Here is a 72,089-nt window from a genome sequence, read left to right as displayed (position 1 = left end):
ATAGAATGGATTCAAATAAACATTTATTAGCGTGGAGTGTTAATTAGTGACATTGAGTGCTATTACGTACTCCCACATACACATCAGCAGTGTGACATGACTGACTTCCAACTGTGTAATACAAGAAACTGAAATGTAATAAATACAAAATTAATGAAGCAAGTTGTATAGAGGAAGAAGAGATCTGTATTAATATTGTGACTACCTTCACCCTAAGCAAGGGAAAGCAAGCAAGCAAGCAAGACATAGGAAAAAATAAGCAAGGTCCTCTCCCTCGTCTCCTCTGCAAGACATGCTGTGGAAACATTCTAAGACAATAACATACTTGGACTCCAGGTTGAAAAAAGAGCTGAGAACCAATAACTCAAAGGATTAAACAATTAATAGTTTTCTCAAGAGAATAAAAAGGACAAAGTCAAGTTCAAAACTTGGGGTTCAACAGTGAGTAGACCAGACTGAAATGGAAAAGATGTATATAAACATTTTACAGTAGACAACTTTCCTAGCTGCAGAAAATGGAATGTCTTCTTAGCACTGAGGCTTGTTTATCATCCAAGAAAAATCTCTAAAATGCTAGGCATTAACATCTTACTTTAAGAAAATTATCAGTTATTACCACCAAAAAAAGAAAATTATTGTAACTAAGTTAAGTTGAAATAACCACTTAGGATGTGGAAATCATCATGCAAAGCCTACAGTAGAATAGTCCTGTGAGTCCACACTGGGAGAGATTCTAGACCTACAGCTGCCATTTGAGAGGAGGCAGGATTTTAGGGCCTTAAAGAAGATCAGAGGCGCCATTTGACCCAACAAATTTAACACCAGTATATTTCAGCACTTGCATATTTAACTAAACCTGCATAGGCTCATTTCTGTTCCTGTTTCACTTTTACAATAAAATGTAGAAGTATGGAAACTATTAAATATTTCACTTTCTGCAGAAGAACTTAATTCCTTACTCTAAGTGCTTCATACAAGATTTAGGTAACTTTTTCTTATTGTTCTTGCAATACACACTAGAGATTTAACTGGCCAACCTACTATAAAGCAGTTCTCTAATAAAAGTCCACCCGTTTTACTAAATTAGCTCTTCATTCTGGAAATTCAGCCAGCAGTTTTCCACTTGTGTGCAAGCCATTTAACACTCATCTGAAGGCTACGATGTTAAGCCTGGTTTTATTATAATTGCCATTTTGCCAGTCTGCATTTCAGTACATATTTGCACAGCTTCTTTTTATATATAAATTCTATATTTTGGCTAAAACTTTTGTATCATTTGTTTATATCATCATCATGAGGGATAATTTCTGGTATGTCAGGTAGTTAATGGAACTCCAAGTACCAAATTTCTCCTTTTACTAAGCAATACCTAAAGGAGGCTTACAGGGGTAACGGTTTCAAACTGAAGGAGGGTCGATTTAAATTGGACATCAGGAAGAAATTCTTTACTGTGAGGGCGGTGAGACACTGGAATAGGTTGCCCAGGGAGACTGTGGATGCCCCATCACTGGAAGTGTTCAAGGCCAGGCTGGATGGGGCTTTGAGCAACCTGGTCTAGTGGGAGGTGTCCCTGCCCGGGGCAGGGGACTGGAACTAGGTGATCTTTAAGGTCCTTTCCAACCTGAACCATTCTACGATACTATGATTCTATGAAATAAATTTACCACAGTCAAGAGTGAACAAATCTCCTAATACCCAAGCTGCATGCTTGCTAAAAAAAAGACTATCTTTTACATTTTTCAACAGTGCCGCCCTCTGTTCCCTCACTGTTCATTCCTGACCCCGACAAAACGCATTGCTTCGGGCCAGCACAAGTGGCTGAGTCAGTCTTTGCATGTGATTTGGAGCAGGGTATAAACAAAGAATGAGACTGGCAAACTGCTTCAGCCGTGGACATGCTTCTCCTGCCCTCCCAAGCTTCACCTCCAGCCCCAAACTGCTTCACTGACCCAACGCACTACTGCTTGCACTGAAGCAGCATGAGAAACGGGACGAGGATTGGAAGGGCCAATGCCGCTGCTGAAGATTAAACATGGAACCACTGTCTTTGAAACAGATCAGTTGCATTAAGCTGAGTTTATAAATCAGCTTGAACTGAAAACACAAGGGGCAGGGCGTGAGTCAGGAAACGTACTAACATAAACCAAACATTTCATTTGCATTTTCACCAACAGAATACTGCCAACTACCTGTTCAAGAGATCACTTAGAAATTCCAGACTGAGATGGGAGAGAGAGAAAAGGAAAAGTGCCCAAACCTCTCAAAACTTTGAGAATTCCTTATGCTGTCCAGCTCAAAGTCAAGGTTTTCTTCTGCAACTGTGTGTGGCTGAGTTTGCTTTTGTTATAATCCTGAATTGATGACTGCTACACAAAACAGTTTTAAACCAGGTTTAGTCAACCTCAGGACCACAGATTTAAGTGAGAACACCTAGTACCGTATAACTGTTGCAGCCAGGTTACACTGTTATGCACACAGCTGGCAACGCAGGCCTTTTTGGCACAAAACGTAAAACATAAATTAGCCAAACAGCATTCCTTTTAGGTCCTTATCTACTATTCTTAATATACCCAAGGCTCTTTCAGTAACGTACTGAATAATATAAACCACATGTCAGTCTTTTCATCCCCACTCTCCAGATGAGAAATGGAAGGTGCAAGCAGAGTGCTCAGCACATGTTCTTTTCACGCATGTTGCATTTGAAACAAGAGAGTCATGGCAAATTACGGTACCTAACTAATTCATGCAGATTCGTTGCAGAACTTCAATCTAGCCACCTCAAAGAGACACGCTCACGCAGATATGCTGTACATCAGCAATGGAATTTCTAGCCATGCTCCTTATCAGTAAAGAAATAGCACAGTGGAGTGCACCGTATAATCACCACATGGTCCTACAGAACCCGGCGAGGAGCTGGTAGTTCACCAGAGCCCACATAACTAAGAGAGACAGACACCAAGTTACTGGGCAAGGAAAAATACGGTTTAAAATGAACCTAAAATTCAGAGCTTCCCATGGGAAAACAGAGGCAGAAGAGGAAAGACTACGACTATTTTTGAATTAAATAAAAAACATGGGTAAATACAAAAACAATGTATTCAAAGTTAGAAAAAGGACACTGATTATATTCATGTAAAGACACACTTTAATTTAGCAAAGCTCATGGACAAACATATCTCTGTTCCAATATTAGCATTTTTACTGATGTTATCAGGATTACCTGTCGTAATTAAGTACTAAAGTTATATTTGGAAATCGTAATTTTCAAATAAATTCTTACTTCACAATACTAGTTACAGAATGCAGCTTTTTGTATAAAATGATAAAATTACACATATACCAAGCAAAGTTTTCAGCAATTCATCCAATACAAATTGTACAGTTGTCAGCTATTGATGGGATTTAAGTCAGTTCGTGTTATTTATGCTGCTTACAGCCCAAAATACATCAGCACAAGCCTAAGAGCACATACCCGTAAAGGCCAGGCTGGAGAAAGTTATAAACATGAAATATCGGGAACAGGAAAATTCCTTTACTTGTTCAGTATCTGTTTCTGAAGATGACACCTAACATTTGATTTGTTTCACGTGCAGAGTCCTCTTTCAGAATAAGATTTGGTCCAATAACACAGCACATTGTGATTACATGTCCAGGTTTTGGTAATGGGAGGCAAGGGGAAGCTGCAGGCGTCTCCACTATGAGAAGACACCAGGGGCTGTCCCCATGTGAAACAGAGCCAATTCTAGCCATCTCCAAGATGGACCCACCACTGACCAAATCTGAACCCATCAGCAACGCTGGTGGCATCTCTGTGTTAGTGTTTAAGAAAGGGTAAAAAATGCTGTGCAACAGCAGCTCGGAGAGAGTCAGAAAAATGTGAGAGAAACAGCTCTGCAGACGGCCAGGTCAGTGAAGAAGGAGGGGGAAGAGGTGCTCCAGGTACCAGAGCAGATATTCCCCTGCAGCCCATGGAGAAGACCATGATGAAACAGATTGTACCCCTGCAGCCTGTGGAAGGCCACATTAGAGCAGATACCCACACTGCAACAGGTGGATATGTCCTGAAGGAAGCTGCAGTCTGTGGAAAGCCCACACAGGAGCAGGTTCCTGGCAGAAGCCATGTTCCATGGAGAAGTGCTCATGCAGGAGCATGGTTTCTGGCAGGAACTGTGGCCTATGGGGGACCCACACCAGAGCAGCCTGTTCCTGAAGGACTGTACCCCATGGGGAGGACCCAGATTGCAGCAGGTCTTAAAGAAAGACCGCACACTGGAACAGGTCTTGAAGGCCTGTATCCCACGGGAGGGATCCTACAGTGGAGCAGGGAACAAGCAGGTGGAAGATGGAGCACCAGAAAGGAACTGTTACGAACTGACTACAACCTCCATTCCCCATCCCCACTCCACTGCTTGAGGATGTAAAGTCAGGAATAAAGGAGTGAAGAGTAGTGTGAGAGGGAAAGGTTTTTCTGTTTGGTTTTTTTTTTTTGGTTGGTTTGGCTTTTTTTTGCTGTTTTTTGTTTTGGGTTTTTTTTTGTGTGTGGTTTTTTTTGTTGTTTTGTTGTTTTTTTTGTTGTTGGGTTTTTTTGGTGTGGTTTTTTTTTTTCAGAATCACAGAATTGTAGGGGTTGGAAAGAACATCTGGAGATCATCTAGTCCAACCCCCCTGCCAAAGCAGGTTCACCTAGAGCAGGTTGCACAGGAACGCGTCCAGGCAGGTTTTGAATATCTCCAGAGATGGAGACTCTACCACCCCTCTGGGCAGCCTGTTCCAGTGCTCTGCCACCCTCAAAGTAAAGGAGTTCCTCCTCATTTTATTATTATTATTATTATTGTGTTTGTTTCTCACCATCCCATTCTATTTAATTGGTAATCAGTTAATTTTACTATGTTGAACCTGTTCTGCCCATGACGGTAATGGGTAAGTGATCTTAGATAAGTGTCTTTATCTATCCTGTTGAGGGTGAAGAGAGGCTGAGTAGCTTGGTGGGCATCTAACAGCCAGCCAACATTAGCCACCACACACAGGTGCGTAACCCACTTTATTTTTTTTGTCTGGGTATTTAGTTTGGTTGGGTTTGGGGGTTTGTTTTGTTTGTTGTTTGTTTTTCTTTAAGCTAAATGCTTTAAACTAGAATTCTATCTTAGTTGAAGTGGATCTGAAAGAGATGCCGGTTTGTACGTAAGTTTGCAGGTTTTATATGAAGAATACAGTGCTCTGTCATATTGAAACCTTAGAAAGATGTGGACAATACATAACCTCATGCCAGTTACAGTATCTGTGCCACTCTGGAGGTCTAATTCAGTTTAGAATATTGCTGACCATAGAGGTCTTATGCTTCTTTCTTTTCTCAAGTAAAAAGGACTCGGAAGAGTACTGAAACAGTTTCCTTGTCCTCAAACTAATCTAGTAGATGATACTATATACTACAGTAGCTTAAGAGAAATTTATTTAAAAGATAGGAGGAAAACTCTGACAGATGCGTGCTGAAGTACAGTCTTTTGGTATCAACAATAAAAATGGAAACAGTGTACAATAAATATCTGCATATTAATGACTTGACAGTTTTAACAGATTATTCCTATCTATCTCAGATTGTATTGTTTACGATACATTTTGCATTTACAATGATGATTTGATAAAGGAATCACAGACATGGTTTGAAACCCTTTTTTCCTCATCTAGTTTTCCAGTAAAACAGCTTAACTCAGACCGTGGACAAGTATCCCCTTCTAGATCCTGTGGCGATAACAAAACACAACACTGCACACTAAGGATTACTGCTCTGCCCAGCCTACTAAGAGACCTGATAGAGGAGTTCGACTTCTTTTGGTGCGTAGAGAGTCGGATTGGGTAAAGTCATAACTGACAAACAGTGTTAAGACAGATGGCTGAAGCAAACATAGGAGCACACGTACAAGCTTTTTGTTAGCAAGCCAACAGGTGCTGTAGCAAGCAATTAACTAACTTTTTTGGAACAAGCAAAAGGACAACGATATTTTCCCAAAGACATTTCTGATTGTGTTTTATCAAAGAGTTGCAATAATATGCAAGAAGAAGGAATGCAATAGAAAGACAAGTTAATATAGCCCCAGCATTTTCTTACGACATTCCATGTATGTATTTGCTTGTAATGTTCATTGCTACACCTTTTTTCCTCATAAACATTTAATTACATTTTAAACCATTCCTTAAGCATGCATAGAATGCAATTCCTAAATTAACCTCTGAATTAATTAACATTTCCTCCATCGAATCCCTCTACAAGACGCTTTCCTAGTGCCACAATGAATCAAACTTTTTTTTCTTTTCTTTTTTTTCTTTTTTTAACCGTTAAAGTTTGGAAGCAATCATGAAATAGCTTTCTACCCATGCTTAATCTTATTGCCAACACTTCCTTCCTCTTGTTTCAAGACACCTGCTTCCTGAATTGTGCTGCAATTTACTCCAGTGCTTTCATGGCTGGCAACCCTAGCTATCATACTATGGTCTGTCCAAGAAGATTCAAATTCTGAGTAGCAAGATATTAAAAGCCATTTAGTTGATCTCCTTATATAAATTGGCAAGGAAAATAATTCATCTTCTAATGAAGCTACAGGAGAAGCATACTATGTCATCAAAACAAGAAATATATTATTGCTTTAAAAGGGGAGGTGAGGGGAAATCCCTAAACTATTTTGCTATTCATTCCCCTTCCCCGCCCAGATACCCACAGTTTTGATAAAAGGAACGAGGGCAAAAGAGAAGAAAAATCTGGAAAGCTGCCGCACGGAACATTATTAACCCACACATTGGGAGATAATACAATGAAATTTCACTCATTCCAAAAATTATTTCTGCAATTGACATTTGCTATACCAACTATATGTTCAAGAACATTACCAAGACAGCTCAAACCTAGTATTTTTCACAGAAGACAAAACACCCAGTATCTTTGAATAAACAGTGTCAGAGCAATTACAATGCAGCAGCATCAGAAACAGCATCAGATTCAGGTTAGCATTTTGGCTGTTCAGGTTAAGCACGTTCCTGGATGGTGAGGCTCTACTGGTTTATCCTGATTAAACTGGGGGTAAGGAGGACCTCTAATTCCACATGAATGTTCTGACACTCACCTAATTCTTGACCAAATCAACTTGACCCAAGAGCTTTGAGATATTTGTGTGTGAATTAAACAATATAGTTAGGAGGCTTCCAAGACCAAGTTATTTTTTAGTGAACAAAGTAATTTTCCTTCCTGAAGATCCTCGGAAAAGAAGACTTGCTACAATAGCAAATTGCCAGAAATAAAGAGTTGACACTTGGTATATTTAATGCCATTTCCTTTCAGAATGCCTGATGTTGCACTAAACTCTAGAGACACAGGGAATAGCTAAGAAAACCAGATCTAGTATTACTTGTAAAAGGAAACAAGCTGCAGTCAAGCTACTTTTCCTATTCCTCCTTAGAGTGTGGGGGGTGGGGAACTGGTCAAAGGATGACCTCACATTTTCCTAAAATTGCCTGAAGTAGCATCACCTACCATCACCTATATCCTGCAGTTTAAAGGAAACAAACGCCAAAGAGGATCCAGCAGTGACTCCAGCACACCAGAGCAGCTACAGGAGTAGTCAAACAGGGACCTTCAGCCAGTTGTTCCATTTTTGACTGGACTACTCCTTCTCTGATTGCCTGTTTGCTTCAAACCCTATGTTTCCCTCTCAACCTTTTGTCAAGCTTCAGTCAGCTGTCAGCTGATTTGCCATCCTCCCTTCAAATTTAGAATATTCACTCCTACTGAGCCTTGTTTTCCTCTAGTGGTAACAAGAAACCTGTTTTCCGGTTCTAACCGTCACCCATATTATTCGCACCAAATGCGACCTACTGCTTCCAGCGCTGTGGTGCCCATTACAATGGGGCAAATGCAGGGGGGGGGGAAGAGAACCGAGAAAAACCCACAGGATTCATCTGTAAAATAACTGAAAATTTCCGTGTGTTTGGGCCTGAAGCACTGCAAGGTTTAGTGGATACAAACAAAAAAAGAAAAAAAACCTCTGAGAAGTAGTGAGCACAAAAAAAACCCCATGTATTGTTAGAAAGAGGGGAGGCTCCTCCGTAGCCTTAGCAGTTACTGAATCTTCAAAAGGGGAACACTGCAAGGGATAAGATAACATGCATTAGTATGCCTTTCGCCAAGAACAGTCCCATTTTACATGGGTTTAAAGTTTCAATTTTAAGAATCCTAACAAGAATTGCATAGCTTGTTCTCTTTTAACAACCGATTATTACATAAGTATCTTCATTCAAAGGTATAAAACAAAGAAATCCATTGTCTATCAAGAAGGCTAGTTCCGAGGGGCTCGAAACTGCTTCTCCTCCTGCCTCTGCACAGCGACGCAAGCTGAGGGAGAGCCTAAGTTTAGGTAAGCAGTCCACTTTGAGAGGAGGCAGGTATTTACAGCCTGTAGATTTGTAACTGTTAGTGTCTAACATCAAAGCACTGCAGGAAGTGAGGTTTTAAAAGCATACTTACCTGTTTGTTCTTGCTCAGAAGAATGAAGTTTTCAAGTGTCAGGGTTTATTTTTGTCAAATAATCCTGTAAGATTTTTAATTTTTTTTTTTTTTTTTTTTTTTTTTTTTTTAAAAATGGAGCAAGCATTTCCAGAGTGCTCCAGTGGGCAGGTGAAAACATATTACTTAACTTGGGAGGAGTTCCATAATCACCATCGTGATTATCATGAGGATGGTAAGTGATAAGATCCCACATTTTATCTACGCCTTTATGCCAGGATAGTTGTTCATGCAGCTCTATAGTGAGCTGGACCAAGAGCATGTGGCTTTGAGTAGGAGGAGTAGAGGGGAAGACCTCCACCCTTTTTAACAGCAGCAGCATCCATTCACATGAAAATCAAGCAGCTGTAGGACCTTACATTCAGACTTTGCTTGAACCAGGCCTGGACACCTCATTCCTAACAAAAGTAATAATGCTGGCTCCCCTGCTCATTCATTTCTATCCCACGCCAACACAAAAATTTATGTGCCATGAAACAAGCTGGATTAGGGAATACGATGTGAATTAAATGGGCTTGTGCCAGGAGAGAAGAATTAGTTTCCACCGTAACAGTTCTCACTGGCTACAGGCTAACAATTTATTTGCCTCTCTTCAAGGAACGCTGTCCTGCATTTTAGACATGTAGGGGAAAATACGGCACGTTTTTACTCTTCTTCACAAATTACATGCTGCATCCACAGCAATCTCAAGCCATTCAGCAGAATGGATTTACGGCATATACTGTATTATTTCCAACTCAGTTCTCAATTTCCTGGGAGTACATTCCAGGCTACTGAAGCATCCTGAAACAATAGGAGGAGACTGCTCTGGTCTGCCCCAGTTTCGGCTCATTTGCGTCTTCACTGTAGCGAACAGGTTGCAGAGCCAATTTAATAAAGCCACTGGATAATCATTTGTGAATCCAAAAGTGTCTTTTTGTTTGTGGATGCAAAGTGTTTTACCAAAAAAAGGAGGGCATAAGGTTTCCCTTTCTTCAAAGAAATACTAGTTTTGTGAACGGGAGCTCTCCCTATTAGAGTGCTCAGAAGCAACTGACAACTAATTTTCCCTAAAATGACATGGTCAATACAGAATAAATTAATTAGGCTTATGTAAGGCAATTTTCCTCAGTTTTACGGGAGTCTTGTTTGAAATCTTAACCGTACTGATTTCAGAACAGAACATACTAACAGCAAGTCACACATACAGTTAAATATTTTCAAAAATAGACAGGCTAGTTAACATTAATAGAAGGTATGTTAGAGACTGAAGACAGTGCCAGTTATAAGATCTTTAGCATAACTGCACAGACAATTAGGGCATTTCAGTTGTGACCTACAGAATCTTTTCTCCTCTCACTGTGTATATAGAGACCATTAATATTTGCAAGGTTTTTCATTAAAATGCATGGGGTTGAGGGTAAACTGGTTATATTTACACAGGTCATGTTTTTCTGTTAAAAACAAACACTTAGAAAACTTAATTCGAGAGATGATATCATGTGCGCTAACGGCTGAATCAATTTTAAAAATAATTACTGCTTTCCTCTTGTTTCTCATTAAGCCAATACTGATGCTGCAGAATTGGCAACTTCTTCAAACCAGTTTGTTCCAGAAAAAGCTGCTCCTATCTAGTTCTGACAGCCTGCTGCTGCTCGTGGAGGGGCGATAGGTTAAACCAACACGCAAGCACATCTCAAGGGGAAGCTGGCATCTACTGCCAAAATACAAACATTCAAAGCAACCACGAATCTAGCTGATAAATTTATTAAAATCTGAACACTTTCTTTACCACCCTTTAAAATGGAAATAGATGAAAACCAAACAAAGACTCCTAGCTGTAATCCCCCCCTCTGGAAGAGTGTTTCAGGCCAGTTTTTATGCTGCAGTGCATTGACTTTCTTGGAAAGCACTGCAGAGCTGAATTAAAATATTTCAGCTGCTCTGTGAAATGGTTCATTGTTTTTGCTATACGTGTCCAATCTTCAAACATTTCAAATATCGCATATTAGACTTCATAAATTGTAAATTTTGCAAGGGCTCCAGCCACTTCTGAATACCTTAAGAAATTCTGAAGGGAGAGTTTATGTTCCCATCCAAGGCTGTCCAATGTATTTCCTTTGACAGCACGATTGTAAGAAGTGTCATAATGGTAACAAAGGGGAATAGTGCTATTGTGGGATAGACAATATTTAAGTACAAGATGATGAATAAAAAAACCTCACGGCCTTGCAATGAACACGCCTAAATGACGATGCAAAAGCTGCCAACAGTTATGCCAATTGTCACTCCTGACTGTGATGAGCATTTCTTTCATCGAAATTAAAATATATTCTTTCAAGTCCTGAAATTGTCAAGTATTTCCAACTTATATGTAATGAATTCAAGCATACAAGACGCAAGGATTTTTAAGATTCAGTGACATTCTTGCATCGTTTTCTCTGAGCAGCCTAGTATTTAATTTTTCAAGTTGCTAACATTTTGAAAGTGGGTTTAATGCTGTCTAGATTCATACATTGTACTAGAATACCATTTTGCAGACACTCTAGGTTTCTGTCAACAGTGCTCAAGTCCATCGTATCCATATGCTTCGGGAACAACGAAATTAATACCTTTCTCCCTGAATAGCAACATGTTAGCATGTTATTACTATTTAAAAAAGATCGCACTGGGGTAAAAAATTTCTGTTGCCAGAACCTCTGGTACGGAGATGGAATCCCACCTTAGAATTGTGAGCACGACACAGCAATTAGTCATTTCTTTGTAGCAAGAAATTTTGTAATCTGGTTTTCATCTTTTAGAGTTCTCATCTATCAGCTAACAGTTCAGCAGTTGCGGTACAATGCATCTATTACCAGAAATTATATTTATAAAAGTAGGTAAGCTGATTACCGTTTGGGTAGTTGGAGCCAGTCACAAGCCAAAGAAACAAGCCCTTCTGGAAGACATTGAAGGTTAACCCTTTGCTGAAGAGATGAAAACTATACTCCAACATGTGACACTCTTCACTGTTTCACCCACTTCCTCCGTTTAGCCCCAGATACCATCATGTTCCCATCAATGCTGAGCAGATATGAAGGTAAAAAAAAAAAAACAAACAAACCACACCTCAAAAAATAACTTCTAAGAATATGAACCACATTGAGGGAATCAAGTTGGAAGCAGTAGTGGGAACAATGGTAGGTAACAGGCTTTAGTCGGAGTATTTCAGGAGAAACGTCATCCAAAACATTGCTAATGCAATTCAAGGCCTTTGGCTAGCTCATGTTACACCCCCTTTCCTTCAAGTGCTCAGATTGCACCCTTACAATCTGTTCTTCCACAAGTCTTCTCCCATTCCCAGTATGATCACCGCTCAATAACTGGAAACTACCTATCAGGACCAGGGAAACTAGTCTCTCGGCCCTCATTTTTCAAGCCACTAGCCTCAGGGGAGCAATTCAGGTGCCTAAACAGACATACCTAATTTGAGAAGGATATCCTGCCTGGCTTCCAACTACTATTCCAGAACAAAATAGGTCTCCTGCGGATTGTGCAGTACATCTGCCAGCCCTTTTTTGAATATCTCAGGTATCCCAGAAATTCAGAAGTGGCAGAAGATATTCCAGTTCAGACAGCTGAATCTCAACTTGCTTATCTACTCTTTTCCACTTATCTTTGCTACTGTGATTTCAAATTCCTGGTGCAAAATACAACCGAGAGGCACACAGAAGATCTCTTACATAGAACCCAAACTGCAGCCCGTAGCTCCAAAGGAAGACTTGGTTAAAATCACTTCAGTGTCAATACTGAGAGCCATCAACTTATTAACTGCAGCGTTTGCTGCATCCATCTGTATTCTGCTATATAAATATCTGTTTTGAAATTCTCCTCAAGGACAGACAGAATTCAAAAGTCATCAATACCTCTGTTATGTTTCCTTCAAACTACCTCAAAATATAGATTACAGTGAGGTAACAAATATAAGGGAAGACTCCATCAACTTTATCCATAAATTGTATACGCAGAGAATGGATGTTCAACAGTACATAGGAATAATATGCTAAATAAGAATAATAAGTTCTGCCTTTGTTTAGGTTATTTTGTTTGGTGAGAGGGTAGAGAGAAGAAAAAGAAAGGGCGGGCTGGTATTAAAAATTGATTTTTTTGTTAATTAGTATCTCTTCAATATATTCTTCAATTACAATATGATAATAGCACATTTACTGCAGAATTACAATGCCCAGGACTTATATCCCCAATAATGAGAAAGAGGAATTTAATATGTATTTCTGAATGATTTCTGATTATTTATAATTGTACACTTTTCATCTGTGCTGCAATTAAGTCTGTTATATAACAAACACTTTCATTATTAACCTGGCAATATTTTAAGGATTCCTAGATATATATTTTTTTAAAGCTTGGCTGTTGACAGGTGCAGAAACAATGAAAGGCACAAACAGTATTTGATGAAAATTCACACTCTGATAAATGTAGTCAATAAGACAAAAAAAAAATAAAGATACTTCTTATTTCCTGCAGTTTCCATCAGATAGGTCCGAGTGCTCTGCAAGACATTATTATTGCAATAAAAAAAAGTAAAGATTCAAACCAGTTAATTTATTTGAGCAAAACAACCCAAGATTCCCAAATCCAGTCTATTCTGACTACTGAATATAACTACTGTTATATTCAAAGGCTGTTTAATACTAAAGCTTGCCACATGCAGAATTTTTGCATTTATGAAAAAAGCAACTCTTAATGTCAGCACAGAAATAACACTGATTTACTATGCCAAAGTGACTCCATAAAGTTAAATGTTGCACTTGAAAGATGGATAAAGTTTCTTTACAGCGTTGCCAAATTTTAATAACTGGGATTCATCTAAGTGTTGATTCACATGAAGCTCCCTTCACAGTCAATGCAGACCTAGGTAATACAGTTAAGTCTTGAGTCCTCTCATCCTAAAATCAGATGTTTACACTTGGTCAGATGAATCAAACCTTTAAAACATCCACTTCTTTCCAGTAACTATACCAGTATTCCTATCCACTGTTGGGTATCCAGTTCAATAGCAAAAGTCCCCCCAATATCCTAAAACCAGTAACTAGAGAGTAGACTATCCCTCAAGCTACCTGCAAGTTACAAGCACTGCACTTCTGCGCATAAATGTACATGAATAAACAGCCAACTCACTTTATATTCCTCTATGGTAAATGCCCAGCATCCCACACCACTGCTGTAAGGGTTCAAAAAGCAAGGTGACCAGCTTGTTCCAGCTCTCACATAACTCTAAGACCACAAAGCTGGAGAAATATATATGCATTGTGAGATCCACACAGATTATACAGCCTCCAAGAACCAGCATTAATTAAGTAGCAGCATTGTTCCTTCTATTCTGACAATGCATTAATATGAAAATTACTCAATGTAACTAATAAACCGTATTCCTGTGCTGATTGATAACAGAACAACGATTTCAGAGAGCTGCCCTACAGCTCTCAGAAAACAGCACGTTACAGAGGCAGCAGTGATACTACTTGTGTTCCCACTGCATATTTCCTGATATTCTCTCATGTTGTATCTGCAGTAAATAACTGAACCACAAACCAACTTTGTTGGCTGATGTAAACATCCACACCCGCTGAAGAAATCTAGTCTTCCTGTGGTTTCCCCCATTCTCCCAAAACCAGAGAAGAGCTCCTTCAAAGGCACCTTTCCCAGCATGACACTCTCTGTACTAAAATTGAAGCTTAGGGAAATCAATCTTCTACCAAAACCGGTCTTCATAAATGCCATTTACCTGTCCTTTAGATTCATTTGATCTATTTCCACCTTCTCGTGTCATGCTGCCTGAAAGGACTGATTATACATTAGTTTAGATAATAAAGTCCAGGAAACATTACACTTGGCCTCCAATACCAGTTTGGGAACGAACTAGAATTATACTTCTATTCCTACTATATTTTTTAAGGAATATTCACAAGGGTTCAAACATGGCATTGTGGTTCTTAACCTACTTGGCTGGCATAATGGCAAATGAAAGAGAAAAAAGAAGCTACCACAACTTTAAGGCAGAAAAACAGCTATTCTGGCAAAGGTTTGAAGTCAGACATCCCGCAGCTCATAGCGCCTATACTATATTCTCAATAATTTAAATCAGTCAAAAGGCAGCCAAAGAAAACCTTATTAAATCTGACCTCATGCCAATGGAACTGGAAGCCGGGAAAAAGAAAAAAACCCACACAATAAATACAATCAGATTGGAACACAATACAATAATACTGTTACTAAATGGACTTTGAAAGCATGCAAGATTAGCATTTAGGTTCTCAAAGAGTCCAGACTACATTCAGCTCTTGCACAAAGAGTAGAAAGGAGGGAAGAGGACTTTCAGTTCAATCCATTTGGGATGCCTACGTATAAAGTGTTCTTCATTTTGCCAAAAGAGCTTCTAGAATGATTATTTTGAGAAAAGATCTTTGGCCTTGTTCAATTTAAACAGCAATGGTAATAATCTAGAAGACATATGAGCTACCATAAGCTGTGGCTTTGCTTCTAAGTTGTATCTGGTCCCAATTATAAGGCCATTTCTAAGAAGAAAAAGGCAACAAAGGACTGTCTCCCGATCTGCAGTTGAACCTGCTCAATCCATCACGATACACACAATTTTACTGATGGTGCCAGTCACAACACCTAATACAACAAATACTTATTTATCGAGTGGTAAGAGCAATTCTGGCAGGTCGTTCTTATGATACAAAATAAGACCCTATTGCTAGGAGGTTTTTTTTGTTTCATCTCCACTGCTAAAAAGATGTGGGAAGACCACAGGCCCTCCCATACATTCCATCCCATCCCAGGCTCTTTTGAACACTCTTTCACAACACTGGACTTCATAGTCTTTGCTATGAAGCAGGGAATAACCATTCTATTTTACAGCTTTGAGTGTAATATTTGAAGAAAGGGCTGCTAGCATCTCTGGACTCACATTCAGGTACACGGTGGGAGGCAAACTACAACTATGCATCTATATTTTGAGATAATACTGAAGCAAAGCTTGAGGCATGAGCTCTGAATCCACATTTGAGTTTCTTGCATAGAGAAGGGACTGAGGAAAAGTTAAGTAGAGCTTCTCAAAGGAGATCAAGTTCCTTTAGCATTTGATTAAACTAAATGATCACAGCATTCTAAATTATTTTCAGGGTTTCAAAAAAAGATTTGCTAGTCAGCAGGTTATAGCCTCATAGTCCCCACTCAGCTATCAGCAATGGGAAGAGAAAACAGAACTATTGAAGGCCAAGTAGTCCCTAGTTGTAAGCACAACAATTCATAGGCTGAAACAACTGAGAACAATAGCTGCTAATGCGCGATGAAAGACCCCCAAACAAGACGAAAGCAAGTAAGGAAAAGAACTATTAAAGGCTGAAAACCAACTGCTAAGGCAAGCAAAGGTACTATGGGAACTGGGAAGCTGTAAATGCTCAAAAGAGCTAAATCTAATTCTGACATACGCTACCTCCAAGATTTCAACATTCCCAGGAAGTTTTAGCCATTACTGAAGTCCTATTGGACACTACATATCATTACACGGCTCTATATTCATTCAACAAAGCTTGTCTGCTAATTAGACTGTCTCAGCTTCTAACTGATCAGTTGCCCACCACCCTAATCACTTTGGGGCTAGGGAATGCTATGAATTTCAGTTTTTACTTGAAAACTATTGAAACAATAGTTTCAAGCCACGGAACTTTTCCAAAAGGCAAAGATGATTCTAAGCTGCTCCCACTTCTTTTTAAACCAACTGACTAGGAGGGCAGGCAATTTACACTCCTACATTACTTTAGCAAGTAGTTTACTCATTTTAAAGCGTAGTCCAGGTTGAAGAAAGAAGTATGTTTGTACACATTCAACTCACACTTTTGCTGTTCAAGCCGATCTTGCATACTGCTCGTTTCTATTAAGAGGTCTGCTGTTGCCAGGCTGTTTTATCAAGGCACTGTACATTTAAAATTAGAACCTTGCTCCCAGTTCAAAATGTCTTCTCCAGCCCCAGCAGAGCCCTGCAGCTCTCTACCTCTCTCTTTTCCCACCTACTCATGCCCTGCACAGCTGCCAGCGTTCCTTCCCTCCCCTAACCAGCATCATCCCTGTTACAAGTATCCTGACCCAGCAAGTTCAGCGGCGGCCTAAGCGTAACATGAACTTCTTTTAAGCTGGTTTACAGCATTACTTCAACAAACTTCAACTCCACACATCCTTAACCGTATTGTGACTCTACAGCAGATGCCTAGAAACGAATGAAGAGGATTAAGTGAACTTTTAAATTTATTACATGCTTTCTGAACTCAGAAGATACAAGGGGTTTTTCCAAGTCAACATTTACGTAAAAATAGCACTGTTTCTTTTTTACTATGTAAAGTACAGACAGATACGTCAGCTCACTGGGAAAACATAGTCACTTTTCAAATTCGGTAATCATTTTAGTTCAAAGGGTATTTCAGCTCCAGTCTTGTTTTATTCAAATTGCACTATATTCACTTGAGGGACTACAGTTGAAAGGGGAACTCACCACTTTAAAAAAAGCTGCCTGTGGCAACTAACTTATTAATCAGAAGCAGGAATCTTTCTACAGTCAAAAAGCAAACGGCTCAGTTCTCCTGTCCATGTACTCCCACTTATGGAGGGTTCAGCACTGGATTTGCAGATTTCTTTTTTTGAAATGAGGATGTGCCTGTGAACCAAATCCACTTTAGAAACAAGGGCCCTCAAAACCCATGACTGCAGTTCAAATGGCTGAGCCTTGCCTACTGTCTCCCTTTTTTCCATAGTCCACTGATAAACTTCAAAAATAACTAGAAAGCTTGTTTAACATTAGTCCTCTATCACAAGTTAGTAATGCATGCAAGGTAAGACACAATTGTCTCCCACATAAAAGCTTCAAATAAGCATTTACTTGAAGCACTGGAAAGACAGTATCAAGTAATTAGGAACATTCTTTTGCTCAAGCTTTGGTTTCATACTTGACTTTACAAGACTGTTTCTTGTTAAGAATGGTGTAATTTTCTTAGTTAACTTCACATAACTGTTTCATGCTTTCTTTGATGGTAAACATTTATGTTTTTCTACATTCTCTCTGGCCACTAGAAAAAAAAAAAAGTAGATATTCAGTCAGTTCAACTATGACACTGACTTCTTCAAGGCATGTTTGAGCTGCAAGTATACAGTTTAAAGAGTAAATAATTGACTCCATGGCTACCTAGCTGTTGAGGTAAATTTTTCACTGGAATTTTTCTATAAAAACAATTTTTCTGTAACCTTTAAATTAGCCAAATGCATCATTAAACTATTACAGCAGATAGAAGTTAAATAGGAGCTAGTAAGTCCAGTAGGAGGTTTTGCTACTATCCACAGTTGCTGAGGTTTAAGCTGGCCTGGCCACTAAACAAATGACAGATGCTCTCTATTAGCCCCTCTTCCTTCCCAGAAGGAATAAAGAGAGAATAAGGGAGAGAGACTTACAGGGTGCGGGGAAAGAAAAAAATAATAAGCCAGCTTTAATGAAATATTAAAAATAGAAGGAAAAGATAATAATTTTAATAAAAAAATAATGAAATCTATACAAATACATACAAAACCAATATCAAGCTCCCAGGATGACTATCGCGTCACCAGCCAGCACCGGGACTGGACTCAGCACCAGACTGGAATGGGATTCAAGAACTAGATTCAGGAACACACAGATCGGGATCAAAGGCAGAGGAACAGACAGAGTCCTCCTTGGACACTGGCAATCAAAGAAGGGAGGGTGACCCCTTTGATCCCTCAGCTTTTATACTGAGCATGATGCATATGGGATGGAATACCCTGTTGGCCAGTTTTGGGTCACCTGTCCTGTCTGCTTCTCCCCACAGGCGCAACCCCTCTACACTCTTCCGCTTCCAACCCTTCAACTTGGTACATAAGAAAGTTGGTTGTTACAGCAGTACATGTAAGCAAGAGCCTCTCTGCATACCATTCCTTGTCATTAACTATAAACATCAGACCTCATCAGCTAGAAGCAGACACTGAAAAATATGCCATTAGTTTCAGAGAGTGCAGTTAGTTAGAAGAGACATAACTGACAAGTAAAATTACTGAAAAGGAAAACCGGTCTTGTTCTATTTCAAACCAGGACAACAGTTCAGCCAGGTCATCTGCACAGGTCCACAATGCAAGCTACAGGGCCATATTCACCTGAAGAACCCTGCCTGACCAGCACGTTGTTGTTAGGAAACGTGTGGTAACTACTGTATTTCATCTTATTGTAAAAATCTTGTAAAAGTCTAAATTTTCAATTTCAGAAATAAAAGATTTTTCATAAACAGTTATTCATACTGAAATACAGTCACATTAAAATCCTCTTTAAATTCTCTTTGGTTTTCCCCTGTCTTGTTTTCAGATTAGATATAATGGGCAAAATACCAGTTTCACAAGTTCACTGTTACTGGGAAATTCCACTAAATAATATGGAAATTCCACCTACAGCATCTTAACACAAACTCACACAACCCTGGCATAAAGCTTTTCCTATACAAAAAGACCAGCTTCCTTAGCAACAGTGCATTCCGAATCAAGAGTTTCAACAAAATTCCTTTCTTAAAGTTAACAAACTGACTCAAGTTGAGTGAACATGGCCACTTTGTAGTACTCATGTAAGTCAGCAAGCCAAGCTAAAAGCCTGCTGCGTGGCTACTAGCTCTTCAGTACATTTCTCCCATGACCTAGCTAGCCCACAAAGAGCACATTCCTTCCTTGAATTGTCCCTTAATGAACATGTGCACCTTTATTTTCCCTTGCTCTTCAGACAAGTCATTTTCTTAAGAGCTCTCTCTCATATGCATTCAAACAACCCAATATACTTTCAACGAGATACACATCTGAGATTTTTTTAATACATTACTATATATATTTCCTCTCCTGTTCCCTTACGATCTAGGATTTCTTTCCATTATTAAAAGTACTAATTGCTTACCAGAGACATTATAAGCTGATTTTGTATTGGAACAGAGCTAGGTTGGCCGCTAAGGATTTAAATCTTCACTTAAAAAAGTTTCACACAACAGTTCAGCTATAACTTCTACAGCCTAACTTTTAAAAGCCTGTAATAAGTCAAATACATAATTCAAATGAACCTGGCTACATCACTGCAGTTGTTTTAACACTCATCTGATGTTTCTGACAGCTTCAGCTTTTCAATTTCCCACTTTCTATTGTTGAAAGACGCAAGAATGCAAATGCTTCTAACCTACCCTCAAAACTACTATTGTGTAGACATACATAAGATAATAAGCATACATTATATGCTTACATTAATCATATATCAGAGCAAGCATGATTAAAGCTTCTTTCAGCATCATGTAGCTGTCCACTTTAATACAGGCTGCAAAGGTATTGTCTACGGATTTTTGTGGAATTCCTGGTAGAAAAGAAGGTGGGAATTTTTGGCAAATATATCCTCTACTTCAAGTTACACTTGAACAATGAGTATCACATCCCATCATCTATATCTTGAGAGCATACCTTTTTCTAAAAGGCCATTGTTATTAGAAAAATAAGAACCTTCTCTGGATAGCTTACTGATTATTATTTTAAGTTTTTACTAGTTACACTGATTATTATTTTAAGCTTTTACTAGTTACATGACTTTTTAGGCAAGAGGTTTACCCGTTACAGGCTATCAAAACAATAATACTATATTTCACTTGTAACAATGCTAAATGGTTTTCATGTATGTAATCTCTGGAGCTCCAGGAGTTTTCAATTCAAAGTAAGCACAAACCAATAATAGTATGAAAACTAGGCATATCCTTCCTATACGTGTTCCTATAACATATATTCTTTTCAAATATCAGCAGTCCGAAACCTCCTTAAATTTGTTACAGATTAAACAATTCAGTTCTTGATGGCACCACAGCAGAAATAAGACTTGTGAAAGGATGCACAGATACAACCATATATTTTCAAGTGTGAGTGTATACCCACACAAATAAAATATGGACTCTTTGTAATGGCAAAGGTGGAGAGAGTTCACTTTAAACAAGTGGCAATATAAAAGCTGAAATGGAAATAACCATATGTAGCTGGCAGATGACGTCTTCTTAGACTACCAAGACCTGGAAGAAAAATCGATATTCTCCATAAGAAAGCTCAAATGAAGCTATTATATCAATCAAACTAACTATAAGGATCCTAATCATTATCAAACTGAAAGAGAGAAGGAACATGTTACATACAGAGAAATAATAAAATGTAAGTTCATTTCAAAAGCTGTATTTTCAAGGTCAAATGAAGTGATGACATCAGAAAGTCCGGATATCAAGATCAGATGAGAGTCTGAAAGTTTAAAGCTATCTGGATAAGGACTGACGGTGGGATAGAACGAAACAGCAGATGCCATTCACATATGTGAGGTGGTATCAAGGGTTAGGTATTCATTCCATGCCTTATAGATCTCCAAGTTGTATGGGTAAACGAGTATTTCTGGGCATTAATAAGCTGAAATATGAAACATGAACATCACTGAAATCCTTGTTTAGTGACTCTGATGTATTTATTCCTTAATTAACAGCAAGTATCGAACATATTTGAGTTGTTAGTCTGGACACTCCCCAAGAATTTATATCCTGGGAGTGTCCAAACATTACATGCTTTTAACAGCTTCATACATATTTGTTTGCTAGTAGGTTTGTCTATGGATAAAACATAGAAAAAAATTCCCTGTACTATTTTTGTTATTGACGCTACTAGGATTTAATCATGATACCTCCATAAAACTTTGCTACGCATTTCCATTCACAAGTTTTTCTCCACACCAGTTCCCAATCTATTTCGCGTACAGATTGACGACAAAGAACAAACGAGGATGTTTGCTACTTAAATAGTTTTGAAAAGGAAAAGAATCTCAATCTTTAACTTTGCAGTTTTCATGTACCTCTTTCACATTCAAAAATTCCACAGGAGTACTACAATGTTCAGATGCTCCCCACATTATGAATGCTGTCGTTTTAATTAAGCATAGGCTACTGCTCAACTAGTCACTGAAGCACCACCCAGCACAAAATTTGGGCAAATGGCAAATTTCTAATAACAGCCTTCTTGTACGCACCAGTTATAACTCGCACAATCAAATAGTAAAGAATGTTCATTTGAGAAACAAAAAGAAAAAAACCAAAAAAGTTAGCCAAGACAGTTAGCAGCAGAGTCTGTAGACACTTGCTCACAAGCTGGTATCACATTTACAGACCCACTGTTGCAGCGTTCAGCACAGTTTGTAATGTTCTGTGCCTGGCAACCCATTTTTTACCAATGCAACAACAAAAATATCATCTACATTAAATAAGTTACCATTGGACATTCAGAAAACAAGCAGTGAGTTCTCCAGCGCTAAGGCCATTGAAGTCTGACACAGAGCTGACTGTACAGAGCTGAAGTTTAAGGTGTTGCACAGAGATCAGAAACTCTCAAGTTTTCTTTTCTATAGAATTTTTATTTCAAAACAGAATGCATGTGGCAGTACAGAGTATATCTATGCCAAATGGCCTCGCCACTAGTCCACCTTTGCAGAAGGAATGATTAACATGCACCACAGGAAACTCCTTCACATGTCTAGACACTTGTCTTTGCCATTACCCATGCTGAACATCATATTCAAGTGAGCAACACTATAACTCTTAATTCACTCTAGATCTTTATGTTTGAAATTAATTCTTTTTTCACAGCACTCCTTTATTAGTTGTTAGTATCTTTACAGAAAGAGAGCCAACATTCTCCCAAGTCAACTTGCCTATATGTTGGAAGTTGAAGACACGTGTTACTCTAGTAAAACGATGGACTGTTTCTGCTTGGAAACAGTTTACTGAAGACAAAAAGCATATCCAGATTATACTTGAAACTTGGTTCCTCTTTAGCTACCTGTTTCTCAACTAATTTCGATATTGGCACAACACTCCATCTCAAGGCTGGCTTAGTGAAGCACTTTTCATATCACATCCTCTGCTTTGCTCAAGACAGACTCCCTTCTACCAGTCTTTCTTCAGCCTTCTTTTTGTGCCACATCTTACTGCTCAGCACACGTGCATAAGCAGTCTGTCTGCTTATCTTTTCAGGAGCTTTTCATAATTTGTAATTCTATTGTGTTCCTTACCTAGGACATTCCTTCCAGTACAAATAGCTTCCTTGCTGTTCATTTCTGCAGTTTAGTCACAGTAATCTCGTAATTTACATCATGAGAGGCATTTACTCTGCAACTTTCTAAAGCTTATACTCTTCGGTTTATTTCTTGAGGTCACTCCTCATAAACATTTTGCACAACGCATTACCAGAAGAGGTGATGGATTTGCACTGTTTTGTCTTTCCTTCTGAGAATTTAAGCACTCCTTCAAACATAACATTTTTCCTCAATACAATCAGCTTTAGACACTGACTTTTTTTTTTTCTTCAATCTTAACTTAAGTTTATAAGTTATTTATATGAGGTGGAAGACAGAAAGCAGCCAATGCACACCATCAAGTTAGGTCTTAGCTAGCTAGTATGCAGCCATTGTCATTTTAACTGGGCCAAAATCATGACAAAAAAAGACATGAAGAATGCATCAAGGAGAGTATAAGATCTATGCAAGTTTCTCCTTCATATTGGAATATGAATGGTAGCGTGGAAGCATGAAAATAACTTGAAAGAAAAGTCGACAGGGTAAAAATAATGTCACCAAAAAATAGTATGTCTGTAAATTTGTAGAACGAGGAGGAATATATAGTGTATAATCAATTCATACCATTTGTCCTCTCAAGCAGGTGTTTGAATAGCACTAGTCTTTTCACTCTTATGATGCATTTCATTTCTTACTCAACTACAGACACCAATTTCTGCTACATTTGAACATCTGAGAATTGAGCTGTGCCATTCATGACCTCAAAACTCTCATGACGACGATTATGTTGTCTCTCAGCCTATGTTGCAACCTCTGAGCTAGCTGCATCTCTGCCCTCTTTCTCATTTCCAAGTATCTCATCTTGAAATACCTCCTTATACACCAAAGTTTGTGCTCTTTCTGTTCCTCATGCAGAACTTCACATGTAGATGTATGAGCAGTAAGATCTCCTGGATCAACCAAGCTTAAATATACTGGCTTTGGGTCTCACAGATTTTCCCATTCTGAAACTTCTGACTAGGCAGTCTGACTACTACATAAATTACATGCTAAAATTAAAGACTGGATGAATACACCAAAATAGACATCCAGACAGATGAAGAGGCTCCACGTATCCTGTTAATAACACAGTCAGGACTTTCTCAGATATTCTCAAGCAAGGCTGTCTCTCCAATTGTCCCAAATATTCCTTTCTCTCAAGAGGGTGTTCCTTTACAATGTGCTGAAAACATTTTGCATATTCAACTTGCAATCTTTCTGGTCAGAACTGCTGGCAGGATGGTAAACATTTCCTAAATGCCGATTTAGGACAATGGCCAATACTTGCTCAAGAATGGCCAATCTGGAGTTACTACTTCTTTCTTTATGTAGCAGTTTTTACTTGAGCCCCCACTACACATCCCAGTAAGCACGACCTCCACCCTCTTTTTTATTCAAGTTTCTCCAGGATATTCACCCATTTCCACTACAGGATGCTTGTTTGCACCTTTTTCCTAAAATGAAGTTGCCTGTAACAAAATAAAGTGACCCCCTAGACCGAAGAGGGCTAAGAAGAAAAAAAAATTAGGAAAGTACTTTCAGATTATAGGAGTTTTGCGCATCTTCTTACAGCACCGACACATGCTACTGTGTCAGTACATGAGTTTACCAAAACTTCCTCGCGGCATTCTCCCTTCAGCGCGACAATTAAACAAGTTTTAAGTTGTACATCCATGCATTACCGGGTTCATCCGGGCTGCCTATCACGCCGACTACTGTTCCCGCCTCCCCGCAACTCGTTACCGACCGGGCGCTCGGACCCTCCCCGGGCCAGCACCGGGTCGGAGGGACGGGTGACACCCGCGGGGCTCCCTCCAGGTGAGCTCCAAACTGGAAACATTACTCAAAAAAAAGTCTTGTTTTGTCGCTACGTTTTCCTGCCCCCCTATCACCCCGTACTAAGGTGGGTTTTTTTTCCCCACCACCACTCCCGGCAAGAGTCCCCCGCCCAGCGCCCACCGAGGGAGGGTCCCCCGGCCCGGCGGGGGGAGGAGGGGGACGGCTCCCGCCGCTCCTCTAGCCACACAGAGAGATCCTGGGAAAGTAAATGAGTGCCTTCTTCCGAGGTGGGAAATTTAAAAAAAAAAAAAAACCAAAACAAAACAAAAAACAAACCATAATAATTAAAAAAACCAAAACAAAAAAAAAAAAAACAACGAAAAACCCACGCCCCCCTGCCAGCCTTGGCGCTGGCGACCAGCGATCTCAGCCCGCCCCGACGGGTCCGTGCCCCCCGGCAGCCCCGCGCCCGGGCACCTGCACCCCGCCCACGCCGTTTCCCAAGCTCCCGTCGCGACAGCTCCCCGCCCTCTCCCGCGTCTATCGCGACACACAGGCCTCCGAGGAGTGAGGCGGGGGGGGAGCAGGGGCAGCACCCCCAACCTGGAGGAGAGAAAGGGACGGGGACAGAAGGGCCACTTACCGGGTGTGCAGTGCATGGGTGAGGCCGGCGAAGAGACGGGGGAAGAAGGGGGCGCCGGCGGCTGCGGCTCCTTGGGGGTGCCGGTGGCGGCGGCGGAGGGGGGTATGGCGGGGGGCAGCATCAGGTAGCGGTCGGGCTGCGGCAGGCAGCGGAGGCAGACCGAGTGGAGGCAGGGCAGCAGCTTGGGCCGCCGGCTCTGGATGGGCTGCCCGCACACGCCGCAAGTGTCCAACAGGTTGAGGGGGGCCGCCTCCCCGCCGCGCTCCGCCGGGCCCTGACGGCTCTCGGCCTCGTTCTCCCCGCTCAGCGCCGTCGCCGTCCCCGTTCGATCCGCCGGGCAGGGCCCCCCCGCCGCCGCCGCCGCCGCCACTGCTGCTGCCGCCGCCGCCGCCTCTTCCATTGTCCTGCGCCGGCCGCCGCCGCCGGAGAGCTGAAGGGAGGCGGGGCGGCCCCGCTGAGCCCCGCCGCTTCCCGCCCGGCCGCACCGCCACCGCCGCCGCCCCCCCGCTCCGCGCTGTTTGTGTGCCTGCCCCGGGACGAGGCTGCCCCGCCGCGCGACACGGCCAACGGCCGCCCGCGCCCCGCCCCTCGCCACGCCGCGCCACCCGCCCCGCCCGCACGGCCACGCCCCCCCCCGCCGCCGCCGCCACCGCCTACGTGCGGCGAGCGCTGCGCCCGCCCCCACAGGAACCATCCCGCCCGACGGCGGAAGCCACGCCCCGAAAGGCCACGCCCCCTTCGGTAAGCCCCGCCCACATCCCCGCCTCCTCCTCAGGCGGTGGGCGGGGCGCTCCCCTTCAGCGGTACCAGGGCGGCTCACGTCACCCACCGGGGCCCGGCGCCCCTTCAGTCCACGCACACCGCCTGAAGGCTTTCCTGCTGGGGCCCGCGGTCCTCTAAGCCCCGGCCTAAATGGCCGCCACCTCGTCTGGGCAGAATGTGTGGCAGCCTGGCCGCTGGCTGGGTGAGAGGCCTTCATCCCATGGACAGGTCGTTAGAGTGGTTGTCCTCCTCCCCCCTGCGTCAAGTAGAGGTGTCTCTGGAAACGGTGGCCCACGTTCGGTTTGGCGGAGCACATCCATGCCGCCACGCTCAGGCACGTTACCCGACTGAACCTAATTGGGGATGGGTAAAATTAAAGAAGGCAGAAAAGGACCTGGTGGTGCTGGTCGATAGCTGGCTGAATATGAGCCGGCAGTGTGCCAAGGTGGCCAAGGCGGCCAACAGCATCCTGGCCTGTATCAGGAACAGTGTGGCCAGCAGGACTAGGGAAGTGATTGTCCCCCTGTACTTAGCACTGGTGAGGCCCCGCCTTGAGTACTGTGTCCAGTTTTGGGTCCCTCACTGCAGGAAAGACATTGAGGTGCTGGAGCGGGTCCAGAGAAGGGCAAGGAAGCTCGTGAGGGGTCTGGAGAATAAATCCTATGAAGAGCATCTAAGGGAGCTGGGGTTGTTTGGCCTGGAGAAAAGGAGGCTGAGGAGAGACCTTATGGCTCTCTACAACTACCTGAAAGGAGATTGTAGAGAGGTGGGAGTTGGTCTCTTCTCCCAAGTAACAGGAGATAGGACAAGAGGAAACGGCCCCAAGTTGCTCCAGGGGAGGTTTAGAATGGATATTAGGAAAAATTTCTGCACCGAAAGGGTTGTCAAACACTGAAACAGACGCTGCCCTGGGAAGTGGTGGAATCACCATCCCTGAAGGTATTTAGAAGATGGGTAGAAGTGGTGCTGAGGGACACGGTTTAGTGGTGGTTTTGTCAGTGTTAGGTTGATGGTTGGACTCAATGATCTTAAAGGTCCCTTCCAACCTAGACGATTCTATGATGGAAAAGTACAATTCTGGTTTTATTGAATCAAATGCTTTAACTTAAGTACGCGTGCACACATGAAGCGCTGCTCACACATTGGTCACAGGTCAATCGCTAACTGATCCACATTCCTCAGAATATTCCAGAAGTCTGCGCTAAAAATCCCAGAGTGGCCAGCGCGCTTCCCACTTACTTGCCATCCCATCAAGACCCCGACATCCCACCCATGATAAACAGGACCATAAAAAAGCTGTACATGACAAAAGACAAATTTCTCCAGCACTGAGAACAACTGCATACAGGAGCATTGTCATGATTCAGCGTGTCTCACATCCGTAATTTACCATGATAACAGGAGAACAATGCTACAAGTTGTTTTGGGGAGTGGGGGAGGGGGAGAAAGTAGATTAGGCTTTACAATGAGGAACTGTTGAGAGATAAATGTCATTCCCTGCTTAAGAATATCAGCAGAGGGGACAAGCTGTACCTTCTCAACTCTTGACCTGCTGTGGAAGACTGGAATGTCAACTGTCTCAAAGCTTCCTTGTGTCTATTTAGAACTTTCTGCAAACCACTCTTTTGCTTATCAGACACCAACCAATGTTGCCACCAACTGAGAAGGGTGTAGGCCTTTGGTTATCAGAATGGCCAGACCCTGTCTACCCTGGGGCTTGTCCGGCTACGCCAAACTTGCTGTATGACGATGACTGTGCTGAACCAAGTGCTGCCCAAGCAACAAGGGCAGGAAGAAATCCTACAGCGACTGTGGCAAACGATGACTGGCCAAGCCAAAATGACCTGCGTGCTGACTGATCGAACTACAAGTTGACAGAGACTGTAAACTAGTGCCGTGCCATGCCATGTCACAATGGGGACCCTCACCACCGTCACAACTTGAGAACCACGGATCAACGGGATGCTGCTGAATTCCAGAGGACCATCGGGACACCATCAGGCCTGTGGTGGTGACTACACTCTTGCTGTGCTCCGTAATACTGCTTCTCCCTTCTGCCTTTTCTCTACTTCCATCTTTATCGCTTGTCTCAGGGACTATTGCTGGGGAATAACAATGAAGCTACAGTGTGCAGCATCTGACCTTGTTTGTGTCTTAATCTCACACTTGGAATCATTACGAACCTCTCTCGGGCCCAACGTAGTCGGACTGGGACGTAACACCTGCCATCGAACAGGGGAAGAATGTCGCCAGCAGCAGTTTCTTGAAGCACACCTTCTGCCTCCCAGTCGGTCCAGCTGCCTTTCTCCCCTTGCTGGGACTCACCAAGCGGTAGGGTACAGCCCCTTCATCGTTTTCTCCAATCCCACACACGTTGGCCTGGCTATCCAACACCCCACGATGATGTTCTAACAATTCCTTGTGACAGGAGCTAACACGCGGAGAGTGTGTAAATGTTAATGATGAAACAGGTTTGGGAATTAAAGCTAAGGAGGATGGTACAGGTTCCGTGAGGTAAGAAAGTATCAAAAATGCCGTTAGAGTCGGTCTGTTGGGAAGCAGGGCATAACTGAAGTATGTTTAATTAGTTTTAATAGCAAACATGATCAGAAAGTCAATGAATAATATATTTGTGAGGGATGATAGCAAGTCATAAGATCATCAAACCAGATGGTTCCTGTAACTAGTATAACCTGTTTCTCCAATAGGTGTCAACTCAGGAAAATAGGGATATTATCAAACGGTACAAAGATCACTCTGCAAAGGACCTGAGCAGACACATTGTTGGAAATAATGATCCCCATGAGCCAGTATCCCAGAGATTAGTAAAATGATACGATTATGTTTCCTGCAAAGTTTGTTTGCTTGGGATGTTTGCAAAGCTCACATGAACTGTGCTGTAAATTCTGTAGTCGCATGGCATCTGAATACCACCTGATTTAAAATAAATGTTTGAATTGGTATGATTTGAATTTGAATGCAGAGCCCTGCTCTCCCTCCTGTTAGTGGTGGCATCATGTTAGGAGTACTCAGGACAGGAGCAAAAAACATTAGGGAGGAACAGAAATAACCATCCCAAGATAACCAGCCGTGCAGTAGAGGAAGGGCCACAAAAATGATCAAAGGGCTAGAGCACCTCTCCTATGAAGACAGGTTGAGATAGCTGGGGTTGTTCAGCCTGGAGAAGAGAAGGCTCTGGGGAGACCTTATAGTGGCCTCCCAGTACCTGAAGGGGGCCTACAGGAAAGATGGGGAGGGGCTGTTTGCAAGGGAATGTAGTGATAGGACAAGCGGCAATGGCTTTAAACTAGAGCAGGGTAGGTTTAGATTAGACATTAGGAAGAAGCTCTTTATGGTGAGGGTGATGAGACACCGGAACAGGTTGCCCAGAGAGGTGGTGGAGGCCCTTTCCCTGGAGACATTCAAGGCCAGGCTTGATGAAGCTCTGAGCAACCTGATCTAGTTGAAGATGTCCTTCCTTACTGCAGGGGGGTTGGGCTAGATGACCTTTAAAGGTCCCTTCTAACCCAATACATTCTATGATCCTATGATTCTAAGACAGGGGAGCAAAGGAAAAAGCTTTCAAGTGTAACTGCATTGCTCATACAAAATGTGGAAACTATTAATGAAGGACGCTGCACCTCATTATACTCACCTGGGTGCACTGCTTTTGGACCACAGCTATGCTGCATGTGGCCAACGGGGACCCCAGGCAGAGCTGGCTTGGGGCTGCTTGTAACAGGCGACATAGACAAACCTGCCATGGGAAAATACATGCTGTACTACCTTCAGTCTGAAAACAGCTGCCGGTTTTGTCCAGCTTCTGTCAGAAGCAGGCTATGACTTGTTGAGTTTTTCAGTGTTGCACTGGGATGAGACAAACCAACGGGAAAAAAAATGAAAATGGTAACAAGCTGATAGAGCCAGCTTAAAAAGCATGGGAATCATGTTGACTAGCTGCAGGGAACAACCAGAAGTTGAAATTACTTCACCTCTCCTCCCTCTTCCGTGCTCACCCAAGAGCTTAAGAGCTTGCCATGCTACTTGTTACTTCTGTTCACAATATGTGAGTTTTATTAAATCTTCTGCTTTTTCTGGACATGCCAATTAAAGCAAATTCCAGAAGCAGTATTATTCCTCCAGCATTTTGCCTTCTGTTTAGATATGCACTTTGTGACCACAATCTAGATCTTTGCCGTTTGTAGTCTAGATTCCTGCAATACATTCCACAAAAAGTTACCATTCAGAAACTTCAACTGCGGAAGGAAATGGCTGCCAACTGCCTAGCAGAACTTCCCGTTGGAGGGCTGGTAACTAGGAGTTCCTTGCACTCAGAATTTACTTGCTGGCTCTGATTTCTTCCTTTTGTCTCTGGCTCAGTTTGTCTCCTCCCTGTCTTTCTAGATTTTCTAGTACTCAGTCACTTGGTCTTACAAAACGCAACCCTTCCCAGATTACCCCTAAACATCGGCATGTATGTTTCCTCCTCCTCAGACAGCCGTGTGACACTAAATGCTCTCTTTCCAAAGTTTTTTCATAGACCAAAATAAAGCCATGGGGCTTGCAGCGTGATCCGGATGGCTCAGTTTTATCCTTTATGTGGCAACAGTGAAGGAAGTGGCAGAGGAGACTCAGCACTCCCCCTGTATCATTAAAAAATGCTTTTGCCACTGTGGTCATCCAAGAGGTGGCCAGACTCCACTACCAGCAACACAGAGCAGCCACTGGGAGGATCTGTCCCAGAATACAGCATCTTCTAGTCTGGCTTCTCTTGACAAAGGGATGCTTTATTATAGTGGTTGGTTTTGTTGTTGAGTGAAATCCATAAATATAAAAGATGTTCAATGGGGGAAAGATGAATGCATTAGAGATTCACGGTTATGGAAATGTAATATATTAACCTTTCCAGCAACAGTGAAGAAGGAGAACTTTATGTACCAAAACAGCTGGAATAAGCAGTGAATGAACATAGTGCCTCCCTAGCTACAATGGCTGAATTAGGAATTAATCTAGAATACAGTTTAGGCCTGTAGGCTGCCTTTTTGAACTCCACAATCAAGAACCCATAACGCTGTAGTAAACTACCTACTTGTCCTGTCAGCCAGCAGAGAGTGAGCAAAACGTGGTTTGGATCATTTTCTTAGGATTTTCAACGTTCTGTTTTCTGTACTTCACTCACCCAACATATACACCCACACACAAACAACCTTTCATTCCAAAATGAAGGATGGCTTCTTAGAAACCTTCTTTGTGTCCTATTATTTATGCTGTTTACCCAAGTCAGATATTTCTTCAGCACCTGGCAAATAACCACTGGCACTCTTCTTTCACAATCGAGAAGAGATTCACTTGTGGTCTCAGCTGGAAGCTCACCACAGATGAGGCTGGGTCCAACACCCTGGAGTGGGCCAGCCGCCCTGTAATGTTTCCAGTGCTCCACCCAACATGCCTTCACTGTAAACTGTGGAATAACACCACCGCTGCACAGCTACCCATTAGTTACATGTTCAGAGAAGTCACTGTGCTTTTGTAAATTAACCCTGGGGTCATCATCCCCTTGGGTCCCATTTCATGGAAAAGGGGCTTGCCTAAGGGGAGAGGCAATGTGCCACTTCTGAACGCCCAGTATTAGATGAAAACTGCTGAAAATGACTGTGGTATTCACAATCCCTTTGTATTTTTTAGGGTTAACTTTCACTTCCATAGAAAATTTCATGAATGCATGGAATTAGCATGGCTAAATGTGAACACATCCCAGGTAACGTCCCCTAACAATGCTCTATCCAGTTGTTTTATCAAACAGTTATAGGTCCCATCTCTAATCCCCTGTGGACCTTTGGAGATCTACATCTCTTCTGGGAATGAGCAGGATGCTAGGACTGCCTGTGGCTCAAAACTGAATCTCTTCCCCCTCCCAAGTCCCTGTGGGGCCTCAGTGGAAGTGGGGCATCCCAGGGTTGCAAGTATAGACTGGCACAGCAGTTATTTGAAACTACAGTTGTGAGCAAACCCCTGACGAGTTAAACTCAGACATTCAACCAAATAATCAGGCCAATGGACCATACTCCTAAATTGTCACAGGGCAGCTCCAAATCCGTCACATCCAGTTTCTTTTCTGACACATAAAAAGCCAGAAATAGCTTTCTGCAGCAGCACAAGTAACCCTGTTGGGTATTAGACTCATTTCAAGGAACTCGGGAATTATCCAGTGGGGGCCACAGCTTCTGTTTATAAATCTCAGTAATCTCAGGAATTATAAGGTAGGGGGTATAGCTGTAGTGCCTGTGGATTTGAAATTCAGTAATAATTGAGTGCTTAGCTCCCTACCTGCCTAAGCACTTCACTTCTTTCTCAGATGAGGGTTTCCTACTTGGGTTCTTGTTAGCGTTAGCGCTGTTGTTAGAAAAAATGAAGCATTGCAAAGTCCTGTTAATGTATGTTTCTGGGAAGGTCCAAAGAGAATTTGGACCTACAGAACAGCATTTCTCAAGTCACCTGGCTCCATTGGGAGACTGTAACCCATCAGGATGAGACTCTGCCCTGGCTTCATTCCTGAAAAGGGACTGACTTCCTAAACGTCTTTTTCTTTTTTAGGGAGGGTGAGGGAGGAAAAAAAATGTTGCTTTACCAGTCACTTTTTGGCATCAGTAGCAATGGTAGTAGGTGAATGCCCATGGAAAGGAAGCCCAGTATGACATCTCTTTTCACTTCCCTAGTGTGAGTCTTTTGCTGTAAGGAGAATCAAAATTTCATTTAACAAAAGATTCCCAGGTTTCATAATGTGCTTCCATTCAGATGAGGAAAAAAGTTTCCCCAGTTTTAAAATACTTCGTAAAGAAAAGCTTTTTGAGGCATAGTCTGGATTTGATTAAAAACTATGTTTTCAATAAAAATATTTTGTTTGGATGTTGGCCTTTCATTTATTACCATGTTAAATAAACGTTATACTGCAACGTAAATTATTTGGAATCTTTTTTTTTCCCTAAAAACATCAAAGACATTTACCAAATGACCAGAACTTTTACTCCAACTTCACAATTTCCCAAAGCATTTTTATTAAAAGCCCAAAAACTTAAAAATAATAATAAATTTAAAAAAATAATAATTCCCAAACCTTTGCAGACTGCAAAGAAAAATGGTCTTTATCTCAATTAGTGGTACTCCCTACTGTCACCTCACTTGCTGACCCCACCTGGTTTTCAGTAACGCCATGTTTTGCCCGTAGATCTTTGGCTGAATACCCACAGGAAGGTACATTTTGTTCTCTTCTTATTCTTATTGAGTGTCAGAGGTTTGTTTCCCTTCTTGTTGACAACAGATCACATTAAATTACTAAGAACAGCCCAGAACCAAAAATACATTCATTTTCACTTCTGTCCTGAAAAGTAGTGGTAAAAGGGAGTTATGCAATCACATATTTATTTTCCCTGTGGTTTTAAGGTCAAATATGCTCAGTTTAAATGTAAAGAATGTTTTTTAAAAGTATTAATCTATCTGTTAAACTACCGCAACTTGGAATCTAAAGGTCATGATATTCCTTCACAATCAACAGTACTCCTAATGAACCCTTATTCTTGACCAGAAAGTCCCTTTCTTTCAACTTAGGCTTTCAGGGACGCCTATATGAATCACATTAAGGAATCAGCTGGGAAGAATAGAATCTGTCTCTTGCACTTCATTTTAAATATTGTATACATTCAGAAATGCCCTACTTTGCACACAGGCATTACATCTGCATAAGCGATTCGCATCAGTGTGACTAAATTGATTTTGCCACATCATTGCACATTTGCTTAATGTAAACAAGGCCTTTACTGTTGGCTATGCTGAACTAACAAGAAAAAAAAAAAAGCAACGAAAACTTTCTCTAGGACTGTTTGGAGATAGGATTCTGAATACACATACAGGGAAAAGAAGAAGGGTTGGCTTGCTTTGACATGTCGCTACTTTTACAGAGTTGGTTTTCAATGAAGCAAAGCTTATTAGAAAATTCAGAATCCATCATTTAAAGCCAAACGACCATGCTATAAATTTCCTAGCAGAAAGATATAACTAAACTTATCTTGGTTACTGAAAATGTTATTTGCAGTAGCAATCAGCTAGTAAATAAAATGTTCACCTCTTAAAAAGCCTCTGAGCTATTTAGAGTTTTCCTCTCATTGTGTCCCAAGTCTCATCCACACAACTAAACCAAACCCACAGTGGACAACAGGCACCAGGACCAGCTGGAGCCAAACCAGCTCCTCTATTTTATTATGCAACTTCTCTGGGCAGCCCTGAATAGAGGGTGGGACAACGAAATAGAGGATAAACAAGTCACAATGCTGGCTAAAAGCCACAGTGGACACAGGACTGCGTTACCTGGAATAACACCTTCAGAACCCTCCGGCCACCTGTGTCTGAACAAACGTCTAAACTGTTGCACACAAAGTTCAAGGCTCTCACCTGGTCTCTCATCTCTGAACGCCTTCTTTGCAGTGGAAGACAGAGCACTTCTGACTCTTCTTTCATCTTACTTTAAAATAAAGGTGTGATTCTTAATTACATTTATTATAGAATCATAGAATGTTTAGAGTTGGAAGGAATCTTAAAGATCATCTAGTTCAACCCCCTTGCCATGGGCAGGGACACCTTCCCCTAGACCAGGCTGCTCAAAGTCCCATTCAGCCTGGCCTTGTACACCTCCAGGGTATCCAGAACTTCTCTGGGCAGCCTGTTCCAGTGTCTCACCACCCTCACAGTTAAGAATTTCTTCCTGATATCTAATCTAAATCTCCCCTCTTTCAGTTTAAAACCGTTACCCCTTGTCCTATCACAACACTCACTCCCTGCTAAAAAGTTCATCCCCATTTTTCCTGTAGGCCCCCTTTAGGTACTGGAAGGCCACTATAAGGTCTCCCCAGAGCCTTCTCTTCTCCAGGCTGAACAACCCCAACTCTCTCAGCCTGTCTTCATAGGAGAGGTGCTCCAACGAAGACCAGCATTTATGATCAGAAATGATATTTTACAAACTAAAAAAGAATACAGGAGGTGACAGAAATATTCCTCTAATTATTACGAGCTGAGATGCCCACCTGTGGTTGTTGGTTCCATCCAGTCTCTCATTAAATACCCCAACAGGGTGGCTATTGCTGGAGGGACCCTGCAGTATCCCAACCAACTCCCAACCAACCAGTACCAACAGGCTAAAGAAGGATTAGCCGTAAGATCAGAGGCCTGTGGTTCACATGGGTCAATGGATGACTATTGATTTAAGGTGTTACATGACTTTGGGCCAGGCCATTCTCTATGTCCCTCTGGCAGATTTGAGATGGAAGTTTACATGCTAAAATTTTTACTTTCTGCTCCTTTACACGGGTGTAGCAAACAGCAGGACTTGAGGTTTGCATAATCCAAAATACTACATGCTGGCATACAGGCAAAATTGAAGAAGTTAAGACTGATACCAGCTTTTGTATCTGTTGATTTACTTTATTTAAAATTTGTAATATTAATAGAGGAGTCAAAATGAGGTTTCAACTGCATTGGTATGAACCTTCAGTACTGGTAAGGAGAGAAAAACAGCTGTATATCAGGATTCGGTTATATTTCCTATGAAACCATGCAAGCGCTGTTGCACCTCTTAGAAATGTTCCTGCCAAACGCTGTCATATTCTGCCCCTCTTAGATTAGTACCTCAGTACATATTTTTGTTATCTTTGGAGCAGTGTCAGCACCATGTAGCCATGTAATACTGTGACAAAACCTGCTCCTTCACTCACATGAGTAAAGCAAGCAGAGTTTGACCCTAAATTGGAGAGCTTTGTAAACAGAAGCTATGTATTACAGTCACAGAAATCTGACCTCCAGATCTGTGGAGCTGCATATTTATGATTTTCCAATGCTTGACTAGATTTTAAAATAAACCAGTCTGTAAATACAAGGGAAAATCTAACTGCAGCATTGTGAAGTTGTGCAATGCAGCACTCCAGATTTGTTTTCTTCACAACTCTCTAGAACTGTGGGAAATATATAAGTAACTAAGTGCCTTATTTATTTCTTTTACTTATTTTCAAACAACCCATACCCTAAGGGAATATCTTAGTGATCTACAGTATTGTGAATTTTAATGTATTTTTTGATGGTATCGTTTGACTTTCCAGCTAGGATCAAGGGTGATGGTTCATCCATTAGAGACGTACTCTTGGATTAAAGACAACTGGATTGACTTTTTTTGTAATATCACATACTTCCCTGGGCAAATTAGTGAGTCTATAGCTCTGTTTGCATTTGCACAAAAATAGCATTTTTCAGTCCCACGGGCATGTTGTGAGGGACCTCAAAGACTGAGATGTCTCACATATTGTTGTAATTGGAAGTCATATAAAATGTGCAGCAGGCAGATATCTTAAATGTTAAAATGAAGTTACAACTCAGAAGTAATTTCTAATTTGTCATTATGTCATCCAGTAAAAGATTGAAATAAGGAGAATATTGCAAATTTTTTCTTGGTCTCAAGTAATAACTGTGTGCATTTTTGTCTTGGGAGACAACTCACAGCTAATGACGTAATTTTCATTTCAGATATCAACCAAAACAAAGTTATTCCAAGTTGTTACTCTTACAGAGATTGTACTGTATTAAAAAGAACTTAACAAGCATATGCAAAATTCAGATTGTCAGCAAATATGGCTCAGCATAACTCCACTGAAGTAGCTAGAACTAGACCAAGTTGGACTTTCTGACAGTCTGTCCTAGTGTCCCTACTCAGAGTTTCACAGTGACTGAAATTTTAGTTCACCTTTACAAAATACATTCTTTTATTTCTTAGCTTCTGCTTGCTTAATCACAGGTGAGTGACAAACTGAGAAGGATTAATGTGAAACCAGACCTGGACAGTATCAGTATCAAGCGATGAACATGACAACTCTTTTTCCTTTGAGAAAATTAACCAAAATAAGAGGGGTTTGAAATGTACATTAGCTTAAAAAAAGCAACCACTTTCTGATAAAAGGACATAGCCATGATAAAACTAGATAACAGCCCAGTCAGTTGTCCACTGAATTGTAGAAGACAAGATAGAAGTTGCTTTAAATTATTTATGGTTATCCAATAGGCTAGTGCAGAATTTTTCTGTGCTGTAATTTCCTACAGATTTGTCCAGATACGAATGCTAAATAGCTCATGCTAACGATTCCCAATCTTGCCACTGGAATATGATGCCACAGTCCAACACCTTTCACAGTTTTGGGTGCATTTGTTAATGTTTTACTTTCATTTTCCTACCTCATTTTTCCTACATACATTCTTCTCTATCGAAAAAGAAAAAAAAAATCATCTCTTCTCATTGCCAGTATCTGCATTTCCTGTATCCTGCAAACAGAAGAAGTCTTCACCTTCCAATATTTTTTCCTGAATGTATTTACTGTTAATATTCCATTTCAGTCTTTCCATTCCTTTGCTCGCATTTTGCCACACACCTGACTGCCTTCTTCCCAATTTTGCGGCATTTATGTTGCAGCCTTTACGCTTTCCAAGCAGCGCTGTGCCAGCTCTGTGCTGACTGCAATATAGCAATCACGTCCCACCAGAGTTACAACAAGATCGTGTCAGATCAGAGTTGTGCAATAGTCATATCGGATATACCACACTCTTCTTATACGATTACCTATGATGGGCTGTAGTCAAGGCTTGGGGTTATATTAAGAAAAACGCCTAAGGACTTTTAGAGCAAATATAGGGAGCTGAAGAAAAACAATGTTTCAAATAAAAGGGAAAGGCCGCTTCCACTTCGACAAGGTAGAGGAAAAAAGAAACTCCGTTAGTGATATTGCAAGGCACTAAAAATTGAGTGGTTCAGATTTACAAGCAGCCAACAGATTACCTCTCGCATGTCAGTCTTGATGAAAGCAGTATTTCAGTCTTTCCCTCTTCAGGCTGTACTCTTGTGGCCATCAGCACATTGTCAGAGCCTGGAAATGCTGTCATGAGGCGGTGTGAGGGAAACGAGGCAGTTGTGCAACCATGCTTTGGGTACTGTAAGAGCTGGTGTGGTGGAACCGAAGAATACTGAGAGCTTTTGGACTCTCTCTGTAACCTACTTACCCAAGGACATTGCTGTATGTTGGGTTACAAGCCCCTTCCTCTCAGGTTGCATGGGGAACATGGTTTAGATCAATGGGGAGAAGAGGAGAAGAAAATAGCCCAGGTAGAAACATCTCTGGCTGGCTGGCTGGACCAGGATCATGGAGATCAAAAGGGCTGGACACATGTCAAGCAGATTGTGCTGAAACAGGGAAAGAACTGGTTTATGGCTTAACATAATGGGCTGTCTTGCCCAGATTCTAATGTTTAACACAAAATGAGGAAGAAGGAAAAACAAACGAAAAGCCTTATTTGACCAACCTTTCATTCTTTTCCAGTGGACTTACAATGTTTGGGTGAATAGAGGTATCCCCCCGCTAGCCTTCCATAGCCTGAACATGGAAAAAATTTCATTTTCCTATAGCGGTTCATTCCAGCATGTCCTTAAACGGCTGATTTCTCTGTTTTGCTTGTTAATAAATATACATAAATATAAAAAATAAAACAAAGACACACCAAAATCTGCACACAAGGGTATACAGCAAGAGGGAAGAGTAAACCGTGTTGATTGTAGAATATGGATTGATTAGAGAGTAAGATGCTTCCATAATTTTCCTTATTTGCAATCATATAGAGAAACCTTTTAAACATGGAAAATACCCTGTCTTTTAGATTTTGTTCCAGACCTTGTCATTACAGGACAGTTTCTCAAATGCCAAGTAAAAATAACAACAAAAAAAAGGTTGCTTCATGGTATCCATTCAAGAATTTTGCATTATACAAAATGTATGTGCTGACATCCCCTTACATAAAAATATTACCTAGGCCAAGGAAAAAGAATGTCAGTAGACATAGTAGTTAATACACTGTCTATTGTTCTGATACTCTCTGAGCATCCCATAGAAATTAAGTGCGTTTCTATAAAACCATCAGAATTTCTTTTTCCATTCAGCTGCGCTAGTGCTAACTGGCGTGTTAGGGCGGGAGTTGATTATGCGGCTTAGGAGGTGAATTGGTTTGTATCCAGACATAAAATGAGTTGTCTTCCAGAATGATATAAGGGGATTTAACTTTGCTCAGTCAAATTTCAGTAAAATAAATAGACCCAGAGGGTCAAATGTACTAAAGGTACTGTGTCACTGTAACAAAACTACATTGCTAAACATGTTTTGGGATAGGGTTTGAGGTTTCAAATGCATAAATCTTAGCTTGTTTATTCGTGTGGCAATATGAGCCACACCAAATCTTTTAAACCCTTTATTAAAGATAGAAAAAAAGGGGGAGGGGGGATAAAATATTTGGAATGCAGAAAAATCTCCAATTTCCATTCACTATTAAGAATCTGTCTGAGGAAAACACCATTGCGTAACAGGCTTAAAGAGATAGTCAGAAAGACAATTTATTGCTGTTTTTATTTTAGAAAAGAGAGTTATTCAGTTCACTGAGACGGGCTGGAGCTGCTAGGGGAGCTATTGTCAGAGCCCAGTCCTTCCCTGGAGAGGCAGGCAAGACGAATAAGGGACAAAGAAGGCACAAGAGCTGCAGGGGAAGGGAACTCGGCCTCTCACTCTGGCGTTGGCTCTGAACAGCAAGTTCATTGCTAGAAAAACATATTGTCTGCTGGTCCCAGGGAAACATGGAAACTGCAGCAGTGCCCTCCTGTCTCCAGCACAGCTTTTTGGAAGCTGTCAATTAACAGCATGGTGGCAGCTGCCCAAAGGACTTAGCGTTAACATCTCAAGCAGACTCTACTTAAGCAGAAAACAAAGGGATACGCATATGAAAAAGGAAGGAACAAGGGAGGGAAGGAAAAGCACAAACCAGGGGACTGTGGTGGTCTCATTCCAGATGTTGTTCAGGATTTAGCCAATGCAAGTGGAGGTGTGAGGCCACCTGGATTCCTCCTATTGGTCCAACCCTGTCTGTACACCTTTCATGTTGATAATAAATGCCCAGGGCAAAGGAGCCACAGGGGACTGTCTACAGGGGATGGGGCAAATGTCTGGCGCGATGCTGGGCTATGCTCCCGTTGTCTACCTGTCTTCCTGTGGTTTGGGTCAAATTTTACTTCCTTGCAGCTGACTCAGCAGGTTCGGAGCACCAGAGAGGCGGAATAGCCCATCCTCTCATGATTTTGCTCATCAGCAAGTCTTACTCTCCCGTATATCAATTTTGTCCCACTAATTCTAGTCCCGCATTTTCTTCTTTACTGGACATGATTTCAGCATAGTCCTTGGGGCTTATCGCTGTGTCTTTTTTGCTTGAAAAAACTGTCATTTTGTCTTTAATTTTTACTGACCTTTGCAAATTATTTTATGTAACAGGCTGAGCTGTACACTGGTCACCTTGAACTATTTAGAGCGTAGGCCTTGGCACAGCAGGATCTAATTTTTCTTATTTGCAAGGACATTCCTTATCTCCTCTAAGGAATGGAAGCCTGTATAGTGGTCATTAAAGATATTAGAATGCTTTTTATGAGATTAAATCTTTCAACCCCGTTGTCCTATCTAAACAATATGAAATTGTATAATTCAGGACTTTTTACTTGACACACATTCTCAAGGGGAACTAGTGTAAAACAATTCAGACATGTCTGATGTGTCTGACAGGCTGTAGGGGAAAATGTGCTGCGCTTAAAAATTCTGATGTCTTCTGCGACAAAGCCTACATCTCGTAAGTTTGGTGCAAGGACTTAAAATCTGATAGAAGATAGCATTTGTGCCAGGGACGTGTTGTTTTTATCCTCATGAAATAAGTGTATGAAAAGCCATGGTGCACGTTTAATAAAGATGACTTTGATTTTACCACCAAACTTTCCCAAAGGTCCCATTTGCTATGGATAGGCACCTACTACTGTGAGCCGTAAGAGGTCTAGGCACCCAAATGGAAAGCAGGAGTCTGTCCTTCCCCTGGTTCCAGCAGCCCCATTGTTCAAATCAAGAGTACAGAGGATGGAATTGTTCAAATGCACTGTCGAGAAAATCTCAGGCAGATATACCAGATCCCAGAGCTGTGCTAGATGAGGAATGAGGTCGGGAGAAAGGAATGGAGAGTTAGGGCGGTCCAGCCAAGTAGACTGGGAGCAAAGAGTGTCATACTGGGAATGAGCAAAGAACTAATCAGATTGGGAGATCGGAAGCTGGGTTCCACTGTGACTTGCTGTAGGAGAAGAGCGGGTCTGGGATGAAGCAGAGAAGGCAAAGGACAAGGATGGTGAGAGGCAGGAAGAGACGCAGCAGGTTAGCTTACATCTGGAGTACACGTCTACCCAATTACTTGTCACTCCAGCCGAGAAACAAGTCCTCAGTTCATGTTTCTCACCAGTGCCCATCAGCGATCCTCTTCTGGGAGTGCTTTACTCAGAGGATGACAACCCGTGACTGGTAGTGGCACTTCATTAGCTCAAGTAGCAGAAAGCTGTGCTAATTCTGCAGTTCTTATTCTGCTGAGGAAAATGAGGTATCATGAAGGAATTCATCTCTTTCCAGCTTGTTTTCATTTTTCTCTCTTTTTATCTGTAAGAAAATAAATGAATAATTTGTTAAAGACCATTACTGAGATTGCTAAGTCAAGCAATTGAAATAGGAAATAGCAGAATCAAATAAATTATATTTATTCTGTTTAATTAATTTTACCTAATGTGATATTAGGAGCTTATCTCCCCCTCTTATCCCTGTGTGGCCTGATAAGTAATTAGCCCAAACTCATTTAGAGCAGAGAATATGCTTATAAAACATAAACATTTCTTTCAGTATGTCTTTTTTTTTCACGTGTCTTCGCTACACGGGCTTATTTTGTGTGCTCTTTGAGTTAGTACAGTGGAAAAACAAGAATGCAACTATGTAGACATCCTGATATATCTGCTTTGTCCGTTGTGCCTGCTGCCCTCGCGTTTAATCTTGGTTGTGTCTAGGCTGTCCGCCCTGGTCACAGACTGTCTGTCCATCTCTGTGTGGTATCTAGAATATTTTGGAAGTGACTCATGGAACAACAATGCCAAGGTAATTTCCCCAAATATCTACAAAATATAAAGGACCCTTTGCTCACTCAGGGGAGTAGCGTAATGCTGCCTAAGAGGAAAACAAAAAGCTAATCATATTTTTCGAAGGAAAATAGGGGCCCATGTTTGCGTCTTGGCTCACGTTCCCTCTCTCTTCGAAACAAGCCTTAATGTTCCAGCTTATGTGAGCTATGGCTGAAACTGCCAGATCCACCTAGAGAGACAAGGTCTCGTATCAGAAGTCATTATTTTCACAGAGATGAAATTAATCCAGTATTAACCCAAGAAAATGACTGAAATTGTTGAAGAGTCTTAGCTGTTCCTAAGGCTTGCGGCTGCTCCACCCAAGCAATAGCCTGTACAAGAGCAGAGCTGCAGTGAGAATCCAAAGGAAGAAATCATTTATTAGTAGCTAATAACAAAAAGCGTATGTTGCTCCGTTGTTCTCTGCTGGGGGGGCTCTCGGTGAGGATCCAGCTGTCGCGGATGTGGGAGCAGGATACAGGAGCTGGTACGGCAGGACGGCGCTGGGCTGGGCAGGCAAGCATGCCACTTGTTTAATTTTGTCCCCAGTCAATGCTGGGAGCTTATCTCCACCTCTTATCACTGCCCGGCCTGTTAGGGAATTAACCCAACCTCATTTACAGCAGAGAATATTCTAATGTGGTGTAAGTATGTCTTCCAGTCTATAATTGAATGCTCTTAATTATATAACAAAATTGAATGTCACAACGTCGACGTCGCTTCGTCACGGACGTGTTCTGGAAGCCATGGCCTTCACCTTGATGCTTCCACTGCAAAAAGGCGGGATACTTTACAGCATGATCTCACCCAAGGAACTGTGGAATGATTACACACAATGTGTGCAATGTGCACTTATATCACAAGTGCGAGCTACGGTTTATATCCCCTCGCTGCTGTCAGCCTTGCAAGCAGCAAGTGACCCTGGCAGTGACATTTCGGTCAAGGTCTTGATTCCAGAAAACAAGCCTGTTCTTCAATGCACTCCCATTCAGAAAAGTGTGCAAACGCACACCAAACTTACCTTCAGTAGGTGCTTAAAAAGAAAGCACACATTTAAGAGCCTCTCCCGAATAAGGCTCTTTACTTCAACTGCTCTATACATATAAATACATATGGGCTTTGCTGGGCAGAGTCACAAATTAAAAAAAAAAAATATATATATATATTTAGTTGTTCAACTTGGAGAACAAGAACAATCTAATTTTGGAAATGAGGTTAAACCTCTGTGAAAATAGTAAATAAATTGTCATTATGAATACATGTAAGAAACACTGATGCTCCTTTATGGAGGCCGATATCTAAAATAACAGCAGTCTGTACTCAAAACACAGAAACATATTGCTGCTCAGGACACAGGAATATATATAGCACAAGAAGGTGGAAAAATTTCACCAGATACCATTAAGGAATCTGGGCTATGTGTGGGTCTGATTTTATGGGAAAAGTAGAAGAAAGCTGAGAACAGACTGCAGAGTTTTACTTTTAAAAAAAGCATAGAAGTAGTAGTTTTGTATTAAAACTTGGATAAGGAAAAGGCTAGGAATTGTAGCAGAGGTAATACATCCTGAACATATTCAATGTAACAGGAGTCTGTGTGCCCTCTTACATCAACAGCATCACCTCAAAAAGCACAGTCAGATCTAAGCTCAAACTTAACAAGCTGAAGCTTAAAGAACTTGGTACATCAGTCAAATAAAAAAGGACTACTTATTTTATAGATATTAGTAACCTTGCAGATCAACACCAGATTGCACACCCAAATATTTATGGTTAAACAACAGAACTGTCTCTAGTGCAACACAGTTTGATTAAAGATCTCTCGTTCAGTCTAGGTAATAAAAAATAAACCGTTGTTGCTTATGACGCTAGTAGGCTCCAGATACCTTTGAAGATACATGAAAGGCAAAACCCCTTTAATCAGGGATCATGTAATTTCCACTGTGGCATGACTACCTGAGTCCCACACCTGCCAGCCCTTCTTGGCATGGACTTTCTCCCCAGTCTGTCATGACTGCAGCAATCACACGGCAGTGCCTTGGCAACAGGCCCCCGGCTCCTTGAGGCATTCGGCAGACTGCTTTCAGTCTGGACATCAGCTACTCTCTGCATCGCTGGAGCAAGAGCTTTATTCTCCACCCCTTCAGTAAGGTTCACAACTATTACCTCCAGTGGCAGCTAATAAAACAAGGTAGCTAACGCAGGTTTTGCTTCACAGGGAAAACAAAGCAATTACGGGGAATATATTTGATTCTGTAGTAGCCCTTATGTTATTCTTACTGTCTTCTTCCTATAGCAAGGCTAAGGCACGGAGCAGAAGCAAGGGTCTTCCATTCATATCTGTCATTTCTTGGTGTTTCTAGCGGACACAGTTGAGGTTGATCACCATCATTCCTGTGAGGTGGGTCTTCTTAAAATCTCTAATAAGCGTCCTCTTCTTCACACACACTGGTCTCCACAGGATCGTTTTGTGGGAGATTCTTGAGGGCTGCCATTCAGAGAATGCGCACCAAATACATCCTGTGCTCCCTGCTGACTCTGGGGAAAGTTGAGCTGGTGGGCTCGTTCAGCTCCACGCTGAGGGCAGAGCCCAATGTTCAGACTTTTTCATAGGCACATTTTCATTCAAGGCATCTATTTTTCTAGCGCCTTTGATGTCTCTACTTTCCAGGGTCTATTTTGACATTGTAATTACATGTAAATAATATTTTTTAAAAAATCTTGGTTTCGTTCTGGGACTGAGTGTCTTGGATTTCCATATGCTGAAATGAGTATGAATGGTGGAAGACTCTCCTATCCTTGCTGTCAGTTCCTTCCTAATTACTCAGAAGTGGGACATGGACAGGACAGGCAAGCTGTTCTACTTTCCCAGAATTTGTGTTTTCTAACATGACTTTGATGCTTGGTATTAAGCTTTCAGGGATGTTTGTTTTGATAGCTGATTTTGAATCCTGTTTGGCTTACTTTTTTTTGCTAGGTTATGTATCTTCACAGCTTTTTTCAGGTCTACAGCTCAGTAGCACAATGCTACTAGCACAATTTATGCTTCCAAGATACATGTAATCCACCCCATGGTATGCTGCTACTTGTGCTGCCTACAGAGTAGCTATGTATGATAATGCAAAACAGCAACAGAAAGCAAGCGTACCCTTGTTTTACACCAGTGTTCAAAGTGAACTGGTCTACCACTTAGACGCATTCCCAGATGCAGCCATCCATCCCTTTCTGCAAAGGCATGATGATGGAGGCTGAGCTGAGTGCTGTAGTTCCACGAGGCGTTCCAGAGTAAGTAACCTTAAAAAAATCAAAGAAAGTGGTGATGAGCAAAGCCTGTCATTGCGTGCGTTCTCTCAGTGTGCTCTTTTGTGTGAATATCCAGTTTTCTGGGCCTGAGTGCAGAGGTTGTTCACTTCCAATTCTGCATCCATCATCTGTGTTGTCTTGTGCGGCATTCCACTGCAAATGACCTCCCCTACAACATTGGGTAGAGAGACACTTTCCCAATCTCCTTTTTAAATATTTTAACAACTCCATGCTCCCCCTCATCAAAAGTTGTTTCTTCCCATATTGTATTCAACAACTTTTTAAGTTGCACTTCTGCAGTGACATTGTGGGCCCTTAGCATTTCTACTACGTTCAAATCGTCTTTCATTGCATTGTTGCTACTACCTACTGGACTTCAACTTGCTTTTCTGATATCACTACTGAGCCAGTGACAATCTCCAGTTGTTTGAAGTCACATCATCTCATGTTGCAGTATCTCATGTCAAGGGAGGGCTGAGTTTTTGCTGCTGGCTTCTTTAAAATGCTTTGCCCAACTATTTTATCTCAGTTGTATGCATTTCCCTATCTTTGCTTCTGATCACCCCATTTCCTGTTTAAACTAGCCACACAGGATTTTTGTAACTTGGTAAACAAGATCTGTGGTTTCCTACCATGGCAGGAGCTTCAGTTTCAAGTGTTAGGTCTTTAATGTATCTCTGTTCATCTTTCCTTGAACATTATTTTTCACTGATTTGTCTGCTTTCGTGTTCCATTTTGTAATTCCACGCTTTTCATTGGTCTTGGCATTAATGAATTTTTACTTCTGAGTTTTTATTTTCTATATGATTGGGCTTACTCAATTTGTTGTTATGCCCCTATTGAAACTGCTGCAGATATATCACATTGTTTCATGAGGCAGCAAGGCAAATTTAATGGCTCACTCCCACTGAGAGGGCTCTGCCCAACCTTAACTCCTTCCAATCTTAACCACATGTTCCCACCTCCTCCTTATGCTGTGGTGCTCATCTGTCTCTTAGTGAAATAGTTCAGCTAACTAAATCAGCAGAAATCCAACCAGTTTAAAAAACCTAATTAGCTTCTGCCAGGTCAGTGAGCTGAAACAGCTCACAGAGATGTTGGACAAGGGCCAGTATTATCTCAAGAGAGAGACTAGGAACACCAGGACAGGACCTGGAGAGAGACGGGGTCACCTTACATGGGTAGCAGCAGCTAAGTTTTACAGAGACTCACTCCTACTGGGAAATGTCATGCTGAGCATTCTCCCTTTGTAACACCGTTTCTCCACCTCACCTACCCTTGCCTTCAACAGTAACTTAAATCACAGAATCACTGAGTGATCCAAGCTGGAAGGGGACTCAGGAGGCCCCCAGTCCATCCACCTCACTCAATGCAGGGTCAACACTGAGCTCAGACCAAGCTGCTCAGGGTTTTATCCAGTCATGTCTGGAAAACCTCCAATGATGGAAACTGCCAAACCTCTCTGAGCAACCTGTGCCAGTGATTAATTATCCTCACAGTGAATTCTATTTTTTTTCTTATAAATCTGCGCATGGTCAAAGTCAGAATATCATGCAGCACTGTGTCATTTTCAGCTTCACTGATTTCTGAAGTCATTTTCCCTTTGAAGTCCATCCTTCCCAGACTTTTCTGCTTGGCATTACAAAGACCATCATTGATACCACAATTTATATAGCACATACCCCAGGAGGTGTTCATGTCAGTATCTATTTCTCAGAGTCTTTTTGCCACCTGGAAGGTCCACATTCTTAAGCCAGCAAAGTGCTTAAGACACCAAGGTGTCAGACAAGCACAGGCCAGTCTCTCTCCCACCATTTTGGTAGATCTTTCACACACTCTTACTATTTTAACACAAGGGCCTAAGTTGGCCGTATGACCCCAGCTCTGCTTTATTGGGAAAAAAAGGTTGTTAACCTATAAGTGACAGCACATAAACTTAAGCCAAGCAAGATAAATAAAAAAAGCAGAAAAGAGAAGTGAAATTGTTGAGTCGGTAGCAGTCACTCAAGGAGGGCAGGAAAAGTATTAACTGAAAAAGCTCTAAAACCCTGAGGAAAAAAAAATCAAAATAGAAGATAGCAACTCAGCAAAACTGAGGATCAGCCCATTGCAAAGAGCAATGGAGACTGGCACTTCCCCATGTGATTACCATCTGCCTGACCAGCAGAAACCCCTGGGTACCTGCATCAGAGGCAGTGAGGATATTAGTGCTTAGGCTAATAGCACGTTAGCCCCAACCATTTATTGCGTGTACAATCCAACAAATAGCATAATTGTTGCATGCTCATAAATTGTGCTTGTGGTCCTGCTTTTGAGCCTCTGTGCACAGGAAAAGACATCCAAATAAAAGTAACCAAAAATGCTGAGATGCTTCTACTATACCACTGCTCTATCCATTTCTTGATTGTTATATTCACCTTTGGTATTAAAGTGGTCCATGAAAAGAAGTAGGCTGAGTTTTGGTATTTTTTTAACTCCTACTTTGAAGACCATTTTGGAAATGCATGCTTGTGCTCTTCTCCACGTTTCTCTGTCATAGCACAGCATTGTGCAATATCCATTCTGGCATGTGGGGTGCGATGCATTGCTCAGATCACCTGTTTTGCTGGCACACTTCCTTCTTCGCCATCCTAATTGCCAGATGACACTCAGCCTTCGTGGGGTGACTCAGCCTGCAGGCTGGCTGGCTCACCCATCATTCCCCCCCTGTCATCCGCACACGGATGTGTGTCAAGGCAGGATATGGGTGGAGATGGAAGCGCAGCCCAATTACAGAATCAAGAACGCAAGAGGGAATGCGTGAAATTAATATCGATAGAGTGCAAACGCTGGCTTTCTTCCTAAAATCTTAAACTCTACTCACCTCTTAGGATAACTTCCAGCAGAGCCAAACAATTGGGCTGGTGTTGCAACCTAGGGAAATTATATTCACAGACATGGAATAAATTCAGGCAATTCACTGTATCGTCCATTAGCCAAAGAAGTTAGCCACTGAAGCTCAAAAAAATTATATAAAAAAAAACCCAACTAGGAACAAATGTAAAGAAAAGTTACTTTTTGAAGTTGAAATAAACTATCAGTTTATTTCAGATAAACAAGATTATTTTAAAAACTTAAACAGTGGGGGGAATGTCAAAGTTTGGGAGAAGATGCTGAAGATGATAGCGTGATGAGAAAAAGTGTCAATTTGGCTTATGAAGCCCCATGCTGTCCTGTAGCAAGGTCAGCTGTAATCCTAGAGACTCATCAAGGAGACAGTAGTCTTGAGTTTGGGGAAGGAAGGAAGGGTGAGTCTGCTGTCCCATACATTTTTGCTGTATGAGCAGCTGGTAATCGGAGCAGTAGCCCTCTATGACAGGCCAACACCTGGTGATCTGCCCAGCAACAGGACCCCGGCATCTTGCCAGCACTTGACTATTTAGTCCAACAGCAGCTCTGAAAAACTTCTTTTTCCATTGGTGGGTCAGTACAATTTGTGGCCTCTCTATGCTCAACACGGTCAACAGAATTTTTTTGGCACGTGCGCAGTTGTTTATCAAGGCAAGGCAAGGCAAACATGCAGTGCCACTACCGCCTCAAATGAGCAAAGTTAATTTCAATATACACTGAAGTTTCCTGGAAGCCAAAGGAAATCGTGTTCCAGTTGAAAATTAGGCGTACGCGTAAATGTCTGCCAAATTGCAGCCTGTACACACAACCTGATGTTATATGTTTTCTGGTTTACCAATATTAAAAAATTCCTTCAGATCTAAAACTACCCAAACTTTCTCATAAAATGAAGGGGACCTTTTTCTTCTTGGATGTAAAGAAAATGCATGTGTTATGAATAGGTGACTACGTATGGCTTTTCAGAATTCAAAAAAGATGGCTTTTCCATGCTCATCATTAACCTTGATTAACCTCATTAATTCCCATCATTAATCGTTCATGCAAATGAGCAGCTGCCTCGAGGAGAGCGAGACCCAAATCACTGTCAGAGCTGAGGGAATGGCAGGTGCAGCTCACCACCTTCTCCAGCCTGGGAGCTGCCTTGACACCAAGCAGCTAACACCATCATTCCACTGGCCAGGAAGCCCACGGGCAGCCCAGGCAACCTGCTCTTTCTCCTGCCAAACTGGCTGGAGCTTGAGAAGGAGCTGTGGCTACCAGAAGGATGTTGTGGACACAGGGCATGAACCCAAGGAAACCATGCTCCAATGGTTCCAATACTCCACTAAGAATGAATCTATTAACTGCCGGTGGTGACACCTGATGGGAGCATATCAAATCTATGTTTAAGAAGCAGAAATAATTTAATCACTTACAAGCCAGTGAATCCTACTGGCATCATATATAGAGTTTTATAACACATTTTGAAGGAAGTAATAATTGATAGCTGGATAAATGGGAAAGGGATTAAAATGCATCGATTACTTGAAAAGAATAGATCGTGCTATAAATCATTTTCTTCCATAAAAATGGAGACAAACATACTTTTAGGCTGCTGGAAAAAAATAGCGTTTGGTATAAATCAAGCCTCAATGAAAGTGTTAAGTGATGCTTGTATAAATATGCCACATTGGACATGCTGTGCATGCAATACACACTATGCGATATGCAATGTCATTTAGGAATGTATAACAGATAATCAGCAAAAAATAGAGCAGTGAGTAAGGCTGACCATGATCCCTCTTCCTGCTTACACCCTCAAGTCTTTAGAACACATTGTTTGAGTATGATAAGTTTTACAGCTACATTTCATGGCCAAATTGTGATATATACAAAGTCACATGTGATGGGACTTCATAAGCCTGTGAAAAATATGGGGCCAGTTAAATTGAGGACTCTGGAGAGAGACCACCTGAGAAGTTAGGGTATGAACCCAGGAAGTGAGTGAGAGATATGAAAGAGAAGAGCAGAATGTTCCCGCTAAAGCAGTTGGAAAGGGAATTCCAACACGAGAAAAGCAAGATGATGCAGGCCTGAGCAGATCCTCAGCAGCAGGGACATCACATCCAGCACAGGCGCTCTACTACGTCACCACAGCACTAGTTATTAACGTGGCAGTTCAAAGTGACTTGTCACTAAATGGTGGCAATTGTCACTAAGTTGAGCAGCCACACAGCTGCACATGGCTGACTCGTGTGTAAGGGGGAGGGGGTGTTACATCCTTTGGTAAGAATAGAACAACTTGTGGTTTGTGCAGCAAACCCCGCATTCAGAGAAGTGGAGGGAAAACTGAAAAAAAAGTCTTTTCAGCCCTAAGAGATTACCAATGTAGGAAGACATATTTAACCATTTTCCTGGACAACCGTCCCCAAACTTTCTCCTCCTACATCATTTGTGTAACCTGCAAAGTGCTAGGAAATGCAATGCATATTTGGTGCATTGCATTCCTTCTTCTGAACAATGGCAGCCCGTCTGGTTACTTGTTTCTGTAGGTGATACTCCAATGGCTGCCACCGGTACTTTCTGGGATTATGTAGCTGGGTGTTTCCACATTGCTTCTGCCACTTCATGCCCTCCTTCTTGGGAAAAAAAGGTCTAGATTTAGGTTAAACCATAGTGACAAGAATGAACGGTTGCCCCTAGCACGGTTCTGTGGACTGAATAGGCTGAATTGAGACATGTTTTCTTCGTGAGGGTATATCACTAAAGTAAGAGCATCTCTTTAGGAAGAATTAATTAGAGAGGAAATAGATACTGAAAGAGCCTGTGCGAAATGGGTGAAAATAGAAAAAGAGAAGGAGCTGGCTGGGGAAGGGAAGTAGCTACAAAAGAGGAAGAAACATGAGCTAATGAAGGGGAGAGAGTATACTTTTCATTATTCTATACAACACCATTGCCAAAATATGTCAGTATCAGTTGCTTGCATTTGTGCAGGCTCTGTGGCTGGATCTGTGGCAACCCTGTAGCTCCTTCCTTCCAGCCGATGGCGAGGAAGCCACAGCGCGCTGCCAGCTTCTTTTCACTTGCTTGGTGAGCAGCAGCATTGTGGGGCCCCTGTTAAAGTCCTAGAGCAGTTTAAGCAGCTTAAACTGCTTTATAAGCTTAAAGTGTCTAAGTCTTCAAAGCTGCTTAAAGCTATTTAAGCTGATTAAGACTCTTTAGGCTGTTGGCGTGTGCCAGGGGCTGTACGCAACATCCTGGCCTACAAACCAAACAGTCCACCTTCGGGTTTACGGGTCCCAGCAACAAAACTGCTTCACCAGCGCTGCCCTAAGCAAGCTCAGATGATCTGAGATTTGTTCACTTCGGTCTAATTATCCCTCTGCACTTTGGGATTAAGGCTGTCCTTGAGACCTGACAAGTTTGTCCCAGGATCTTTGAACTTCTGCAGTTTATTACTGTTGTTCAACAAGGGTAGGGTGTCTAATGGTAGACCTGAAGCTAGCCAGATTCATTTGTTCAGTATTCATCCATTTGCACAGCAAAATTCACAAGCTCTGGTGTTTGTTAATAAGAGAGAAGGTTCTCATGCAGTATGAAATCATTACTCTGGTGTCTACAAGTCATAAATATTTTTAAAAGAACAAAAAGACCAGCAGACATTCAGTATGGCATAACAATAAACACCGAACCTAAATATTTGTGAACTTCCGGAAAAGTCATATTTGGTCCAGACCCTGATCTTATCTTTGAGGCTTATGACCATTTTTTACTACACTAAAATAACAATGGTGACTGCAAACACTACCAGTGTTTACAGTCTTACTAAGGTCAACACCACAGTGCACTGTGATGAGCAACGATTTTGCTAGAAAAGATTTCTGAGACAGGTTTTTTTTATATTAAGTGGTGATTAGAGTTTGTCAGAAGTTTTACACAGGTTTAAGTTTCTAACAAAGAGCACATTTTCTGAAAAACTTAGTTTTGCTCAGTTTTCCTTTGGGAGTATGATTTTAAAAAGATTTATTTTGACCTAACACAAAAAATATCATATTGCAGAATGCTACTTTATTTGCACTGTAATTCTAGTTGGCATTTTCTTGTGTATGCTAGGGTCCCTGGAGGACTGTGGTTCCTATAATGTTCACTGTGCTCCCCTACCTAAGATATATATGTGGTACGCCATGACTGCAGCAATTTGTGTTTTGAATGTTGAAATGTTCAGTTGTAATTCAAGCCCTCAAAACTTTCCAACCTTTCCAAAACACTTACATCTTTTTCTCATTCTCATCTCCCATTCCCATTTTTCTAATTTTCCAAATTAGAAAAAAATCTAAAATTTTGAATAAAAACAATTACTAAAATTCAGAATTTCTCACTGATCGAGAAGTCCTGACATGTTAGTTTTACTAAGGTTGGTATCTGTGCTGTTGTTTTGCAGACCCACTGGCATGAAAACAAGATTTTGTCCTTTTCCATTGGCAAAGATGATTTGATCTGTGTTTATTTTGGATATGTTTGTTTAATTCCTCATTTGAGCACTATCATAAATGATGAGGTCATTACTGCCCTGGGAAAAGAACTAGTTTAATAATTAACTTGGTCTTGCAAAGCTCTTCAACAACTCAGAAAAAATACTGTAGATTTCACATGAATCATAGAGATGTAGACTTGGATGGGATCTGAAGGGATTGTGTAGTCTTGTTATTCCTCAGTATTTTTAATCAAAGCTGTACCTAACCTTCCTGAGGTAACATAAACACAAACCAAAAAAACCCCACCACATAAAATCAAAGGAAAACAAGTTGTTTTTTTTTTAAAAAAAAAAAGTCCAGAGAACAACCTGTACAATCTTCCATAATGGCTAATGAATATGCCCAGGACCACATGTGGAATTTTCAAATGCTTTCTTCGCAAAAACCTGTTCTGGATTACCTTGTAATAACTTGCACGCTCTGTCATGGTTCCAGGGATCTCAGCCACCCACTAAAAAACATCCGCATAGTCCATCTCCTAACTTCGAAGCAAGACCAAAGTCGTCTGATGATTGTGGATGGCAGTCACTCTGATTTGTACCTAAAAACATTAATGACAAGGATTATAGAGCCTTCTTGGGTAATATATTCTGGTGATAATATTTTCTTTTAGTTACAACATGTTACTGTAATACCTCTTAGAGTATAGCTAAAAAAGTTTCCTTCACATTCTGCCCGTATCTTTAGTAGGCATGAAAAAAACATATCACTGCCCTCTTTATAATAACCTTTTATGTACTTGAAGGCTGTTGCACCCCACATAGCCTTATATTTTCTACATTAAAACAAAAGCAAAATTTGCAACCTTGCTTTATGGATCCGGTTTTCAAAACTTCTTGTCCTCATTGATCTTCTCTGGATTGTTTCCAGCTTATCTACATCTTTCTTAAATTATGGTGCTTGAGAGTAAAATACAGTATTTTAGCTGAGGCCTCACCAGTGCCAAGAGGAGGGCTAATTATCTCTTGTCTTACATATAATGTTACGAGCAGACAATTCAAGAGAATCTAGAATTACATTTATCTCTTTTCCTCAACAGCATTACACTGTTGACTCATTCCTGGCCCTCATTAATCACCAGATCTTTATCTGCAGTGGCATTCTGTGGTTATGCTTTTGATTTCGTCCTCCCGAATGTAGTCCTCTGCGACTGTTTTTGTTCAAATTTTTAATGTCTAATTCCAGAACCTTTCGGAACCTATCAAGACACTTTTGAAGTCTAATTCCGTCCTTGAGCACATTTTGCAAATCTTTACATGGTGTTATCTACCAGGCTTATAAGTGTATAACTATTTCTAATTCTGTCATACAAGTCTTTGTTGAAACGTTGAACAGAAGCCTACCCATTAAGAGTTGGGCAAGACTCCTCTTCATCATTCTCCTAGTGCTACTACCAACAGTCATGCGTTAGGTTTACATTTAACAGTGGATTGAATTAGGAGTGATTTCAAGTGGGGACAACTTTCCTCAGTTCATTTATGAGCATACAGGATAGCGTCAAAAGCCCTACTTAGGTCAAGATACATATTGGGTCAATACATGGTCATTTCTAATGCTTTTCCTTATCTGTTGGACTACTTGCCTCGTTCAAGAAGGAAATTAGATGAGTTTGACAAACACACATCAGCTGTTTCTTATCACCTTATTATTCTTATAGTGTGTATGCACTTACTTCTCAATAATTTGTCACATTATCTTCTTGGTATTGAAGTTAGGCAGAGTAGTCTGTAATTCCCTAGGTTCTTCATTTCCCATTTTTAAAAGCATGGTTTTTTTGGTTATAACCCTGCAAACCAGGTCTGCAGCCAAGAACTTCTTAATAGTGCCCAAATCTGAGCCTGCTCTCAATGCCATGTTTAAGAAACCTTACTAAATTTCCCTTCTCTTCCCTTCCCTCCCCTCCCCTTTTCTTCTTTTTTTTGAACTGTGTGCCATGATAGCAAGATTTAAGGAAGAACAAGTCTTTAAACTGAGTGGGTGGTTTGCTTAAAATAATTTGCAAAATGTGTATTGTAGTATCAGATTCTGATCGTTACCAAAAACTGGAAGTGTGATCCTGACAGTATTTCCATCGTAGGCTACATAGTTGCTGCAGGTCCCAGTGACTAATCCAGTCTTCCAGGAACTCCAAGAGATAAATTGAGAACCCAGTATGTATTAAGTATTCAGCAAGCTCTAGAGACTTGTATATGTCTAATTTATTCAAACATTCTTTTACTTGTTTTTTCCCTATTCTGGCGTATGTCCTTCCCCTTGTTAAAAAAATAGCGTTGTTAAGTACCTATCATTAATGTTTATGCGCACATGAAGAATGTAGCAAAATAAATAATAAAACATTTCACTCTGCTCTGGATATCTGTTATTTGTGCCTCTGCCCTTCTCTTACCCTAACTTCTTGGTATTTATAGAACCTCTTTTTCTTCCATTTTATGCTCCAGGAAAACTGTAACTCATTTTGTGACTTAGTCTTCCCAGTTTTATCCCTAGATATTTATGCTACTGCTTTATTACTCATCTCACCTATATGCCCTTGCTTTCACTCTTTGTAGGATTTCCCTTTTGATATTCAGGTCACTGGAGAATTCCTGATGCAGTTATACTGGTCTCTTACTACTTATCTGTCTTCCACATCAGGATGGCTTGCTAGTGCACCTACAGCACTTTATCATTTATTCCCAGGTTTATTTTCACAGAATCACAGAATGGTATTTTCCTTATAATTTCTTCACATGGGACAATTCCTAGCAGCACCCTGAATTGCTGCGGTATATAGGGGTTGTTTTTTTTAACAAGCTTCATTTAAAAACAAAACAGAACTGGTATGTTTAATCTGACATTTTTCACATGAGAAAAATAACAGGTTTAAAATTGATAATATGTGGCTCTAAGCAACTTAATTATATCCCATTTTAAAGGACTACTTTGCCAGTGAAAAAAAGGCACGTCAGGATTTCAGCGGGATGATTTATGATTCTGTCATAGTGACAGATGTTCTTCATGTATCTCTGACATCGTAATCTGGAATCAATGTGCTTTTTTTCATGTTTGCTGGTAAAAAGAAATGCACTATATAAATCCACTGTTATTTGTCTTCAATGCCTTGCCCTGCATTAGCTTGGAAAACTGGTCTGGTTTTGAGACGAGTTCTGTATTAAAACCACTTCAGTAGTGATACTGTACCACAAAAGCAGACCCAGTTGGGCCTCCTTACTGGACGCTTACCAGGCTGATACGCTGGAATCCAGTGAGGATCTGGCACGCTGCTGCATTCTTCTGAATCTTGGCAGACTTCAGCCATCGTCTCCATCTTCAGCTTCTCGGTTCATCCTGCAGGCTGAGATTTCCGATCTTAAGCCCCCTTTGTCTGAATTCAGGATTTATTACCCGTACCTCTTGGCTGCTGAGATGCAGAATTTAAGCCTACTGGGAGAGAGAATCACTGAAGCATGAACAGATAAAGGCACTGACTCATGGAGGAAGAGAGGTGTCAAACTGTACCTTTAAGGACCTTCTTTCTGCCAGGTACCGCCTCACTCACCGCGGTTCATTAGCCCTCCATCTCTAGCCCTTTCTTCGAACAAGAATTGTTCTTGGCACCTGTGTTTCTGCTTAAAGGACTGCTGAGAGAAGCTGAAGGGCCAAGACGTTAGTCTGACATAGTGGTGGAGTGACACAGACACATGAATATCTATATACATCCTTCTTGAAGTTTTGCTGATGCAGTGGTATTACACAAAAGGTTTCGACCAGCACAGCTCTGTCAAACAGGTATTGCACTTCTGCACAGCACAGTCACATTGTTGACAGCTGTGGGATAAACATAGCTGAAGTTCAAAGGTTCCCTAGAACACAGCTCATCTTGTCGGTACAGGGAGCTTTCTAACAAAACTTCTGCTCCTATCGATTTTTTATTATGAGGGCATTGCTCTGCTGTCCAGATCTCTGCTACAGTTATGTTTACCAGTTAGTCTTGTTCAGCTCTGAGTTCTCAGAAAAAAGTGCAGAGAACCATCATACCATAAAAGGAATTAATAAGCTATAGGGAAACCACTTCTGCCAGATACGACTTTATAACCTATCTTCACTAGGAAAAAGAAGCGTGACCAGATATTGGTTTACATTGGACTCTTTGAGAAGACCTAGCAGACTGTAGACCTTACAGCTCAAAGTAACCCCAGAGAAACATGTTACATGGGTATAATTTCCTTCCCAAACCAGTTATTTAATAGCTTTTATTCAACACTGTTCTAGACGTTGGTGACTGTGCCTTGAATATCTTACAAACGCCACTGTTTTCTGTCACTCTATATTCTGTGTTTCATATGCAGAGATCCAAACCCACAGTCTTCAATCACACGGGTGTTTTTTTTCTTTTGTCATCTATGTTACAGCCATTTTTCCAGGGCATAGTTCTCCCTCTTTTTCCAGCTGTCACAATCAGCGGAGGAATGGCTATCTAGGATCCTGTCAAGCTGCCTTCTTGTAGTCTATTGACCCATTACAAAGTAATAAGTGAAATAAATGTGGTGGTCTAATCTCTTTCCCTGCTGGATAAGATTCCGCATCACAAACACTACGCTATAATTGAGAAGCCTCAGAAGCCTTTGAAAAGGGTTCAGCTGTGGAACAGTACACGGCAACAGAGTTAAAGCTGCAGCGTGCAGGCATGCATGTTCACTTTTTTCCCCTGTGCTTAGCCCTGTTATTAGCCCAAAGATTTTACAAGCTATAGATTCACTTATAAAAATGTTGTGAAATATTGCAGCAAAGAATATTTGTTAACAGTGAGCCCTGCAGACTGGTGCTATTTTCTTATGAAAAGCACTGAAAACTAGGCTAGGCTAAGATTTACATAGAGAGAATGGTTCTGCACCGAGGGACACATTTATGTCTTTTACTGCTTCTCATGTCTCATTTCTATGAATGAGCTAGCAGAGAGGTGCAATCATCAATAGGCAATCTGAATGCTGAATTGAAAGACTTACTACCTGATTATTATCATCAGAGGATGACTGCTACGTACATTTCCTGAAAACTGCATCACAGACTGAATGAAACGAAGTCTCCCCTGCTTATTTCTACTGCGTGACTAATAGTGAAGATGCCTGATAAGTAAGAGGACATCTTCTACTGTAGATGTCTGAAGCCTTCATGAAGATGGAATTTCATTAACAAAGGCACAGCTACGTGGATAGGGGCCCAACGGAAACAAACTCAAGTGCATGTGCTCAGAGATGCTGGGATTCAGGCCAGTATGGATGCTAAAGAGGCACAAGAGTGGCTCTCCACCGCTGCTGATAACCCTGACCCTCATCCAAAACAGTCACACGACTTCCAGACCACAGCTGGTGCGCAGGACGCAGGTGCAGAGCAAGGGCGGGGAAGTGTGGTTCTAGCCATAACGGCACGTGTGGCCACCGTTTGAGATACTCCACCACAAGTTAAACTTAGCAAAACTGGAACAAGAAAGAAAATTACTTTTATGAAAGCTACAAAAGGGCTTATTTTCAAGATGGTAGAGCTTATCCGTGTCAGTTCTGCAGAGCTTCAGACATCTGCAAAGTTGAAGTCTCAGACTCTATTCTTTAGGGTTTAGGAAATCAACAGAAGTTAACCTTCAGGCAATAGACATGCCAGTAATTCACTATTGTGGTGCAAATACAGAAATCAAGTTTCACAGATGGTTACTATTTCCTCCTTTCCTCAGGGCTGCAGATCTTTCAATTTATTTGGTCTTTTTAAAAAAAATATAAGTGACATTGTTCAAAGATTTATACTGGCAAAATCAATATATCTGTCAGCTACTACACAAACTTATTTGGGTCTGAAATATTTACAGCATAGCAGAAAAGCAAAGTATGAGTGGAGTTCTTTGTGTTATCACAAAGCTGTCCTGTTCAGAAAATGTTCTTTTTAGTTTTCTCCATTTTGCATAGAAGCCAGAAACAATAAGCAGTAATCATGTAACTTCTTTTTAAACATATACCTTTAAATAGAATCCTTAAGGAAAAAATAATAATAATACAGCATCTGATAAAAATTTTGGATCATGGTCGTGAACATTTTCATATACTTTTAAGTCACAACTATTCTGTCTATCTTAGTAATTTGGTTCATAGCAATAGGGTAGCTTTGAAGCAAATCCCCAGGCTGTCCTCACTTGTAACATGTTAGTTGGTTTCTCAAAGTGGTGCTGGTGTGGACAAAATAGATTCCTGTTGGATGAAAACAAACTAGGAGCTCTGCTCTGCAGCACTCCAGCACTCAATGGAGTAGTGAGTCCTAAATCCTTGTGTGGACTTTCCACTGCAAGGACCTCCAGCATGTAGCTTAAGGTACATGCATTCCCAGAAGGCTTTCAGACTCCAAAGAGTGGCCTTAAAGCCTGAAGGAGATTACAGCATCAAGTACTGCATATATCTTCCTATTTGCTGTCAACTGCCAGCTCTCAACTGCTTTAGGGGTGTCTGCCTATCTGCTGCTTTATCCTCATTCATCCAGACTTCAGATCTGAAACGTTTCCCTTCTCATCTTTCCTGCCTTCTGTTTTGAACCCCCTCGCTGAAACCATCTTTCATTATCCTCCTTTTTGTATTATCTCTTCTCCACACTTCTACTCTCGACTACCTCTGGAAGCTCCCTCTTCCACTGGCCAAAAAATTCAGATAACTGCAGCCTGCAGCCCTGAAGATACAACATTTCCCTTGAACTTGTGCCATGAGAGAAAGAGGAGTTTCTCAAGGGGCAAGATAAGCCAGTGACTGTCTCAGAAGCTTGAGAAACTCCCACCAGCTGCCACCTGCAAGTGGTGAACAAGGCTGCCTTAAAAAGTCAAAGATGAAGACAGTCGTGGTGCAGACCAGTGGCTATAATCAGCAGTCAGGGTTGTGCTCAGTACAGGGAGTTTGAGAAAATCTTTGGGAGGGAGCACGCCACTGAGCCAGCATCTGCCTTGGATTTCCACACTATGAATCTCAGTGTCCCTATGTAGGAGACTCTGGAGGAATGTAAGCCCTTGGACATCACTCTTGGCACCCTGGACCCAAGTCCCACAGCAGACTTTTGGGAAGGCACATCCAGGGACACCTTGTCAGCTCCCTCCCCTACAGATGAAATGCCAGCCACCTCGTTTGCCATCAGTCCCAGTTCTGATCCCAGCAGTCGTGTACTCCTTTTCTACAACATCTCTGAAGTAGAAAGTGGGGACAGGGGAGCTGTGAGATTTCTGGTGGCATTACAGCACTGGTCTCAAAGCTGTGAAGAAGGGATGGATTTTGCCAGGCTGCTCCAGGGGACTATTGTGTTTTAAAATGCGCTGGAACCATAAGCTGTAGGAAAAGTCTCCTGCAGAGGAACTGCATGCATCATGACCCAGCCCCATCCCATACAAGTGCCTGGCTCAAGGCCAGGGCCCAGGTGAGCTGCACATGGGGACTTGTCATGATAACGCAGTTGTCTGAGGCCAGACAGTGAGGCCCTGCCTGGCTTCTCCTCCTCACTGAGCAGAGCCAGCTGTAAGCTTGTGACAATCACAAGTTTTGTCATTTGAATGGTTTTGCCAGCCTGTTTTCTGTTACCTGCACCTCTTCTTCTTATATCTGTCCTGGGCCTTTCCTTCAAGCTTTGCCTAGTGTCTGCTTTGCACGTGTTCTGCTTGGGCAGGGGCAGGGCAAGAGCGAGTCAACGACCCATTGCAGGTGGGAGCAGGGGAAAAGCTATTGACGCCCACTAGAGAAAGGGTGGGAAGGAAGGTTACCTTGCTTAAGGACTCCTTTCCCTTCCTCCAGGACCTAATCAGCCCAGCTCTCTGTTTTCTTATCAAGCGTAGCTGCTGCCTTCACAGCCTTTATTGAGCTTCCCCCCCCAGCCCCCGCCACTTTTTCTCCCCAACACTTCTTGCAGATCTTTTAGTAGGCAAACTACTGCTGTTTAATCACCCCCACTTGGTTCTTCCCTGTGTAGCCCCATGTACAGTGCAGAGCGTGTCCAGGGCAGTACTGCCTTCCCGGTCCTCCTGTGCCCACAGAGAAGAGGAGGGGGCTATGCATGCAGCCACTATGGGAACCAGTCCTCACTGGTCAACCCAGATGGAAGGGCTCATCTGCATCCCCATGGAGCTTGTGCAGCGTCAGAAAAAAACCATGAGTGGAGGTCATTGGAAGTGCAGGCATCTGATAGCAAGATGACTGGAAGCTTATCCTACTTCTGGCCTATGTGCAGAAAAGAAACAGTTAAACCTTGCAGAAGCACTTTTGCTGTCAGGGTGTGGCCTTATGATCAAACAACATAGGGTATATGATGAAAACTAAACACCACGAACCTTTCCCTTTTGGAAAGGAGGTGGCCATATCCCCACTGAGCCTGAGGCTGGAGTTGTAGAAAACGACACATCATGAGTCCCTGCACCAAAATCTGCTGAGAAATCCTTAAATCTCCTTTAGAGGTTGATCAAAGCCTCACAATGCAGGTAGTTGTATCTGCAGTAGGCTGGGAACAGGAGGGGAATATAAATCTTGTCAAAGGGCCCCCCTCAATTTAAGAAGTCATGGAAACCAAAGCTTGGAGAGTTTCACAGATGTCACCCGCAGCACTGCTGAAATAAAGAAGATTTGGAGGATGAAATCTCCATCACCTCTTTGCCCATGGTGGACCTGCCCACCACAAAGGGATTAGTGACTAAGGAGTAAGGGTCAGAGGCTGCGAGACACTTCAGGACAGCAACCACTCACTTGTGCATGGCGATGAGAGCTGAGATCTCACGTGAGGATGATGAAAATATGGCACTGACTCACAGAAGAGAACCTTGATGCTGACCTTCAGGATCCAGAAGTCTTGCATCTATCACTGGTTATCCTATCTATCTGCCACGGTCATCATAGTCCCGTTCACTAAATTTAGTTTAATATCTGTATCCTATATTCAGAAAACACTGCAATATCTGAGCCTCAACAATGCGTTATGGAAGGACAGTGGCATTTTTATACTCTTCCAGACCAAGGTTATTCAACTGCTCAAAAAGATCTTCTCAGTGCATTGCAAACTTTCCTAGGAAACAGAACTTAAAACATTACCATTACAATACTGGATTGGCCCCCTGACTGATCAAGTCCAATAGTTAATCTCAGATAAGAGTAATACCGAATATCCATTGAGTAAGCCTTGTGACTCAGCTGCTACTTGGACAATTGGAGGTGTCTGAATGTACGTTATTGGAAATTTGTCAGGCAGTGATGATCTTTTAGCACATCTCCATAAAGTTGTTTGCTCTGACACAATTAAAAATGTTAACAATGTTGTGCCAAATCATTCTTTCAGCTACAACAGCTCAAATCTGTTACTTCACTGAAGTCCTGCTGTCTTCCTTTTTAATTACATGTTTAACCTATCACCAGCTTACTGGTAACAAAAACTGAGAAAATGGCTAAAAATATTTTAATTTTTTTTGTCTTCTGAGCTCAAAAACTGCTAGCTTAAAAAGATAGCAGCCAGCAGCTTACCTGCCATTTTCTTTGATCTCTTCTGTGTTTGCTGGTTGTCTGGAGAAGTGGATGTGAACACTCACTGGAAATGCTACGGCCAGCTCCGGTCCTGCTCTAAGAGGACCTTCAGTGAGACTTCACTGCTGCCCAAATGCAAACAACCCAGACAGAAGACATGTAACCGTGAGGCAATATTAGGGTTTTTGTTGCCCTCTGGATTGATGAGAAATCAGGTGCCTTTTGTTTTCAATTAGATCTAAATCTGAGATATGGGGAAAGGGAAAAGAGTTATTATCATTTCTGTCATTTTAAGAATATTAATATGGGCCTCAGCTCTCTTTTTCTCACCTTCACCATTTTGTGATTGTGAAGAATAGCTCATCACAGTGGAGATATAAACACTTCATTTTGAGATAATTGGTGTCATTTTCCAGACTGGCTTCCTTTTCAGATCTCTTCGCTCCCCCATTAGCCACAGCCGGCCTCTGCACGTCCCATGGCCCCCATCAAAATGCGTTTTTTTTTTTTTCTGCCTACAGCCCCGCACCTTCAGCGCATTCGCCCTTCGATCGGGGTATTATGCATTGCCTCAGCAACCTCTTCTGTATGCGCTGCCCATATCTACAAGAAGTCCGTCGCTCCCTCTGTACCCTTTTCTTTCTCATCTTTTGTTGAAGCCTGCATTTATTTTCAAAGCCTCCTCTACTCAGCCTTTTCATGTGCCTGCTTTAAACCCTTTTATTCCCCTGAGCATTCCCAGCTATCCATTCTTTGCCTGAGAGGGAGGTGGATCTTCCTTGAAGTCATTATTCAGGGAAAGGAGACTAGGCCCCATTATTTGAGAGTACTGTTTGATTTCACAAGTCATTTAAATGAATGGTACGTATGCACAACTAGCAAATGCTTGTTAAAATGGTTAATTTGATCATTTCTTTTCAGTGATAGTGGGAGAACATAAAAATCACAAAATGAGTAACAGAGCAAAATGGCAAGAATTATGTTTTGTCCTGCTTTCTTTGAAGTAATATTAAATGACAACATAAATCCTATAGAAATACTTATGCGGTATTACTATATCTACCAAGAGTTCATTATGTCTTACATTATTAGAATGAAAGGCAGAGAAATGAGTGATTAGATTATGATGTTAAAGCTGCACCATTTTTATTTAAGCAATTGCATTACTCGCAGTGCAGCGTGCCAGAAAAATGACAGGTTCAGTGACAGATCTCCTTTTCTATTACAAAGCCCCTTTTAAAATAATTAGCAACAGGACAGAGAGTAAGATACAAAATATCTTTAAATGTAGTAAAAATGAGAAATTATTCTGATGATCTAAATTAGCCTAAAGCCCTTGGCTTGTATGACAAAATCACTGGAATAATTTGTCTAGCTTAGTGGTCTTCATGCAGGGGAGGTTGAACACTTAAAGAGGGTCGTGGTTAGGACAGGAAGGACAGTGACAACGCTCTTCACACAAGACCTCGCCATGCTCTGCTGCACTTATGCATTGCTTCAGTAAATATCAGAAGTGTTGTACTTTACTGAGGAAAAAGAAGAGTTTTTTCTTAAAAATAAAACTGTCTACCATCAACTTATTAAAAACATAAGCAGCAACTTTCTGATTAGAGTTCTATTAAAAGACTTTGAAAAATGCTGCATTGGCATCAAGTGAACAACAGGCTAAGTTTCTGTTGCCAAACATTTGGGTGTGATTTCCACTGGCTTTATGAGGAATTGCACCTGTAATCATTTAATGGAGAGAAAAATATGGTCACGAAAATAAAGAATCCAAAGTCACGTCTGATGGTGTCTCCAAATAAGCCTGTGACAACTGCTGGAGGTATGGTTGGAAACCGCACCACTAAATTTTGCCAAGCACATGTACTGATGACAGGCATCCTACACTTGGAGACCTCATTTAGGCTTAAACATATTCCTTAATAACAGAGCCTTAGTCTTAATGCTCTAATTTCCTGTAGGCTCAGCATTTGTTAGCCTCCAGCCCTGGTCCCAAGCTTGTCTCCCCTTGCCCAAATAGAGGAAAGGGGCATCAGTAACTCACCCCTTCTCCCCGGCCAAGGACTTCTCTCTAGCCCATCCCTAGAAGTGCATTACAGCCAGCACAGCGCCAAACCCTTTGCCATCACCTTCTGCAGCTTCCGTCCTAGGGGTGTCTCAGGGACACCTTCTGTGCAGAAATCCCCAGCTGCCAAAAGCCCCCTAGAAGCAGGGACAGAAGGTACAATGTTAATTTAGGGACTCAATCAAAACATTTCTGATTGCATTTGGCCATCAGACTAAATTGCCATAAGGCACTCCCTTTACTTGCGTAAGCTTGATTCCAAACAGGAACTGTTTCTCCTTGCTGGTTAATTCTTCAATAGCGTATTCTCTATGTCAATAACTTTTTTATACTCTTAACAAGCAGAGAGACATATTTCAAGCCTGTCTTTCTACCAGTGATTGGGAAGCACCTTGAAACTGGCTATTATTAAGCCTGCCTGTGCTTATGTGCAGTATTGCCCATTTGCTAACACTTTCCAGACCAGAAAGCACTGACCCGTTGTTCCATGTTAAACTTTGAGCTTGTCAAAGTTGTGGCAGTGGGTCCATCTTTATCAGAGATGTGCTTGCTTCTGGGTTGCAGTTCCTTAGCTCTTCCTAAAGTGAGCTGGACATAGTGTCTGAAATGAAAGGTCGCTCTTACTGAAGTCTATGCAAAGCAGCGATTCCGGCAAAGCAAGCATTCTTCAGGGTGCGTAGCACCTTCCGTACACTGAAAAACACCAGTCTCTAATATGCCTGCAGAGATGTGCTTGCGTAACTTGTATTATTTATGCTCTAGACTTCATCAGTTTTCCATATTAAAATGTGATGATTTCATATTCACTTTGTGGCAGCATATGCTGATCATCCTGGAAAATATTAATCATTTTTCTACAGTTTCAATTCTACAGAGTCATTATTCTGCCATTTCTATCTTCACACTGGATGAAGGCTTACCCACTGGTGTCATTGTAAGATGACAGACTGTTACCAGGTCCTTACTAGAGGCATAAAGCATGTGTTTAAAGAATTAAGTTAATAAAGAAATAGGAACTTAGTGGCAGGAAATAGCATTATAGACTTTAGAACACCAGGAGCATAATTAGTACTGTGGCATAATGATGAAAGAAGGCAATAAAATAATTTTGCTTCATTCTGTAATTCTTAGAGCAATGCAAATTAGTTTGTCAGCAGGGAAGGGTTGGTTTTTTTTCTTTAAATTTCATCTGTCTGCTGTCTTAATGTTATTTTATTTTAAAAAGATTTTGCAGAACACAGTGCATGCAGTACAACTGAATTTTGAATTCACATGAATGAGTGTCCTTTTTCAGGTTGAGAATCTCATCTACAACACAAATAGGAGAGTTTGTAGTGGCTGGAGAATCAGTGGTTCTCTGGTCCCAGCCAAAAAATGTAGGATATGAGCATTGGTCTGTGATCTCTGCAAAGCTGTGGAGGCTCAGAAGGGCAGAGATAACAGCATTGCTATACCAGCCTTCTTCAAAGCAAAGGGAAATCATGTTGGTGGCAATATGAAAAATCCAGTGACGGGAACCACCAACGTGCTTGTTTGTCTTGTTTGTTTAAATTTTGTGGAAAACAAAGCCAAAGATTGTCTCATGAAATAGTGAGGGAGAAAAGTTGTAAAGCGATAAACCACTAAAACAGTTGGAGTAGATGCATTTTAGAAGCAGCAGCACAAGGCAAACGACACCGAGTGCCATCTCCGCTTCCTACTGATGCCCATGCCAAAATTTCCCCTGCGCTACTTGTTGTTTCTACCATATATTAAAAACTGATTATTGAGAGTACTGATCAGAGACATCAGTGCCACTGTTTTATTCCAATTCCTTACCTTTTTTGTTTCACAGAACATGTTGGGCCAAATTCAGCTGGCGCATGCTAAACAACTGCAAAGCCATTGAAATCAATGCTCTTCCAGTATCAGGACTGCATTTGCTCCGTTACCATTTTACTGTTGGATATTTATTTCCTGTTGACTGTATTTAAAATACATTGACAATACAAAACTGAAACATATTTATTTGCTTTTTATTTCCAGATGATAATTGAATGCGATCCAATTCTCTGCTTTTTATTTACCTTTACTATTTTCAGCAGGGTACTGGAACAGATTTCTTTAAAAAGAGAACAGTCAGTCTGAGTTTCCATATATAGTAAGTTGGTTTGCTGCTATTTCATTAAAACCTAATTTAGACTGAACTAAACACTTCTCTCAACTAATTAATCTGACATGGAAAACTGCAGAATACTAAATCACTAATGGCCCCATTTAATATTAATAAATGTAGGCAGATCTATTGGCACCTTATAAATTCATGTCTATATGGTATAAAAACACAGAAGAAAAGAGAAGGAAAGGCAAGGCCCAATAGGGACATAAGTTTAATAGAGCCAAGTTTGGTCAAGAAATGGGACTGGGTTCTTTTATGAGAAAGGTGGACAGGAACTATAGGACCAGAAGGTGGGATTTGGCAGTGGAATTTAAGGCAACTTGGGAAGCCATTTAGTCCGTTCCAGATGGCGAAGGCAGCATGGGAGAAGGAGCTCACTGCCAGCTGTGGTGAGACAAGCAGGGGGAACACAATATTTAAATGATTTCTATTGAATTACATAAAAAGCCAACATTCAGAGAGCATTAGGGTTGCAAAGTTGAGTACTCAGAGGGTAGGAAATTCCTGATTTAAAGTTTCCCAGACAAACTAAACTTGTAACTCTTATATGCACTGTAGAATCTTTAATTACAGGGATAGCATATACCTTTTTACACAGGACCTTTGGCCTTTCCATGCACATGGAGGGCATACATTTAATGAGCAACTATTCATTAGCTTGTTTTATCCTCATTGTTAAGTGCATGGCCTCATGCCTTATTTACTATATCCTATTCAAACTCTGCCCTGAATACACAATTAGTAATGTCCTCATAGGATCTCCCATGTAATTTATTGCTGTAGTACTTAGTGCTTCAGAAACATTAATTAATGTCTCCAACCTCCTTGGTAAGGACAGGTCATTTTTTCTTATTTTTATGGTTGGGAACAGTGTGAGATGACAAAGGCCTGATTTTTTTCAGGAAACCTGCATTCCTATGTCTCTGCTTGAAGAAACAACCAATCACCATTTTCTTTTTCAATCCTGGTGTGAAGCCGGGGCCCCTTCCTCTCCTCCTGCAGTAATACTGGGCAAGTCTATCCCTCTGGGCCATCTGCAGCATGAGCTCTGACTGGACGTTTCCTTGGGCAGAAGGGGAAGAAAGCAAACAACCGCTTGTCCAAACCTACTGCTTGAAGGAGAGTAGACCACTGTGTAACCAGAATCAGGGAAGTGGTCCTTCAAAACAAACCAGCAGCCCCACGGGAGATGCTGCTCCCACAGCTCCTCATGTTAGTGCTGGAGGTGTACGATGAGGGTTTGAGTGGCTGCTCCACTTCGTTGCAGCACACAACAGGGAAGCAATGCCACTGGCCAGAGCCAGCAGGCTGCCACCAGAAGATGCCCAACTTCCTACCTTGCCTCATGCAATGACAGCAGTACAGCCATCATATAAAGGTCAAGCACTTCCAGCCTGTCATGCTATGGTCTTGCCTGCATGGAGCATATGGCCATCCCATGCAGCCAACCCAGTATTCCTGCTCCTCCAATAGCCTAGCTATGGCATTCCCTTGGGTCTTGCCTCCTTGCTAGTAGGGAGAGAACCTCTCCTCTGTGCCAGACAAAACATGCCCCTTGAGTAAAGACTGTTCACTGTAGCTTTCCTGGGTTCATAGCCCACCACCGATCTCCTGACAAAGGGAGTTCCCACACCGATACACTCACTGGGACATTGTTCCTGGCCTGGAGGAGATATAGGTGGTCCAGCTGGTTATCCCACACTTCTAGAAAGATGGGGAGCTGCATAGCAGGCAAAAGTTGACCTCCTTCATGGCTCCATCCTTAATGCTCATGGCTACCTCAGTGCCTCTAGACACTAGCTCATGAGAGTTATAAAACTGCCCTGGATCTTACAGAAGTGTGCACCTCTTAAGTTGCTCAGGTGGACTCCACAGTACAAATCTCAGGGAGACCACCCTAAAAGAGACAGGTGTACTGAGCTTCTCTTGTCATGGTCCTGCACATTCATATGAGCTCCCTTTAATTTTAGAAGTTTATATTTGCATTGCTCCCTGCACAGCTGAAACAAGCCTGAGTTACTGCCATAGCCAGTAGGAAATCTTTCCAGTAGGAAATGGCATCAAGCTCATTCCTCAGTCCTCTGCCTTCTCAGCCCCAGCCTAGCAGAATCGGAAGCACTACACATGCTTCTGTGAAGCGCTGTAGTAAAAATGTCAGCCTTGGTATGGATGAAGCATGAGTGGGAATGTCTGGGGACGGGAGAACAGGAAGAAGTTCCTGTTGGAACTTCTGGAACTCCTGTTGGAACATGAAGGGATGAAAGAAGAGCTGTGTTAATGGCACCTAAATTAGCAGGTCATCGGATCCCCAAGCACAACTATCTGCAGTTCCTCTAAACACCTAGATTGAAAAAAAAAAAAAGGGCAATCTAAATACAACAGCCTACACCCAGAGAGAGAGACAAAAGAACAGTGAGTTAATCAGCAATTTTGCCTAATGACTCACAGAGGAGGGACAGTTGGAGAGACAAACAATTCACAGTCACTGTCAACTTTTAAAAGGTGCAAGAGACATGTTCAAAAACCAACCACGTGGTTGTCAATAATAACAACCCAGAAGACATGATGAGCACTAAATAACTGGTTTCCCTCATGCTTTGTCACTGCATATAATCTTGGACAGACCACGTGTGGACACATCTTTAAGCTTCTGAGAACAAAAGAATGAGCGAGTAAAATCTATGAGAGAACGGAGCAAGCATGAATGAATCCTGGTTTGTACGAAATAAAATCACCTCTCCTTTTTATGCTGTCTCGTGTTGAGGTTTGCTCCATTAGTTGAGCTTTGCTCCATTAGTTGAGCTTTGCAGAACAATTCTAGATGCCAGACACTGCTCCATGGCTCCCTTCCCACCAGGCGGGTGAAGCTGCTCCTGCCAGGACTCTGCATCGGCTTGGCCTCGATGTGCCCATCGTCTGTGCTGGCTAAACAGCAGCACATGCTCCCAGGAGTGATTTCCTGGTGGAAATTGGATTTGAGCCTCGGATCGGGAGATGGGGGAGAAGACAGCGTATGGCTTTGGGTGGGCACAGGCACATGGCTATGGCTCTCGTGCAGGGACAGAGCGTGCCCTGCTCCCCGCAAGCCAGCATCTGAGTGTTGCACCGCGAATGCTACACAGATTGTAAAAGAGGTATCTCACCCATCCACCGTCACTCCCTGGCCCTTCATTAGGTCCTCCCTAACTGCTGACAAGCTGTGTCAGGGTCACCTCTGCTGTGTGCAGAAAGGTGACACATCCATCTCCACTCCCAGACGCTTGCCTATTGCAACAGTTTTAAGGTCACCAGACACTACTACTGAAGCACCCACTAAACTTCACAGGTCGGGGAGGGGATCTCAAATACCAAAGCCTACATAGCCTGTACAAGCAAGTCACTCCTCCCTTGCCTATTAATGGCCTTGCAAACTCTTGTAACATGTAGCTAGAGTACACGTCTTGAAATATTTTACGAGCAAGTGATAGTCACCCATTCATCATTTATAGTAGGGCACTAAAATATTTTGCAGGCAACTAATACTAGAAAGTGTTAATAGGTATCACTTACATAGTGAGAATTACAACTTTCTTATATATAGGAAAATTGAAATTCTTGTGACATCAGCATAATTAGCATTTTAATTTTCAAAGCACTTTAAACGAGAATGAATCCATATAGAATCTTCTTGGCAGAGGTAGTCGCTGAAGAGAAATTCAAGCTATTCTATTCCCATGCAGCACCGGGAATGTGAGGTTGGGTTACAGTCTTATGCCACCGGGCCTGGAAGCTCTGCTTGCATGTGAATAAGTAGCACATACGGTACCTGTATTTTGTTGTATACAGTACTCTGCTTTCTTTACAGGTGAGCTTTCAGTTTGGGCTCCATGAAGTTACTGTTCACAGGCAGCATTCAGACATGGCAGCATTTTGCTTGTTGCCAGGCAAAATAAACTGCTCCAGTGTGTGGCTACACATAACATGCTTGGTCATAACCAACAGTCCCATAGAATTAAGTTACTTTCTATATCTAAGAGCTAATTCTTTATTGTGAAACAGATCTGTGCCATCGTAAGCAAACAGCAAATAATGGTAAAGTAAATAACGAAGGACTAGTTTGTTTTCTCTGCATTACTTCAGCAGTAGCGCAAAGGAACTCCAGTGAGAATGATAATCATGGCCAAAGCCATTACACGATACAGCTGAGGCAACAGCTACGCATTGGATTCAGCACTCCTTAAATAGTTATTTTCCAGCCAGATCAACTCCTTGAGCTGGGTCGTTGCACAAACAACTGTGCTGGCACAGAGGCCAGAAAAGAGCAGGCTGCAAGAGGGTGGGAAAAGAGCTGAAGGGTAAAGCACTTCTTAAGCCCTCACCGCCGGCGGGTGAAGACGCCCAGAGCAGCAGCCTTACGCAAACAGCCCCGTGGAGTTCATCCTTCCGTAGCAGTTTCCACAGCCCTTCTGATGGCTAAGGAACAAAGTTAAAAGTTTATCAAGAAGTTTCGACCGGGACATGGTTGAGACGCCAAGGAACCTACCCTTGAATACGATGTGAAACGAAACAAAGTGTCTTATGTGTTCTTTTGAGGGTGCTGACTTAGACATAAGATAACAAAACATATAACTTCTGGACCAAATTCGAGCCAAGAGTGCATCCCAAACTAACCTTGGGCAATTATAATGCTAAAACACGCACCCCTTTGTGAATAACGAGCATGCTAATCAGGTAACCTCCCTAAATGTTTTAAACATGAGCTTAGATGCATATGTATAGTTAGGAGTGATGAATGAATCATTATTATCCAATCAGCTATATTTTATCATTAGAAATATCTGGCAGTTGGAAACGTGAGGTGTGCTGGCTGTTGTTAAATGCCCGGCAGCTGATTCTGCAGAACTGAAATAAAACCAAATACCTTGACTCAGTGTGTTGATTGGCTCTTGCAAACCGGGTGAAGAATCCTCATTTAGGGACAACACTTCCTCGGGGTCATTAGGATGCAATATTTTTGGAACTAAGCAGTCAGAGGACTGAGGTAGTACGTTCAGGAGAAAGTCCAATCTTATGAAATCGTTGACAAAATGTAAACATTAGGTGACAGCTGATCAAATAATAAGTCTACACAATCTAGCAGCAATTGAGCTGTGATGTGATAAAATAATACAGAAACAGCTTTATAGCAGTATATAGCCACAGTGTCCTGGCTTGACGTAAAACAGAACCAAGTTTCCGTTCAGTAACTTTACTTTTCAGTTAAGCCTTTTCTAACTAACTGCACTCTCTGAAATAAACGGCATATTTTTCAGACACTGTCCACTTCCCGAGACTGAGAAGACCTGATTGTTCCTAATTTATGCCAAGCAATAGTAGGCAGAGTGGCTCTTGCTTATACTTATTCCTATAACAACCAAAGTCAGCTAACTTTGGTATATACCTCATTGGAGGGTTGGAAGCAGAAAAGAGTAGAGGGGTCGGACCTGTGGGAGGAGCAGACAGGACAGGTGACCCAAAACTGACCAACAGGGCGTTCCATCCCATCTGCCCCACGTTCAGTATAAAAGCTGAGGGATCAAAGGGTCAGCCCCCTCTTTCTTCAATGGCTGGCGTCTGAGGAGGACTCTGTCTGTTCATCTGCCTTTGATCCCAATCCAAGCATTCCTGAATCCAG

At 41.8% G+C, this 72,089-nt stretch overlaps 1 protein-coding gene and 1 long non-coding RNA gene across 3 annotated transcripts in view; both read right to left on the bottom strand.

Moving 5' to 3' along the window:
- TRIM24 (tripartite motif containing 24) overlaps positions 1–25,635 on the bottom strand; it is a 64,471-nt gene extending 38,836 nt beyond the window's left edge. Inside the window, exon 1 of the mRNA XM_054192835.1 lies at positions 25,162–25,635. Coding sequence (XP_054048810.1) covers positions 25,162–25,561 — 400 coding nt within the window. The 5' untranslated portion in view covers positions 25,562–25,635. The remainder of the gene's footprint in view (positions 1–25,161) is intronic.
- An 11,770-nt stretch (positions 25,636–37,405) lies between these two features.
- Positions 37,406–60,526, bottom strand: LOC128908227 (uncharacterized). Of its 2 annotated transcripts, XR_008465885.1 has the most exons (5): positions 56,212–60,526; positions 55,936–56,133; positions 53,114–53,254; positions 45,156–45,301; positions 37,406–41,501 (listed from the first exon to the last, which is right to left on the bottom strand). It is a non-coding gene; the product is annotated as an uncharacterized LOC128908227 (long non-coding RNA). The 2 variants fall into 2 exon arrangements; XR_008465884.1 differs by having other exon boundaries at positions 55,936–60,526.
- Between the last annotated feature and the right edge of the window lie 11,563 nt (positions 60,527–72,089).

This window comes from Rissa tridactyla, chromosome 1 (assembly GCF_028500815.1).
Source record: "Rissa tridactyla isolate bRisTri1 chromosome 1, bRisTri1.patW.cur.20221130, whole genome shotgun sequence".
Classification (NCBI taxonomy): domain Eukaryota; kingdom Metazoa; phylum Chordata; class Aves; order Charadriiformes; family Laridae; genus Rissa; species Rissa tridactyla.
Note: the sequence above shows the minus strand (reverse complement) of the source record. Positions and strands in the feature narration are given on the sequence as shown.